The sequence below is a fragment of the Dipodomys spectabilis genome, unplaced genomic scaffold (assembly GCF_019054845.1).
Source record: "Dipodomys spectabilis isolate Male_0828 unplaced genomic scaffold, ASM1905484v1 ptg000017l, whole genome shotgun sequence".
NCBI lineage: Eukaryota > Metazoa > Chordata > Mammalia > Rodentia > Heteromyidae > Dipodomys > Dipodomys spectabilis.
This window is the reverse complement of record NW_024870694.1, coordinates 10,278,269-10,333,713: the sequence shown is the minus strand read 5'-3', so window position 1 is coordinate 10,333,713 and position 55,445 is coordinate 10,278,269. Positions and strand designations below refer to the sequence as shown.

At 42.2% G+C, this 55,445-nt stretch overlaps 2 protein-coding genes and 1 pseudogene across 4 annotated transcripts; 1 reads left to right on the top strand and 2 right to left on the bottom strand.

Annotated features, from left to right (window-relative positions):
- Positions 1–11,843: 11,843 nt before the first annotated feature.
- Fbxo45 (F-box protein 45) lies at positions 11,844–34,434 on the bottom strand. Its single transcript, XM_042668949.1, has 3 exons — positions 33,829–34,434; positions 23,014–23,370; positions 11,844–14,668 (listed from the first exon to the last, which is right to left on the bottom strand). The coding sequence occupies exons 1-3, from the start codon at positions 34,138–34,140 to the stop codon at positions 14,483–14,485; spliced, it is 855 nt and encodes a 284-aa protein (XP_042524883.1). The 5' UTR covers positions 34,141–34,434; the 3' UTR covers positions 11,844–14,482.
- A 67-nt stretch (positions 34,435–34,501) lies between these two features.
- Positions 34,502–47,718, top strand: Wdr53 (WD repeat domain 53). Of its 3 annotated transcripts, none has more exons than XM_042668457.1 (3): positions 34,502–34,601; positions 42,943–43,438; positions 46,867–47,718. In XM_042668457.1, exons 1-3 carry the CDS (start codon positions 34,558–34,560, stop codon positions 47,467–47,469), a joined length of 1,143 nt encoding a protein of 380 aa, XP_042524391.1. In that variant the 5' UTR covers positions 34,502–34,557; the 3' UTR covers positions 47,470–47,718. The 3 variants fall into 3 exon arrangements, with proteins under 3 accessions (XP_042524391.1, XP_042524396.1, XP_042524403.1); XM_042668462.1 differs by having other exon boundaries at positions 34,575–34,640; XM_042668469.1 differs by lacking the exon at positions 42,943–43,438 and having other exon boundaries at positions 34,593–34,640.
- On the bottom strand, positions 44,288–44,654 carry LOC122097882 (annotated as a pseudogene).
- Positions 47,719–55,445: the final 7,727 nt, after the last annotated feature.

Below are 55,445 nucleotides of genomic sequence, written 5' to 3'. Positions count from 1 at the left end.
ATTCTCCTGTTTGTCATCCCTGCATGCATCACTGGGATGAAAATGTGGACACCACAATGCCCAACCATTTGTCAACATGGAGTCTTGAGAACTTTCTTTTGCCTGAGCTGCCCTCAAACCACAATCCCCTAATCTCTGCATCCCAAGCAGTCAGGATTACAGGCTTGAGCCACTATATTCAGCTGGATAATTTATGTAACTATTTTAACATACAATTTGAAATAAACAGGATTTTAAAAATTATCAGTAATAGAAACCCAACTCAAGTTTGGCCTAAAGGTATATGCCTGTAACCCCAGCTACACAAGAGGAAGATACAAGAGAATCACAAGTTCAAAGTCAACTTGGGCAACATTGACGCTGACTCTAACCATAATTTTTAAAGAGAAATGGAAAGAAATGCAAAGCTGTCAAGAGGGGACTTATTAGGCCAGGCACTGGTGGCTCATGCCTGTAATTCTAGCTATGCAAGAGGCTGAGATCTGAGTATCCAAACCAGAAAACCAAGAGTCCACGAGATGCTTACGTTCAATTTACCAGCAAAATGCCAGAAGTGAAGTTGTGGCTCAAATGGTAGAATGCCAACCTTGAGTGAAAAAGCCAAGCTCCAGTACCAGGATACTCCCCCCCATCCTCTCCCGCTCTCTCTCTCTCTCTCTCTCTCTCTCTCTCACACACACACACACACACACACACACACACACACACACACGTGTGTGACTTAATGGCTCTTATAACTGAAATAACTGGTGGCAAGCCCAACTGGGTGAGGTACTTAATCAGTGCTTTGAAAAAGACCTCTGGGTCTGCTCTCTCCTTCACTCCAAAGCAACAGAATCCTCTGGGGGCTGTGGAGGAAGGCTCAGAACAAGGTTGCACCAGTGTAGCAAACCCTGGGAAAGAGGCCTCCAGATCACAGTCCTGGTGGCCCGCCTCTTCCCTAGTCAGCCACTGTGGGGGAGTGGGGGGATGAAATGGTTTGGGTCCTTGCCTACTTCTGAAGCTCTGCCCAAGGCACATGAGCTAAATGTGGATGAGGAGTCATACCCCAAAGAAAAGCAAGGTGCTCTTATCAGATGGGAGGATGCTGGCAAATAGAAAGGATAACCACCCTCTGCAACTTTAGACAGACCCCTTAGAGCAGCTTCTCTTCACTGTGCAAAGAGGATAGTGGAGCCCAGGTCTCTACCCCTTGTTCCTGTTTTCTAAGCTAGTGCCTCATCCACCAGATGTCTACACTCTCAATATGTGTACAGTGGGTACATAGTTCTTTAAGAAAATACTATGACTGGGAATGTGGCTTAGTGGTAGAGTGCTTGCCTAGCATGCGTGAAACCCTAGGTTCAATTCTTCAATACCACATAAAGAGAAAAAGCCAGAAGTGGTGCTGTGGCTCAAGTGGTAGAGTGCTAGCCTTTAGCAAAAGAAGCTCAGGGACAGTGCCCAGGACCTGAGTTCAAGTTCCAGGACTGGCAAAAAAAGAAAAAGAAAAAAAGAAAGAAAGTAAAATACTGGTTTTTGTTGTTGTTGTTGTTGGGAATTCAGGATCTTAGGCTTGCTAGGCAGACACTATACCATGTAAGTCATGCCCCCCGCCCTTGTGTGTGTGTGTGTGTGTGTGTGTGTGTGTGTGTGTGTGTGTGTGTGTGTGTGTGTGTGTGTGTGTGTGTGTGTGTATGTGCTGGTCCTGGGGCTTAAACTCAGGGCCTAGGCTCTGTCCCTGAGGTTTAATTGCTCAAGGCTGGCACTCTATCACTTCAACCACAGCTCCACTTCTGACTTTTTTGGTGTTTAAAAGAAGCTAAGAGTTTTGTGGACTTTCCTACTCAGGCTGGCTTCGAAGTCATCCTCAGATCTCAGCCTCCTGAGTAGCTAAGATCACAAGCATGAGCCACTGGGGCTCAGGCCTAGCCCCTTTTGCTTTAGTTATTTTTCAGATAGCATCTCACATTTCCCCCATGACTTTAGGGCTTAGCTTAGATGGTGATTGTCCTACCTACATCTCCCAGGTAGCTACCTGGGTTCCAGGTGAGAAATGCCATTAGCAACTTGTTTGTTCAAATGGGATTTTGTTAACTATTTGCCCAGGCTATTTTTTTTTTTTTTTTGGTCGGCCGTGGGGCTTGAACTCTGGGCTTGGGTGCTGTCCCTGTGTTCTTCAGCTCAAGGCAACTGCTTGAGCCACAGGGCCACTTCCGGTTTTCTAGTGGTTTATTGGAGATAAGAGTGTCACAGACTTTCCTGCCCGAGATGGCTTTGAACCTCAATCCTCAGATCTCAGACTCCTGAGTAGCTAGGATTACAGGCATGAGCCACCGCCACCCGCTCCCAGGCTACTTTTGAAACCTGATCCTCTAGATCCCAATTTCCAAGAAGCTGGGATTATAAGCATGAACAACTGTACTCAGATAAAAATCATTTTGAACAACAAACACATGTAAATTTTCTTTTTTTTTTCGGGTCTGGTCGTAGGGTCTGAATTCTGGGCCTGGGCGCTGTCCCTCAGCTCTTCAGCTCAAGGCTAGCATGATACCACGTGAGCCATAGCACCACTTCCAGCTTTTTTTTTTCTGCTTATGTGGTGCTGAGGAGTCGAACCCAGGGCCTCATGCATGCAAGGCAAGCACTCTACCACTGAGCTACCTTCCCAGCCCCAAACACATGTAAATTTTCATAACAGAGTTTCAGTAAAATAAAATTCCCTCTTAACAGCCTGATTATCTTTTCCTGTACTTGGGTATGTTTCCTGAGGGGCTCATTCAAGTAACCAGGAAACCTATAGAGCTGAATGATGCTGAGCACTGACTGGGTAGGCAGATCTATTTTGCAGACTCAGACCTGCTGCCATCAGTGGGTCTCATTTTCCATTGGTAAATTGAGGCTGTACAAAACCTCTAAGGTTGGTCTCCCTAGATAGAATTCTATTGTGAAACATAGCTCATTAAAGAGGTAGTATAGCCAGGCACTGTTAGCTCACACCTGTAATCCTACCTACTCAGGAGGCTGAGACCTGAGGATTGGAGTTCAAAGCAAGCCTGTGCAGGAAAGTCCATGAGACTCTTATCTCTAGTTAACTAAAAAGCTCAGAATGGAGCTGTGGCTTGAGTGGTTGAGTGCTAGCGTTGAGCAAAAGCAGCTCAGGGACAGCACCCAGGCCCTGAGTTTAAGACCGAGGACCAACACACAGACACACATGAAAACATACACACACACACACACACACACACACACACACATGAAAACACACACACACAGAAACACTGGTTGGGCACAGTAGCCAGGTACTCAGCATAGAGTGCCTCCCTAGCAAACATGAGCCCTGAATTCAAATCTTAGTGTTAGCAAAATTAAGATTAATAGACTTTGCCAGAGAACCATGCAGACATCCAGGTACAGAGAACAAAGAAAGGTTTATTGCTGGGAAAGGGGGCCAGCAAGACTCCTTCTCACAAGGGAGGAAGGAGAAGAAAGCACCGGCTATTGTCTGGGGTGACCTATATAACCTAGGGGTTTAGGAGGGACTAGAAGGGGCTAGGAGGCAGAGACCCAGGTGTGGACGTGTGGGCCAGGGGCTTCATCATGGCAGACTGTGATTTATGGCTGCTGTCCAAATAGTAGATAAGGGGTCCTACAACTGCCCAGACCTGAAGGTCACTCTAAGGGGCTCTTGTTACCTTATATGGTGGTAGCTGCCCCAGAGAAGTGCCATCCCAAGGTAAAGGGGGTTGGAGGTTGATTATTTACTGCTTTTACTACATGGGCCTAGTATTGCCTAGGAAGGGAGCATGCTAAGTTGTGGAGAAGGGAAGAAGTGGACTAAGCTATGGGAAGGGACTCACTGCGCTTAGTACTACCAAATAAATAAAGTGAGAAAGTAATGAGCCAGGCCTGGTGATGCATGTCTCAATCCAACTCTTGGCAGGCTGAGCAAGGAGGGCCACAAGATCTAGGCCAGCAAGATCCACCAGCCTGGGCTACAAATAGGACAAATACACATTCTCCCGCCGTCCCCCCCCCCCCCCAAAAAAAAGAAAGGACAGGGCTCCCTCGTCTGTTGAGGCTCTGGGCACCAGAAGGGAGGACTGTAGTTAATATGGAAACATGAAGGTTAAGCCATCGCCTGCACTTGCATGTTCTGGGCAAGGGAAGGCAGCACACATTGTTCTCTACACTTCCTTCCTGCTCAGCCTTCCTGACTGACTCCCTTTGGATTCATGGGTTTCTAAGAAACCACTGCTTTCAAGAGAAGCAGTTACGAGGTGGTTACTGGAGGCTAGGCCTTGGGAAGAGAGGCAGGCGCAGGGGGGAATGGTGGGGTAGACTGGAGGAGGAAGATTTTCCAGATGGCGCAAAGGTCAAACAGCTGATCTGTGGGAAACAGATTCACATCACTCACAGGCTTGACATCTTGGGGAGTGAGTGGGTGGTGGAAGGTGGCCTGGATGACTTACTTCCACAGTCCTCAGCAGTCTCAGCTGCCAGGACCCAGGAGAAGGCAGGTAGGTCTGAGGCAGCCCTGTTAGCCAAGATGAGCTAATTCTCTGGTCTCTTTTACCTCTAGAATCCCGCTCCTCCAAGCTGCTTCCTATCTCTCACAACGTGGAGAAAGCACTTTCCTTCAGTATCGGATTTCATTTGAATGTTCCAGCCAAACAGCCACAGCTCGGGGACAGATAGTCTGAGAGCAGAAACAGGAGTTCAGAGTTGACCCTCCAGTCTATCCTGAAAGCTGCAAAACTGAAGAGAAGTTAATGTGCTGTTATTGGAACGTGTTTGCAAATATGGTAATTAAAGCTGAGAAAGAACAGTGACCAGCCTATTATCTCCTGTCAGGAAGGAATAAGCAGAAGAGAACAAATTGGACCCTGGGGTTGCTATGTTCAAGGCCTGGACAGGATATAAAGATGAATAGACTCTGCTCTGTCCCAAAGCAACAATGGTAGCCAGAAGACTAGGCATTAAGAATACAAAACCAAGCCAGGCATATGCCTGTAATCCTAGCTACTCAGGAGCCTGAAATCTGAGGGTAGTAGTTCAAAGCCAGCCTGGGCAGGAAAGGCCATTAGATTCTTATCTCCAATAAAACACTCAGAAAACCAGAAGTAGCACTGTGGCTTAAGTGATAGAGCACTCACCTGGAGCTGAAAAGCTGAGGGAAAGTGTCCAGGCCCAGAGTTCAAGCTCTAACACCAAAAACAAAAACAAAACCTCACTATCAAAAATACTTAGCCCTAAAAGACATGGAAAAAATGAAGACTGTCTCTCAAAACAGAAAATAGACTAAAGTCTGGCATTCTTTATCCATCAAAGGGGTTAGATGGCCCAGTGATGGAAGGGAAATGACCTGAATGAAATGATGGTATTTTGGTGATCTTCTGACTCAAGTTCTAGAAGTAGATCTCCCTATCAGCCTCTCTTGGCCCCAGGAAAAAAAATAAACCCACTTTCCTCCCAAAGGGCTTGAAGCCAAATGCCTAAAAATAATAAGCTCACTCCTCCCATCCTGTCTGCCTGTCAATAGCTCCCAACCTTCAAGAACCCAGTATTTATCTACACCTAATTCCACAGAAAACAAGGATCAATGTACTTAAAACTATGAACTTGGTACTGGTGGTTCATACCTGTAATCCTAACTACTCAGGAGAATGAGATCTGAGAATCATAGTTAAAACCAGCCTGGGGGGAAAAATTGTGACATTCTTATTTTCAATTAACCAACAAAAACCTGGAAGTGAAGCTGTGGCTCAAGTGGTAAAGCACTAGTCTTGAGTGAAAAAGCTAAGGGACAATACTTAGGCCCTGAGCTCCTGCTCCAGTACTGGCATATAAAAAGAAGAAAAATGGTCAGGTATACTGTAGACTCACACCTGTAATCCTAGCTACTTTAGAAGACAGAGATCAGGAAGTTTGGTGTCCAGGCCTGTGTGGGAATAAATATAAGACCATATTTGAAGAATAACTAGAACAAAAAGGGCTGAGGACATGGCTCAAGTAGTAAAGAGCACTTGCCTGGCAAATGCAAGGCCCTGACTTCAAACCTTAGTATTGCCAGAAACATAAAAATGAAGAAGTAGGAGGAACAATAAGGTTTGACATAGATAAAAATCTTTGCTTATCACTTTATCTTCCTTGAGTAACTCATTCTGTGAGGTAGTTATGGAAGGCATTAATACCCACTTGAGATAAGAAGACTGTGAGGCTCTAAAAAGGCAAATAACCTGCCCACGATGCAGTGTGTTAAAGCAAGCATGAGGCCACTGGCCCACCCCAGTAGTCACGAAATGGCATTCTCCTACACATGTGGTTTATACTGTGCTCCCTGGATATGAGGACACATTTGGACATTGTAGTGGGCTGCAGAGAGGGGTACTGAGAAGATCCGAGGAATCGCATTTCCTGGGGATCCCTGCAGTTTTTCTTCACTCTATACTTGGATCCCCAACCTGCTTGTCTTGCCTTCAGGCCTCCTCATTGTAATATCTAGTAGTGGACAAAGGTGCTTGCACATGGCAGGTGTGTGCCCCTGTTCTGTTCAGCAGAACATCCAACAAGTGAGTGAGAAAAAGAGATGTGTGAGAAGCTCCAGGCCTTTGCTTTCCAGCCACTCAGGGTTATGGAGATAAATGTGACACCCCTTATCCTACATGAGGACATGGGGAGCTTAACAGCTTGCCTTGGCCTCCCACAGTCACTGGAAAGGAACTACGCAGACTGACCCACCATCATAACTATGATAAACACTGGAAAATGTTGGAAATGGAAGAAGGGAAGGTGAGAGGAATTAGAACTTACATGGCCAAAGTAGAGGATGCTGAATTTGGAAAAGAAAGGACAATCAGTCCGGGAACTCCATAAAAGTCCTAGAGGTGCCCTCCTCCTCCCTTTTCCTCAAGAAACACATGGCTCAACTCACCACAGGGTGCACTGAGGAACAACCGAGCTTCTTTCATGTTATGGGGTTTCCTCCTGCAAAACTCCTCCCCAAGGGTACCCTCCTGCACCCTCCATTGAGCACCAAAAGTGTGCTGCTGCTGCCCCCTGCTGAAACGATGCTGCTAGACCCCAGGGAGAACATGAGAAGATGGGTCAGGTCCAGGAAATAAAACAGTATTTAAATAGAGCCATGCACCAAAACAAATGTGTGGGAAATGTCTCCAATACCTGGCTTGTGCGTACAAGCCTGTTCAAAAGCAGTCACTGGTGCCCAGTGAAAGGCTTTGAATAAGGCCTAAATTATCTGGTCTTTTTTTTGGCTTATCAGCAGCATGGTTACCTTCCTAAAGCCAATGCTTATTATGAGGAAAAATATTTAAGACTATATTATTAAGAGAATAATGTTCAAACCCCTCAATAATCCTTTTCTTACATCTTATTCCAAAATCTACAGACTGGCTCCAGCCTATATCTTAGCCTTGCTTCCCAAATTCCTGTGCAGGCTGGGCCCCATCAAATGATGGGATGCTGAGCACTGGTAGCTCACACTTCTAATCCTAGCTACACAGGAACCTGAGATCTGATAATCAAAGCCCAGATAGAATCAGCCCAGACAGAATACTATATGAGAATGGTAAAAATCAGAGCTGGAGGAATGATTCAAGTGGTAGCACCAAGAAAACTAGTAAGGTTGAGGTCCTGAGTTTTTAAGCCATTGTAGCAGTGCACTGACAGGCGCTCACATGCACTCAGACACACACAGACACAGTGTGCATACATGCAACTTGTCTGCTCATCTCCTGTAATACCACCTAGGTATCATTCCAGTTTGTCAAATATATTCACTCTCCTATGCCACATTAGACCTAATATAAAAATCCCACTATTATCCCACAATTATTCCACTGCTTTATGGTAATCCACTTCTACATTTGTTCTTATAGCAGCATGTGAATAATCTAAGAACAAGCTACTTTGGTTTGGGTGTTTTTTGTTTTTTATTTCTCCATCCCTAGTACCTGGCAACAACCCGGAATATAATGAGTGAAAGGAAATATTTAGTGAATTCTGAATTATCATTTCTTCTTTTTAAATTACTAAGGGGTAACTAGTGGCTGGGTGCCAAGGGAGATTACTTCATAACTTCAGGCACTGTGTCTCAACTATAGAACAAACAAAATGCAGTGTGGCTTAGAGTCACTAACAGTTCCATGAGATTCCACAACTTACGTCAGTTCACTGTTCCATTAGGCTATGCTTGGAAGGGTGGATACATTCAACTGCTTCCTAAGATTTAATGCAGCTAGTCCCCACTACCACTGTGCTGTTCAGCCTATAAGACGGAGAGATGGCATGACAACTCTCATTTTAACCTAAAGTCTCCTCTCCTCCAAAGATGTAGGTGGCCAAGAAAACATAATTTAACACTTTATTACCCTTTAAACACTGGCTAGGAAAAGGAAAAAAAGTTAGCTATATTAAAAATAAGCAAAAGCTGGGCGCCAGTGGCTCACGCCTGTAATCCTAGCTACTCAGGAGGCTGAGATCGGAGCATCAAAGCCAGTCTGGGCAGGAAAAGTCTGTGAGACTCTCATCTCCAATAAACCACCAGAAAACCAGAAGTGACACTGTGGCTTAAGTAGTAGAGCTCTAGACTTAAGCTGAAGAGCTGAGGGAAAGTGCCCAGGCCCAGAGTTCAAGCCCCATGACCGAAAAAAAATAAAATAAAATAAGCTATTTAGGGGTCTGGGAAGGTGGCTCAGTGGTAGATTGCTTGCCTTGCATGCATGAGGCCCTGGGTTCGATTCCTCAGCACCATATAAGCAGAAAAAGCCGGAAGTGGCGCTGTGGCTCAAGTGGTACAGTGCTAGCCTTGAGCTGAAGAGCTGAGGGACAGCACCCAGGCCCAGAGTTCAGGCCCCACGACTGACCCCCCCCCAAAAAAAAAAGCTATTTAGCCTATTCACATTTTAATATGCCTCTAACTAACCAACTTGGGACATTAGCATTTTAGTAAATAACCTCACAGAGCCTTTCTCCAAGGAAAATAGAACTCAAAGCCATGCACCTTCCACCCCCATTTTATAGAGGAAAGAAGGGATCAGAAATACACTATGCCTTGCATATAGAATAGGCAGGATTTGACTTCCCTGTTTTGTTTGTTGTTGGTCCTGGGGCTTGAACTCTAGACCTGGGCACTGTCCTGAGTTTCTTTTGTTCAAGGCTAGCATTCTACTACTTGAGCCACAGCACCACTTCCAACTTTTTTTTTTTTTTGGTCAGTCGTGGGGCTTGAACTCTGGGCTTGGGCGCTGTCCTTCAGCTCTTCAGCTCAAGGCGAGCACTCTACCACTTGAGCTACAGCACCACTTCCGGTTTTCTGGTGGTTTATTGGAGATAGGAGTCTCACAGTCTTTCCTGCCTGGGCTGGCTTTGAACCGTGATCCTCAGATCTCAGCCTCCTGAGTAGCTAGGATTACAGGCGTGAGCCACCAGCGCCCGGCCCACTTCCAACTTTTTTTTCTGAGTTTATTGGAGATAGTCTAACAGATTCTCCTGACCAGGCTAGCTTTGAACTGCTATCCTCAGATCTCAGCCTCTTTAGTAGCTAGGATTACCAGTAGGGGCCACAAATGCCTGGCTATATTTTTAAAAGAACAGAAATTGAGCTGTCAGTGAGTATCCTACGTACAAGTCTGAAATTTTTTTTATTTTTATTTTTTGCCAGTCATGGAGCTTGAACTCTGGGCCTGGGCACTGTCCCTCAGCTCTTCAGCTCAAGGATAGTACACTACCCACTACCACTTGAGCCACAGTGCCACTTCTGGCTTTTTCGGTTATGTGGTGCTGAGGAATTGAACCCAGGGGCTCCTGCATGCAGGACAAGCACTCTACCACTGAGCCACCTTCCCAGCCCCAAGTCTGAAATCTTGAGTGATTACTTCCATCAAAATGTATTCTAAGTTGGGTGGTGGTGGCTCCTGCTTATAATCCTAGCTACTTAGGAGGCTGAGACCTGAGGATTGTGGTTCAAAGCAAGCCAGGCAGGAAAGTACATAGGACTCTTAGCTCCAATTAACCACCAGAAAACCAGAAGTGGTGTTGACAGAAGTATGTTCTGTCAACAGTATTCTATTGAATGCATTAAATAAGAAGCAATTGTTTTGAGGAAGGATCCAAAAAAGAAACTAGGACAATAGCCTAGTAAAGCTGTTTCTGATCTTTTTCCAATCATGAAAATTTCACCCCTACCTTTTCAAAAATTAAAATGGCTTGTATAAATTTTAACATATTACTATATCAAACAACTTTAACAACATGATGAATTGATCCTCTGGGAAGGTTTTGCTTCACAGGAGTCCCTTATCCACCCAATAGAGGAGTTAGCAAACAACTACATAGTCAACTGTTAGCTGCAGGGAGGGCCAGTAAGGACAGGACCCGAGAGATTACTGTTCTCTATAGTATTCCCTTATGAATGTAGTAAACTAGAAGCCATGGAATTCATGTCAGTCCCATCACTACCTTTAGCCACTACAGCACCCCAATTTTGACCAAAGAGTTAACAAATTTCCTTATAAGATGTAAGCAATCACAGGTAATTAAGGTTTGTTTTAACTTTTTATTAGGAAACTAAAGCAAAACAACAGAATCCCAAAAAATTAAAATACAGAATTCTAACTTCAATTCTAAACAAATATGAAATCTACAATATTTGTAAATAAAGAGGAATGGCTAAAATGCATCTGTAGTAATTATTTCTTTGCTAGCCTCAGCTTTGCATCCCTTAACTTCCTTGTTCCTTGACCTACGGCAGAGAATGTCTTTCTCACCTGTCTTTGTTCCTATAAGTTTAGAGGAGCTTTTGTCTGTTCCACAGCATCTATGTGAGCAGCTTCCTACTGAGCTTAGAGATGTGAACACAAAGATGAGTCCAACAAAGGTCCCATCCTAATGTAAGGGAGCTAAGACACCAATAAATAATCAATAAATATAAATATTTTGTACAAGGTACAAGTCACACAATATGAGTTAGTACAGATAAAATATAAAATAAGAACAATGTCAAAGGAGCAATTACATTCAGCTAGAGCATATGCAGAATGCTTTCTGAGGACAGCATCTGGGTTGGGTATGGACTATTCTTTCCTAATATACAAGGCTTCAAAGTGGTCCTAGATCCCACAGTCCCAATTGTGTGGTCTTGGGTACAACATTAATATTTAAAACTCTTTAAGCTTCTATCTCTTAAAACAATGCTCATTTCTTAAAACAATTAAAAATTCTAATATTACAATCTATATAAATAGTACTTTACGGAGTTAAAATGATAAATTCAGTAGGGTTTGGGTCTTTGTTAATTTTAAAGCTCCCTAATCAAGTTTTATCTAAAGGGCAAAAGATGCCTAATCATTGAGACACAATTTCAAACATTCAACTGACCAAAGCCCTCTTGCTTTAGGTACATAATCAAATCTGTATTTAAACTTACAGGAATAAGAATAAGATGAAATAAACAGCTGAACACTGAAAAGTCAAATAATGAAACTGTAATGGCAACTATGAAATGATTTCTAAACCACAGAATTCCTTGTACGAAAAAATTTTAATGAATTATGAGCAATGAACATTACAGACTTCCCCCTTAATATTTCTTCCTTCCTACGTCAAACCAGATAATTAAAACAGCTGATCTCGAGTATAACAGAAGACCATAGTATGATTCAGAGGAATAGTAATGTCTGCTTCCACATCTGCATGCTTCATTAAAGAACCAAAGGAATGCTCCCTGTCTCCCAAGGCAACACTGTAAATTGGACTGCACATTTTTTCCTGATCATTGTTGTGGCTGAAAGTGCTATTGTCTCCCAATAGTACTTTTTGTTCACATCACACTTTCCCATTACTTCTTTTACCTTCAATATCCTTGTGAGGTAGTGAAGGGAGGGAGCAAGAATTTTGTTTTGCAGATAAGAAAATCCTATGTGAATTTTAGATCAACTGTTCTCAATGTCATATTGACATCATCAGAAAGTTAAAAAAAAAATCCTTATGGTCAAGTCATATCCCAAACCAACATCAGAAACTATGGCATGGGATCTAAGCATAAATATTTTTAAAAACACATTTTGAAGTGATTCCAAAGCACAGCCAAGGTTGAGAAGCAATGATTTAGGGTGAGTTACATACCACCTTCAGGTGCAACTGTCTTCTACTTAAATGCTCTCAGCACCAATGAAAAAGGGATTTCCTTGAACATTGAACAGTTCATTTTAATAATCTGGATAGCTGCTATTAGTCTCTAGTAACCAGTCATTTATCAGGTTATAAATGAAGGCTCTTCATTTCCCCCAATATTCACACTAACTAGCAACTTCTATTTTATAAAACTTGCAAATTCAAATCTTTGAGATCCAAATGGCTTGTTAAATAGTCAGGCAATTATCTGATCCTAGGTTCAATATGAAACACCTATGTGTTTGCTATATGTTTTTCCAATCAGCACCTTCAAGACCAGGTTACAAATGTTTACTAATGGGACAAACAGAAGTTACAAACGAAATTATCAGCAAAAGCTCTTGAAATTGGCTGTATCACAACCTGAAATGCAACAAGTATTTAAAGGACTTCATCATTGTCTAAACAGTCATTTTTCATCCTGACCCAGTTCTCATCGTTAGTCAAATTTTACATCTCATCAAATTGAGTTGAGTTGAAAAATCAATTTCTGTGTCAACTACAGTCTCAAATATATTTCACATACAACTTCACTCTATACAACTAAGTTTCTTCTTGATAGGGCTATCAAAAGGAAATAACAAATTTCACTTTTCAAGCAATGGCCCAGAAACATAATAAATACTTGTAAACCTTTCAGGTAGCAACAACAAATTTTTGTTCTATGGCTGAAATCTCCTGCTTCATCGGAGTATTGTTCATTTTAACTCTCTAGGAGCAACCCAAGAACCCCAGCAAGCTGCTTGCTGTCCCTAATTTTGTTAGATTTAAAGCAAAATATAAATAGAGCAATAATCTAAAAAGTACAAAGATTTCACTTGCTTTGATCAATTCTTATGTATCTGAAACCGTACAATTTATACTTTCACACAGAAAGATGTTTCTCTTCTAACAAAAGAAAAATCTCAGCTCTTATGTGTTGGATTATTAATTCAAGAGTTAGTGAAGAGATAAGATTTATCAGGTAAAATAGGAAATGTTAATCTCTTCTCCAGTACAACTTTCAAAATATTGCCAACTCTAAATTTTCAGCACAATGTGTTGTATTTCAAGTCCCATGGGAGCAATTACCTATAATGAGATTAAGAATATTCTTAACCTGAGCTCAGGTTGGCGCTATTTCATATGGGTGAGTAAACATTTTCTTGATAGCCCCAATGAAGAGTTTGAGGCTTAGACTGTTGCTTGTTGTAAACAATATTAAATTAAGATTATCTGACAACATCTACACCATTATAAAGTTAGAAAATGAAAGAACCATTAACCATTTCTTTTCCTACGGTTTATGGCAAACAGCTCTCATATTTGAGGACTACAAGAGCACATAGCATTGTCCTGTAAAATGAGACACTTTCTCAGAAAGCCAAAAAATGAAACCAGGTACCAAAAGATGCATATTACTATTATGTTTTAGAATCATCTTTACTTATATAGGTATAATTAGAAGAATTACCTTCCCTCAATTTTAAGTCAGGAGGTGAGGAATCTTTACCATTATCATGATGCTGGTTGGGGTTTTTATTGTTTTTGTTTTTTTAAAGACAACTGTAATAGCTATAGGAACTGTAAACCAAAAATAACACAAAATGAGCCAACACAACACATGTCCTCTTAAAGTCCTCTTTTTTATGGTTACCCAATTTTCCCCGAATATTATTCTAATTTTGTACCATGTAGTGGTCTGTTTAAGAAATTTAACTAGAACAAAGCAACCCTTTGTCCTTTTTTTTTTTACACACATATTGTATATACAACTTTTAAAATAGCTGCACAATTTTATTTCTCATTGCTAGAGAAGTGCAGTCCAGGCAGACCATGCTTCTCAATATATTAAAAATATTAAATAAACCCCAACCAGTTTCATACTTATCTAATAGTCAAGCTGGCTGGGGGGGAAAAAAAAAAGGACTGGAGACTGGAGAAAGAACAGGCAGTTGTAAGATGGAATCAATCTTTCTTCACAAACAAACTACTTAAAAATCTTGTTTTTCCTTATCTTATCCCTTTTACAGCACCTCTAACATCTCACCTTTAACGCTGGAAAGAACACATTGACAACTTAAGAGATAAATCTGTTGTAACATGCATATGTTAACTGCCCACTCAACCAACTGCAACCCTGAGGATTATTCTGGCCCAGTGGAAAGAGGAAACACTAAGATAATCTCTGCTGTAGAGTTGCTTCTCCAGTTTACAACTTCATGTGTTTTCAGGATGTTTCTTGGACATGCACACATGACTGTCACTTCATGATTCTACTTTCCACAAGTAGGTCTCCTCTACTCTGTCTTTCAACCCAAAAAAGCCACTGTCATCCATCCAAAGGTTTTCCAAGGTAAACCAAAGTCACTTCTGTGTTGCCATATACAGCAGAAACTGCTGGATATAAGCAGGCTTTTGGAAGTCCTCTGAAGGCCACCCCCAGGAACTCATATCCACGTTCAAATGCTAAAGTCTTATCTTCCATGTCCAAGATGACTCGGATTCTTTCTCCTATCTGTAAACAGATATTACATAAAGTTAGAAGAAAATCCACCAAATGCACAGCCAGAAAAAAAAAAATGACACCAATTAAGAAGTTGAAAACATAATTAAGAATATATATCTTAAAAGCTATCTAGAGGGGCTGGGAAGGTGGCTCAGTAGTAGAGTGCTTGCCTCACATGCATGAGGCCCTGGTTCGATTCCTTAGCACCACATAAGCAGAAAAAGCAGGAAGTGGCGCTGTGGCTCCGGTAGTAGGACAGCACCCAGACCCAGAGTTGAGGCCCCATGACCAAAAAAAAAAAATACCAAAAAAAAAAAGCTATCTAGAAAGGAAAACCTTTTTTTTTTTTTTTTTTGGTTGGTTGTGGGGCTTGAACTCGGGCTTGGGTGCTGTCCCTCAGCTCTTCAGCTCAAGGCGAGCGTTCTACCACTTGAGCCACAGGGCCACTTCCGGTTTTCTAGTGGTTTATTGGAGATAACAGTCTCATGGACTTTGCTTGCCCGGGCTGGATTTGAACCGTGATCCTCAGATCTCAGCCTCCTGAGCAGCTAGGATTACTGGCTCAGGAAAACTTTTTGGTCAGGGGAAACCATCTAGGAGAAATAACTAACACACATCATTCTTTCCACAAATGCTCACTCTCACTCTGATCATTTTTTTTTAAACTTATATAAGATCTACATTTAGTTATTAGCATCTCAAATGTTCCCCTGAACAGCCCTTACATTTTTCCTTGTTCTTCACTTAAAGGCTTTTCTACAACTTGGTATATTTTACTATAAAAAGTCTATCTAAATTGTCTTTGAAAATTACTATAGCATTTACATATAATGTAATAGTAGAGAGAAAAAGAAATGTTAACCTGTTACAACACATTATGCTAAATAAAATAAGCCAGACATAAAAAGACAAATATTGTCTTTACATTGACTCCATTTATATGAAGTTCTTAGTATAACCAGAGACACAAATAGAATATAGATTTCCAGGGGCTGGGGAACAGGAGACATGGGGAGTTACTGTTTAGTGAGTAACAAGTTTATATTGAGGATGAAGGATGTTTTGGCTATAGTGTTATGATTATATATTGTAAATGTGTTTAATTCCATTTAACTGAATGCTTAAAAATAATTAGAATGACAAAGCCCAGCACCCATGGCTCAAGCCTATAATCTTAGCTACTTGAGGGGTTGGGATGAGAAAGATTCTGATGCCAAGCCAGGTGAAACAAATAAGCCCAAATGACCACAGAAGGGAAATTGGACCAGGTCAGCTTGAACCTGTATGCACTGGTGACTCATGCCTGTAATCCTAACTACTCAGGAGGCTAAGATCTGATGATTGGATTTGAAGCCAGCCTGGGCGGGAAAGAAGGGGGGTGGATCAAAGAGAAGAAGGAAGAAGAGAAGGGGAGGAGAGGAGGGCAGGAGGAAGAGAAGGAGGAGGAGGAGACAGGGAAGAGAGGGAGAAGAGGGGGAGGAGGAGAGGGAAAGGAAGGAAGAGAGGGAGGAGGGGGAGGGGGAGGGGGAGGAGGAGGAAGAAGAGAAGGAGGAGGTTCTATCCTAAATAACACACACACACAAACACATACACACAGAGCTGGAGGGATGGATCAGTGGTATTGCTCGAGCCTAGCTAGTGTAAGGCTCTGAATTCAAACCCTAATATTGCCCTAGCTTAAGGGGGAGAAAAAACAACAACAACAGGTTGTTCATCCTGTGATTCATCCTGGCTATTCAGGAGGCTGAGGTCTGAGAATTGTGGTTCAAAGTCTGCCTGGGCAGGAAAGCCCATGAGACTCTTCTCTCCAATGAACCATCAAAAAGCCAGAAAGGGAGCTCAGGCGGCAGAGGACTAGCCTTGAGAATAAAAGCTCAAGTACAGTACTCAGTCCCTAAATTCAAGCCCCAGGACTGGCACAATTTTTTTTGAGGGGGGGAGGGGAAGTTGTGGGTGAACTCTGGGCCTGGGCCCTTGTCCCTGAGCTCTTCAGCTCAAGGCTAGTGCTCTACCACTTGAGCCACAGCACCACTCCTGGTTTTCTGGTGGTTAATTGGAGATAAGAGTCTCACAGACTTTGCTGCCTGGGCTGGCTTTGAACAACGATCCTCAGATCTCAGCCTCCTGAGTAGCTAGGATTACAGGTGTGAGCCACCAGAATCCAGCATAAAATAATTTTTATAACATAAAAAAGGTTAAAATAATATTAATTGAGCCGGGCACAAAAAAGCTAGGAGTAGCCGGGCATCGGTGGCTCATGCCTGCAATCCTAGCTACTCAGGAGGCTGAGATCTGAGGATCACGTTTCAAAGCCAGCCCAGGCAGGAAAGTCCGTGAGACTCTTATCTCCAATAAACCACTAGAAAACTGGAAGTGGTGCTGTGTAAGCAGGGTAGAAAGCTCTCCTTGACCTGAAGAGCTGAGGGAAAGCGCCCAGAGTTCAAGCCCCACAACTGACAAACAAAACAAAACAAAAAACCCCAAAAACATTAATTGTAAAAATCACTCTAGTAATAATGGGTTTAAAGTTTATAAAGCAGTTTTACATACAATGTAGAATTTATATAATCATAAATAACCTAACCGTAGATGCTAAAAATGCAGAGTGGTTCTCATAATATTGTGCCATGCAACCTCCCTTCTCTTTCGTATTTCTTTCCTAATAAACTTTATCATTTTTACTACCAAAAAATGCAGCAGGGGGCTAGTGGCTTACTCCTGTAATCCTAGCTACTCAGGAGGCTGGAAATCTGAGGCTCTCAGTCAAAGCCAGCCTGGGCAGCAAAGATCATGAGACTTACCTCCAATAAACTACTCAGAAAAAGCCAGAAGTGGTGCTGTGGCTCAAGTGGTAGAGTGCTACTCTTGAGCAAAAGAAACAGGGACACCCAGGTCCTGAATTCAAGGCCTAGGACCCATGTTTCCCCCCTGCTTTCTCTCTCCTCCCAATAAAAGGGACTTATTAAGCAGTTTATGTTCTATTGCTCTAAAACACTTAATTGCTTTAGGAATAGCAGCCATTTGTTAAACTAAACTGGAAATTCAATATATCCAGTGCTTTTACTATTTTGAAAGAAGACTATCTTGCCTTTATAGTTTGCATGTACAAAAAGAATTCTGAATCTATATAATTAAGAGGTAGAAGCCAGGTACTGGTGGCTCACACCTGTAATCCTAGCTACTCTGGAGGTTGAGATCTGAGGATCGCAATTCAAAGTGAGCTCAGCCAGGAAAGCCCGTGATACTCTTTTCTCCAATAAACCACCAGAAAACAGGAAGTGGTGCTGTGGCTCAAGTCTTGGTAGAGCACTAGCCTTGAGCTGAAGAGATGAGGGACAGTGCCCAGGCCCAGACCCAGGCCCAGGCTCATGACTGACCAAAAAAAAAGAAGAAGAAGAGATAGAAAGTTTTAAAATTTATAATAAAAAATCAATTTTTTCATGATATTCTCACAAATAACTGCAATTTTTTTTTTTTTTTGCCTCTTTCCCAAGTAACTCATTAACCCATAATCTATTTTAGGGACCTAAAATTCTCCAAATCATCATCATTACCACTGCTCCCAACAATACACAAACAAAAACAAGGTGTGGTAGCACACTCCTTTAATTCCAGCTATGTGAGTGGCTAAACCAAGAGGCTCTCAACTTCCAGAATCAATCAAACAAAGCAAGGAAGAACCTATTTCAGAAACAAAATACAAACAAAAGAGCTGGGGACATGCCTAAAGTCCTAGAGGATGGGTTCAATCCTCAGAACCACAAAATGTGGCTGAGTAACTGACTTTTGTCTTTATCCCATTTAACCTTACATCAATCTCAGGGTTATTACTATTTTATGGGAGATAAAAATAAGCAGACAAAAACAATACTACTAGCCAGGCACTGGTGGCTCATGCCTAAAATCCTAGCTTCTCAGCAAGCTGAGATCTGAGAATCATGGTTCAAAGCCAGGCTGGGCAAAAAAGTCTGTGAGATTCTTATCTCCACTAAAACTAACAAAAAAAAGCCAGAACTGAAGCTGTAGCTCAAGTGGTACAGTGGTAGCCTTAAGCACAAAAGCTCAGGGACAGCACCCAGGCCCAGAGTTTAAGCCCCAGGACTGGCTAAATAAATAAATAAAATAATAATGAAATTCACAAGTATGCTTCATTTTGAAGTGTATACCATGTACACAATATAAGAAACAAAAACCAGCTGGGTGCTGATGCCTTACACCTATAATCCTAGCTACTGAGGAGGCTGATCTGAGGATCAAAGTTTGAAGCCAGCCCAGGCAAGAAAACTCCCTAAGACTCTTATCTTCAATTAACCAGTAAAAAGCCAGAAGTAGAGCTGTGGTAAAGCACTAGCCTTGAGCAAAAGAAGCTTAGGGACAGTGCCCAGACCCTGAGAGTTCAAGCCCCAGGACCAACACACATATAAACAACACACACACAAACAGACACACATGCACAAAACAGAAGTTTTACTGTTGTTAGATGTCCATGGGTAGTTTGGAATGGCAGAACAATGAGAACTGTGAAAACCCCAGTGCAATGGAACGACTGAAAGGATAAGCCTCCAAATCTGAGAATTAACTGCCCAAATTTTAGTGAGACCACAGGGATTACATTGGCAGGACAAGTACCAAGGAACCACACTAAAAACAGCACACTAAAAACTTCTTTTGCTGCTGCATACCACATGAGACAAAATTTAAAGTTTGGGTTTATACAACTTAACTGACTACTATTACAAGAAAACATATACTTCAGAGAATAAAGCTGTTTCCATAATTAAAAAAAAAAAATCAGTTAGCTGGGCAATGGTGGCTCACATCTGTAATCCTAGCTACTCAGAGGCTGAGATCTGAGGATCATGGTTCAAAGCCAGCCCGGGCAGGAAAGTCCTTGAGACTCTTATCTCCAATCACCCACAAGAAAACCAGAAGTGGCACTGTGGCTCAAGTGGTAGAGTGTTAGCTTTGAGCTGAAGAGCGCAGGGACAGCACCAGGCCGAGTTTAAGCCCCATGACCGACCAAAAGAAAAAAAAAAATCAGTTTACAGAAGTGGTGCTGTGCCTCAAGTGGTAGAGTGCTAGCTTGGTCAAAAAGGAGCTCAGGGATAGCACCCAAGCCCAGAGTTCAAGCCCCAGGACTGGCACAAAAAAAAAAAACCAAGATCCATTTAAAGTGATCTAAGAAACCCAAGACTGGTTAAAACTGAGAGTGGGGGGAAAAAGTGCTCTGTAATATTAAGCATAAAAAAGCTAGAAGGACTAAAATTAAAATCTGACAAATGATTAAAGACAAAAAATATGAACAGAGTCAAAGATCATATAAGAATTTAAAAACCTCAAGAGTGGCTGGGAAGGTGGCTCAGTGGTAGAGCGCTTGCCTTGCATGCCTGAGGCCCTGGGTTCGATTCCTCAGCTGGAAGTGATGCTGTGGCTCAGGTGGTAGAGCGCTAGCCTTGAGCTGAAGAGCTGAGGGATAGTGCCCAGGCCCAGAGTTCAGGCCCCACGACCCGACCCAAAAAAAAAAAAAAAAAAAAAAACCTCAAGAGACAGGAAGATGTAACAATTAGAAATAGATAGGCATATAATAACAGAGTTCTTAAATTATGAACCAAAAACTGACAAAACCAAAAAGACAAGGTACATCAGAAGATTTCAATAGTTTACTCAATATAAGTACTGATTCTTCAGTAGGTACAAAATTATAGTGAGATAGGAAAAAATTGTACTGTGTAATATTAGAACTCTAACAAAAATGTTATCTAAGATTTCAAAATATATTTTTCTCAGCACAAATGATAAATGTTTAAGATGACAGATATGTTACTTTTATTTTGTCGGTCGTGGGGCTTGAACTCTGGGCCTGGGCACTGTCCCTCAGCTCTTCAGCTCAAGGCGAGCGCTCTACCACTTGAGCTACAGCGCCACTTCCGGTTTTCTGGTGGTTTATTGGAGATAGGAGTCTCATGGTCTCTCCTGCCTGGGCTGGCTTTGAACCGCGATCCTCAGATCTCAGCCTCCTGAGTAGCTAGGATTATAGGCGTGAGCCACCAGCACCTGGCTCGGATATGTTATTTTTTACTGATTTGATCACTATGCAAATGTCTACATGTATTAAAACATCATATTGTTTCCTATCAGTATTTTCAATATGTCAATCAGAAACTTAAAAAAAAAATCAGAAAAATCATTAAGCCGGCTCTGATGGCTCACGCCTGTAATCCTAGCTATTCAGGAGGCTGAGATCTGAGGATCACGGCTCAAAGCCAGCCTGGGTAGGAAAGTCTGTGAGACTCTTATCTCCAGTGAAGCACCAGAAAACTGGAAATGGCACTGTGGCTCAAGTGGAAGAGCATTAGGCCTTGGGCTAAAAAATGCAGGGACAGCACTCAGGCCCAGAATTCAAGACCGACAAAAAACAAAACAAAACAAAAAGTCATTAATAATACAGACTTGAACTCTTATTAACTTGACATAATTGTCATTTAAATAATACTATATCCAAGAATAAAATATACATCCTTTTTTTAAGCACACATGGAATAGCCTTGAAAATAAACTATATGCTGAGAATAAAACAAGTCTCAATAAACTGAGAAGAGGAGCTGGTAAGGTGGCTCAGTGGTAGAGTGCTTGCCTTGCATGCATGAGGCCCTGGGTTCGATTCCTCAGCACCACATAAGCAGAAAAAGCTTGAAGTAGTGCTATGGCTCAAGTGCTAGAATGCTAGCCTTGAGCTGAAGAGCTCAGGGACAATGTCCAGGCCCAGAGTTCAGGCCCACAACCACCAAAAATAAATAAATAAATAACTGAGAACTGAAATCAAACATGCTAATTGCCTGAAAACAAGACTTAAGGACTTCTAACACAAACTTACTGCGAGTATAATAACAAGACCTTCTCTACAATAGTAGGCCAAAATACCCCTTTCTATAGGGTACGTGCCTGCAAGTACAATAAGGGATTATATGAAAGAATCCTCCAACTTTTTCTGTGAAACGAAATTCTAACTTTCATGCATCAGAAAATGGGATGTATTTTTAGTTCTACTTTAGTATGACTTGCTTGATGTCATTACAAGAAATACCAAGAAATACTCAGAAGGCTGAGGTCTGAGGATTGCAACTCAAAGCCAGTTGGGGCAAGGAAGTCTGTAAGACTCTTACCTCCAGCTAACTATTAAAGAAGCCAGAAGCAGAGCTGAGGCATAAATGACAGAGTGTTAGTCGTGAGCACAAAAGCTCAGGGACAGTACCCAGGCCCTACATTCAAGCCCCAGGGCCAGCACAAAAAAAAAATAAAATAAAAAAAAATTAATCAAGCAAAAGTCTTAGTTCCTTAAGACTTTTAGTTTTTATCAGATTTTTGTATCTTACCATCTGCCAAATCTGTGGTAGGCTTTTAGCAATAGGAATTAAATATTAAAAAGTACCCAAATTGTCTCTAAAATAGAATGAATATGGCTTAAGGTTAAAATGAAAAGAATAAAAACATATAAGTTTGCCTGAACTTGCCTGTCTCTACAGTCAAGTGCCTCCAAGGGCTTTGAATGCACAAATTAGTAAATACCAAAAGGTGAATATGCATGTGTGTGTGTGTGCGTGTGCGTGTGCGTGTGTGTGTGTGTGTGTCAAATACACAGAGATGTATTTGATGGGCTGAGGTATCTAAGATATCTAAAATAGATTTGGGACAGGCAACAAATCTATAATTGTTACTCAGGAGGCTGACATCTAAGGATCAAAGTTTGGAATCAGCCTAGGAAGACAAAATCTTGAGAGTCTTACCCCCAATTAGCCAGGAAAAAGCTAAAAGTGGAAGTGTACTTCAAATTAGTTAGATACCAGCTTAGAGCACAAAAGCTGGCCAAAAGCAGTACCTGGGCTCAAGCCTCAGTACTAGCCTATACACAAGAAAAGATTTGGATGTGCCACAACATAGGAAAGATGAAAACTTCAAGCAAGAGATGAGCAGGCGAACTATAGTCACTGGACCATAACTGAAGACAATAACTAGTTACTTGGGCACAGTCACATTCACTCATTCACAGTATCTATAGTTAGGTTCATGCTGTAACAACAGTTGAAAGCTGTGACAGAGACCATACAAATTGCAAAGCTTAAAGTATCTACCCTAGTCTTGTTCAGAAAAAGCTTGGTAACCCCTGATCTATACCTAAGATAAGTTGTTCAAGGTCAAATATGTATTAGGAAATAAATATCACTTAAACAATATATATCATTTAAACAATTATAACCAAAAATACCTCATAACTGCTAAATAAAAATTTCTAAGTTTAAACAAATTTATGTGTGATTTCAACAAGGCCTACAGTTGAGAAAATATCTGTTTCTCACCTGATATTTTGGTGCATTATTACACTGTGGAAAACTGCCATTGACTTCTCCATTATGCAGCAGATTATTGTCCACTAGATTCCAGCCCCAGCTCTGGTCATCACTGCCCAGCAATGCCACATAACCTTGGCACTGCATGGGGGCCCGTTTTGTAGCAATTCCAATTACTGCCACAGTGCCCAGAGGGCCCTCCCACCATACTTCCCACGCATGGCGGCCCTCACTAAAACCAATCTTGGTCCTTGCACCATCAGTGCTCTGAGCAATGGGGTTTCGATGTAAAGTAAAGCCATTCTTCTTGATATAGACATTCCTGGAGCAGTCATTAGTGCTGAAGGCATGTTGGAAAGCACGCACCTAAAAAGATGAGAAACATATCAAAGAAAACAAATTTAATTTTTCTTAAATATTGAAAAGTACCCAAATTTGAGGCTTATGTTTTTAAATAATAAGGCTATCTTTTTAAATAACCAAGTGTTTCCAAATATTGGCTTAAGTTTTAGGATAGGAACCAAACATTAAGATTATACAACATGCTGGGTGCTAGTAGCTCACACCTCCAATTCTAGCTACTCAGGAGGTTGAGACCTGAGGACTGTAGTTCAAAGCCAGCCCAGGCAGGAAAGTCCATGAGACTCTTATCTCCAATTAACCACCAGAAAACAAGAAGTGGACACGTTGCTCAAAGTGGTAGAACACTAGCCTTGAGCAACTAGAGCTCAGCAACAGTGCCCAGGCGCTGAGTTCAAGCCCTACAAATAGGGGGAGAGGAGGAGGATTATACATTAAAAATAACTTCCAACTGGAATTAGGCATGTTCATACATGCCTGCAGTCATCTCTTGAGACTAAGAATGAAGGACCATTTCAACCAGTTTGAGATCATCCTGGGAAACAAAATGAGACCTTGTGTAACAAACAACTGCCAACCTGCTTGTTGCTGACCAAATTCTAAATTGTACTATATAAATTCTTCAAGTAGACTTTTTTTTTTTTTTGTCAGAGCCTGGGTGCTATCCCTGAGCTCTTCAGCTCAAGGTTAGCACTGCTCTATCACTTGAGCCACAGGACCACTTCCGGCTTTTTCTGTTTATGTGGTGCTGAGGAATCGAATCCAGGGTCTCATGCACGTGAGGCAAGCATTCTACCACTGAGCCATCTTCCCAGCCTATCGGGTAGACTTCTTAAAATATCAAAAGATATGCCCAAGAATCCTTGTATTTTAGAAATAATAAAATGTTTTTGGATGAAACAAAAGTAAGTAGGAATTTCTTAAAAATATGCAGGGACAGAGGAGGACAGAGTGTGTTGGGTAAACATGAAACTAGATTTGTCATGAGTCACTGGTAAAACTTGCTGATCAGTATAAAGAAATTCCTTAAAGCATTTTTTTTTCACTTGTACATTTTTTCCTTTTCTTTTTTTTTTTTTTTAAAGTATTTTGTTTTTATTGGTGTGTGTGGTACTGGGGTTGAACTCAGGACCTCCTGTTTGCCAAACAGGCATTCTACCCCTTAAGCCACAGCCCCAGCCCCAAGAGATGTATATTTTCATACAATTCTATAATCAAAATAAATTATACTTTGGAGCTGGGGTATAACTCAGTGATAGAGTACATGCCTAGCATGCACAAGACACTGGCTTCCATCCTCAGCACTGAAAAAAAATCTCTTTTATATAAAATACTTTAGTCATAACAGCTTGACAGTTTATGAAAATTTTTAGTAACCACAAACTAACGTAGATCCTTAGCATACTTGCTAGGTATTACTCATACACTGAGACATTGCCACTCTCATTTTACCAAATAAAGATCCTCTACATAGCAAGTAAATTCAACCAACAGGACTTGTAGCCATTAAGAGCAAACTACCAAAAAGACAAGTTATTTTAACTCTTCAATAATTGTAGATTTAAGCTCCAAAAAACATATAAAAGTAGCTACTTCATTTAAATAGTAACAATTCGTTGTGTTTTAATAATTTAAAACTTTTGGCCAGGTGCTAGTGGCTTATGCCTGTAATCCTAGCTACTCTGGAGGCTGAGACCTGAGGATTCCAGTTCAAGCCATCCTAGGCAGGAGAGTCCATGAGACTTACCTCCAATTAACTATCAGAAAACCAGAAGTAGCGCTGTGGCTCAAAGTAGTACAGTACTAGCCTTAAGCAAAACAGCCCCAGAGACAGGGTCCAGGCCTTGAGTTCAAGCCCCATGACCAAATGAAAAAAAAAAAAAACAAAAAAACTTTTCTACATCACTTTAAAAATCCCTTCTCTTGCCTGGTGCTGGTGGCTCACGCCTGTAATCCTAGCTACTCAGGAGGCTGAGATCTGAGGATCGCGGTTCAAAGCCAGCCCGGGCAGGAAAGACCGTGAGACTCCTATCTCCAATAAACCACCAGAAAACCGGAAGTGGCGCTGTAGCTCAAGTGGTAGAGCGCTCGCCTTGAGCTGAAGAGCTGAGGGACAGCGCCCAGGCCCAGAGTTCAAGTCCCAAGACCGACAAAAAAAAAAAAAATCCCTTCTCTTTAGAAGCTATGTTGAAAATGAACTAAACTAAATTGGGAGAGAATGAAGGGATTACCTGACTTATGAATTGGTAACCCCTCTGTACATCACTTTTAGAATAAAATTTATAAAATTCAAAAATAATAAAAATAAACAATCCTTTCTTAAGTTAAATCAAAATATCCCATAGCACATATATAAAAGGAGAGAGGCAGGCTGAGCAATTGTAGTCATTATATTCAATGTACATTATATAAGAGCTGAACTACCATAACTTGAAAGTAGGGAGAGCAGGAGAGAATGGAGAAGAGTAGAAGGGGTGTCACTGATCAAGATGCACTGTACTGATAATCTGATGTATGGAATTGTAACCTTTTTACATCACTTTTTTTTTTTTGTCCTGGTGCCTGAACTCTGGGCCTGGGCACTGTCCCTGAGCTCTTCAGCTCAAGGCTAGCGCTCTACCACTTGAGCCACAGCACCACTTCCAGCTTTTTCTGCTTATGTGGTGCTGAGGAATCAAACCCAGGGCGTCATGCATGCAAGGCAAGCACTCTACCACTGAGCCACCTTCCCAGCCCCCACTTAAAAATTTTTAAAAAATATCCCGTAGCAGTAGAAGGCTAGGACTTATTGCTGAGACTCCAGAGTCTTAGCATTAAGACTAGTCCAAATCTAGAAAGAGGACACAGCCCTTAAAGTCAACAGCTAATTAGTACAGGAGCCCAGAAATCAGGAATTCAGGCTTTTCATCAAGTGTGCTCATTTATTATTAGCCATTAAAAAATTGCTGCATAGCATTTTTTTAACTGCTTCTTTCAGGTATCTCATATATTCCTAAGGAAGCTGTAAAGCTGAAATATTCCTATGTTTTTCTCTATCTGTATCAGTATATACTTTTAAGTAGCTAAGGGATCAGAATGTAAGAGTTAATGAAAGAAAGGCTGGGTGATATGGTTGAATGATATAGAATTTTTCTAGCAGGCTCAAGGCTCTGGATTCAATTTCCAGTGCCACCACTACCAAAAAAAAAAAAAAAGGGAAATAAGGGAGAAAAATATCCCAAACAAGTACTGTCTAAATTACTCAAGAAGGGGCTGGGAAGGTGGCTCAGTGGTAGAGCGCTTGCCTTGCATGCATGAGGCCCTGGGTTCGATTCCTCAGTACCACATAAGCAAAAAAAAAAAAAAAAAGGCCGGAAGTGGGGCTGTGGCTCAAGTGGTAGAGCACTCGCCTTGAGCTGAAGAGCTGAGGGACAGTGCCCAGGCCCCCCACGACCGGATCCAAATAAATAAATAAATAAATAACTCAAGAAGAATTAGTTACGAAGCTGGGTCCGGCACTAGTAGCTCATGCCTGTAATCCTAGCTACTCAAGAGGCTAAGATCTGAGGACTGTGGTTTGATGTCAGCCCAGGCAGGAAGGTGAGATTCTAATCTTCAACTAACCACCAGAAAACTGGAAGTGGAGTTGTGGCTCAAAGTAGTAGAGCACTAGCCTTGGGCAAAAGAGCTCAGGGACAGTACCTAGGCTGAGGTCATGACTGACCAACTCCTTCCCCCCAAAAAAAACTAATTAAGAGAATAACATCAAGAGAATTCCTAATTATAAAAGACTTAATACTTCCTTATATTCCTTTTTTTTTTTTTTTGCCGGTCATGGGGCCTGAACTCTGGGTCTGAGCGCTGTCCCTCAGCTCTTCAGCTCAAGGCTAGCGCTCTACCACTGGAGCCACAGCGCCACTTCCGGATTTTTCTGTTTATGTGGTGCTGAGGAATCGAACCCAGGGCCTCATGCTTGCAAGGCATGCACTCTACTGCTGAGCTACCTTCCTAGCCCCCTTCCTTATATTCCTAAGTCATATAAATTCTTGTTACTTTTTATTTCATTTGTCACCTTGGCAGTACTGACAACCTCTTCCACAAACATCTATGAAATCTTCCTATTTCACTGGAATGACTTCTACTATGTTCTTTTAGTGACCACCCTTCCTCTGCCCCCTTAAATTCTAAAATAACACCTTTATCAGCTCATGCCAGTTTTAATAAATTTTGGTAAGTTTTATATTTAGTACAACATCAACTACAAATTCTTTGTCCTCCAGATCAGAGTCTTCCTATTTCCTTTTCTACTTTCCTTGTATACAGTATCATATCTGCTTTCCTCTTCCCACACATTTTCTAACACCACCTCCATAAAGCTATTCTTAACCTGGGCCACTCACTCTTTCATTTCTCTCTTAAATTCCTATCAACCATTGTCTACTTCATATTATACAGATCTTATTTTCTAACACATCTATAAACTTGATTCTAATAAGAAAAAAACCTTGCCAAAAATATAAATTAATTGCACTCTATAGGAAACGCAGAGGACAGAAAAGCATGTTAATCAATACTATGGGAACAATATCAGTAAAATCTGGGATGATAACAAATGTGTTGCATGGGTAAGAGGCAAAGAGTCAATCTACAGACTAACAGCCTTAAAAGATGTATTTCCATGGAAATCTTATATAGATCTTGAATAAACTACAAGTTAAAAGTACAGTATTTGACATTTATGAGACAAAATGGAAATCAGTGATTTTTCTAATATTAAGAAATTATTATACCTGGGCACTGGTGACTCACACCAATAATGCTAGCTACTAAGGAGGCTGAGACCTGAGAATATCCAAGTCAGGAACACAGGCAGGAAAATCTGTGAAACTCTTTTTTTTTTTGGGTCCAGTCGTAGGGCCTGAACTCTGGGCCTGAGTGCTGTCCCTCAGCTCTTCAACTCAAGGCTAGCACTCTACTACTTGAGCCACAGCGCCACTTCTGGCGTTTTTCTTTTTGCTTATGTGGTGCTGATGAATCGAACCCAGGGCCTCAGGCATGCAAGGCAAGCGCTCTACCACTGAGCCACCTTCCCAGCCCTCTGTGAAACTCTTATCTCTAATAAACCACAAAGAACTGGAAGTGGAGCTCAAGTGGTAGAGTGCTAGCCTTGAGCAAAATGGATCCAGGCCCTGAAGTCAAACTCCAAAACCATCCCCAAAAAATAAAAGAAAGAAGGGAGGGGCACTGGTGGCTCCCGCCTGTAATCCTAGCTACTCAGGAGGCTGAGATCTTCCTTATATTCCTTTTTTTTTTTTTTGCCGGTCATGGGGCCTGAACTCTGGGTCTGGGCGCAGTCCCTCAGCTCTTCAGCTCAAGGCTAACGCTCTACCACTGGAGCCACAGCACCACTTCCGGATTTTTCTGTTTATGTGGTGCTGAGGAATCGAACCCAGGGCCTCATGCTTGCAAGGCATGCACTCTATTGCTGAGCTACCTTCCCAGCCCGCTGCAGCCCGGGCAGGAGAGACCGTGAGACTCTTATCTCCAATAAACCACCAGAAAACCGGAAGTGATGCTGTAGCTCAAGTGGTAGAGCGCTCGCCTTGAGCTGAAGAGCTGAGGGACAGCGCCCAGGCTATTCAACCCCCACGACCAACCAAAAAAAAAGAAAGAAAGAAAGAAAAAGAGAGGGATGGAGGGAAAAAGAGAAGGAGGAGGGAAGGAAGGGAAATTATTGTAAATTTCCTTTTAGAAATGATAACAGTATAATAATTATATTAAATACTCCCTTCCCCTGCTCGGCATCAGTTCTGAGGAATGAACCCAGTGCCTCAGGAATGCTAGGAAAATACTTTATCACTTGAGCCAGGACCCACACCATGTGTCCTTGTTTTGTAGAAATATATACTGAAAATTTCAGATGCAATGGAAAACTACAAAATTAATAAGTAAAAACAGAGCTGGGAATGTAGCTTAGTGGTAGAGTGCTTGCCTAGCATGCATGAAGCCCTAGGTGTGATTCCTCAGTACCACATAAACAAAAAAAGCTGGAAGTGGTGCTGTGGCTCTAGTGGTAGAGCGTTAGCCTTGAGTACAGAGAGGCTCAAAGACAGTGCCCAGGGCCTGAGTTCAAGCTCCAGGACTAGCAAAATAAAAATAAATAAATAAATACATAGTTTCTATCTCAGTTTCATGAATTTCATATTATAGAAAACAGTTAATACCTAGTTAAGTCTGAAATTTAGAGAACTATAGTTAGATGTAAAGTATGGCTAAAATAACTACTTATTATTTGGTAAAATGTAAAACATGAATTTTGAAAAAGAAAATCCCTTTATGTAGATCAGTGACACAGCATTAGGTCTGAGAATGATCTACAGCAAAGAAAAAAGGGAAGGGAAAAGGAAGGAAGGAAAGGAAAGATGGGAAAGAAGGGAAGGGAGAAAAGGGGAAGGAAGAAAAGTATGGAAGGGAGAAGAGAGAAAAGGGAAAGAGAAGAGAAGGGAGGAAGAAAGGTTCCAAATAGACCAATTTCAAGTACCTTCCACCTTTATGCTATCTAAATATGTTCTCATTCTTCTCTATTACTGTGTCTCCTTAGTTTTGCCTTTTCCCTCATTTCACTTACCCAGTCAGCTGTCACTTGTTCTCTAAGTTCTCTCAGCCATATCCTTCCTTTTCTATACTGTATTTGTTTTAGACCTAATCTCTTAGACCTAATCTCTTCAAAAGTACAGCTTTTATTTAGTTCATCATTCCTCTGTTGAAAGCCCAAACAACAGGTCTAAGATTGTATTTCAAAAGACCTTCAATGATATATTTAGTTCCAGCTTACCTTACAGCCATTGTTTTCCTTCATTTAATCTAAATAAATGTTTCAGATCTTTAGCCTAGACCCCTTCACTAACCTCTAACCTCATAAGTTTCCAACTTCTAGCTGTCTCAAAACCACTGAATTTTAATCTACCATTGCTGAACTTGTTGCCATTGTTGCAAAATCTAACTCAGTAATCCCTATATTATGTAAGTCTGATACCTACCAGTCATCCTTAGCACCTCCCTTTTCCTCATCCCTATTTTAAACCTATTGCCAAATTCTATAATTTTATTTCCTGAATCTGCCAATTTATCTCCATTTCCCTCACTACCTACTTCCTAACTGATTTAATGCCCCCATCCAAGCTGTCCTCCACAGTGAAATCAGAAATAACCTCTTTAAAATTAAAAATAAGCCAGGTGCTGGGGGCTCACGCCTTTAATCCTAGCTACTCAGGAGGCTGAGATCTGAGGATCATGGTTCAAAGCCAGCCCAGGCAGGAAAGTCCATGAGGCTCCTATCTCTAATTAACCACCCGAAAACCTATGGCTCAAATGGGTAGAGCACTTGCCTTGAGCTGAAGAGCTCAGGGACAGCGCCCAAGCCCAGAGATCAAGGCCCAAAACCAACCAAAAAAAGAAAGAAAAAGAAAAAGAATCAGGTATAGTGGGGTAGGGAAAGTGATAAAGGGGGGATCAGATTGACTGGAATACATGGCAAATGTGTGCAAAGGTCACAATGAAATTCCTCCCTCTGTGTAAATAATGTATACTAATGAAAAGAGCAAAATAATCATATTACCAATCCATATGTCCTTAAATCTATTGCTTATATTTGGAAATGTCTTCCCTATAGTTTGGCCCCAGACTATTTCTTCCATTTTATCTCATACCAGCATCACTTTTGCTGGATATGTTTCAACTTCATTCTTCCTTTTCCTCATAATCATGCTGTTCAATTCTAAAATGTTCTCTAAGCCTTCCCTAACCTCCCTACCTAAATCCAATCTTCCATTACTCTCAGGATATCAAGAATCTCTCCTTTATCATACTTACCAAATACAGTTTTACAACTGTAAGATTATTCAATTAATATCCATTCCTCCACTACCATGTAACTTCCCAATGGGAACAGCATCAATAAGTTTGTGTTTTTAATTCACCATGGTGCCTGTATTTCCTCTTATTGTTCTTCTGTTCAGAGTACTTCCTCTTCACAAACTACTCAAATCCATCCCATCTTTATAAATTCTCTACTCAAATGCTAATTGTCTTCTTTCACTGGATTTTCTTTTTTTTTTTTTTTTTGGGTCCGGTCGTGGGGCCTGAACTCTGGGCCTGGGTGCTGTCCCTCAGCTCTTTAGCTCAAGGCTAGCGCTCTACCACTTGAGCCATGAGCCACACAGCGCCACTTCCGGCTTTTTTCTTATGTGGTGCTGAGGAATCGAACCCAGGGCCTCGAGCATGCAAGGCAAGTGCTCTACCACTGAGCCACCTTCCCAGCCCCTTTCACTGGATTTTCTAGTAGACCTTTTTACATCTCACAGTAAGGAGCAATGTGTTCCATGCACTAAAGTTATTTCTATACCTTTTTCCTTCTTCTACCACATTTAAGAGTTCCCTACTAGACTATCTAACCCCTTTCATCCTCAAGATTTTCAGAAAAGATCATGCAACACCAGAAAAGAATCTATCACTAGTACAAGACTAATACTGTAGTGTTCATAGTAGAAAGGTATATAAAATACTAAAAGCTTAAGAAAACTAAAATAAGCTGAGCACCAATGGCTCATGCCTGTAATCCTAGCTACTCAGGAGACAGATCTTAGAATCTCAGTTCAAATTCAACCCAGACAGGAAAGTCTATGAAACTCTTATCTTCAATTTAACACCAAAGAGCTAGAAGTGGAGCTGTGGTTGTGGTGACAAGAGCTCCAGGATTGAGCAAAACAAAAATAAAAACACAACAAAACAACAACAAAAAAACTCCAAGGACAGCATCTAAGCCGTGAACTGGCACAAAATGAAAGGAAAGGAAAGGTGGGCAGGGAGAAGGAAGGAAGGAAAGAAGGAAGGGAGGGAGGGAGGTAGGGAGGGAAGGCAGGGCAGGCAGGGTAGGCAGGCAGGCAAGAAAACAAAAATATCTCTGGAAGGATACAAGACAAATGATAATATAGGTTGCCTTCAAGGAGGGAAAGGATAAGGAGGATAAGCACCAAAGGAAGACATTTTTCTTTATATTATTTTGCTTCTATTGAAACTTGACTCACATAGGCATGTAATCTATTACTTGTTACATGAGTTATACATTCATGACTCATGAATATATTTATTACTAGAAAAGTCTTAAACTAAGCCAAAAAATTAAACTTATGGAACTTTTTCCATTAAAAATTATTAAAGAAATCCACACATTAAACAAATTAGGACAAAACTAATCTTCTACACTCTTCTATAAACTACAACTAGTATCCATTAAGTATCTATTATACATATTCTCCTGGCAAATGTTAACTTAAAGAGAAAAACAATAGATCTAATAGTTGACATCTTTAATAACACTATTCTTTACCTTATTAAACTAAGATTTGTCTTTATAGACGAATAAACCAGGAGTTGTAGTACAGGCCCATAATCACAGGACTCAGAAAGCAGAAGGATGGCAGGATGGTGAGTTGGAGACCAGACTGAGCTACAAACAGCAAGACTGTCTCAATAAAGAAAAATCAAAATTAAATATATACATACACAAACACACATTCTACATGAAAAAAATAATTGACTTCTTCCTCTGACCCTTCGTTGACTATAGCATTAAAAAAAAAAAAGATGTTTATTACACTCCAGGTCAGACTTTATCCTCTTTCATCTATATTGATGGATACTGAATAACAATATCTAAGGCTCTTTGTTTACATGGCCTCGAGAATCCCCACAGACCTACCACAATCTGTTATTCGACATTTTACTTTGTACTATGACAGTGAAAGAATACGGACAAGAAGCTAGGAGAAAACAAAGGATTCAGAAACTTATGACAAAGGGAACAGATGATGAGACAATCCCAAGGTAGAACTATGAAAAAGTTAGCAAGGAAGCAGCCAATAAATAATAGTCACAAAGGGCAGAATGACAGCTATGCGGTACCAATGGTTTATGAAAGCCTGTAATCTCAAAAGTTCTTTAGCAGAAGACCGAGGACATTCACTTGTAAGCCTGAAATATAGTGAACTAAAGAAAATATGAGGCGGGGGGGACATGAAAGAAAATGTGATTACAAATCAGAGCTTAGGAAAGGTGAGGTAAATGCAAGATCTTAGAAACTAATTCCTATTAAAAGCAGCGGAAAGAATGTAATGTAACAAAAAAGTCTTTTAGGAGGCCAGGGAAAAGAATAATAGTTATTAAAAGGTACAATCGTCTGGTTACTCTGAGGGCAAAGACTGGCGAAAGTAGGAGCGATAGGAAACTAGTCTTTTAAAAAGTGGAGTGGGTTGCGTGGAACTTCAATCCCCAAGATCTGTATGGAAGCGGGGGAGAGGAATGTACTGACTGGAGCGGTGGCGGATGGTGAGGCTATAGGCGTCGGACCCAGCAGCTTGGCTGAGAAAGCAGTGCGGGCGGCAAGGGCAGAACCTGGGGCTGCGTCGAGGCCGGGGGTTCCCTTACCTTGGCCTTGTAGCTGGGCAGGTTGCAGAGGATGTCCGTGCGCAGAGCCTCCTCGGCCAGGCTGCGGGCGCACAGGCTCCGCCACACCTCGCTGTTCTCGTCGCCGTGTAGACAGCGGTACCAGTGCTTGCACACCAGGGCGCAGCTCCGCAGCTCCGACAGCTCCAGGTAGGAGAACACCAGCTCCAGCACCCGGCTGGGCAGCCGGCCCCCGGCCCCCGCGGACCCAGAGCCCGCGCCGGCGCCCGCACCGCCACCGCTACAACCAGCGCCGCCCGAGGCTGCCCCAGCCCCCGGGCCCGGCGCCGCCATCACTTCACCAGCCGGCCCGAGGGCCGCCGCCTCTGCCGTTTCCCTCCGTCCTGGCGCAGGAGGCCGAGCCGAGCCTCCAGACCGGAGCAGCTCGCTCACCGCCCCTTTCAGTGTCAGGCACCGGCGCCACCACCACTCCCGCCCCTGCCCGGGGCGTCCGCTGCGCGCCCCGCCTCACTGAGGGCAGACGCACCGGTTGCACGAGCGTCCCTTTCCCCTCCCCCGCAGCTCAGCGCGGGCGCCGCCGGAACCGCCCGATTCGGCGGGCCTCCCCGCGGCGCGCCCCGGGCTCCGCCATGCGAGTGAGGGCGAAAGCTAGGGCGCATGCTCAGATCACGCGCGGTTCCTCTTGGCCCCGGATGTGACTCTTCGGCTGTGGCGCCCCGCGCCTGAGTGCTTGACAAGATTGGACTGTGAATGAGGTCATCACAGGGCGCCGAGGAGGGGAACGGGAAGCGCAGGTTTGCGGCGGGTGCTGGTGTGTTCTGAGCTACCCTCTGGTACTTTTTCCTCTTTTTTTTTCGTCTAGCGGCCCCGCGTCGACTCTCCTGGGCTCCTTTTCCTATGAAGCTTCCCTGTGCCCTTGATTCCTGCTTCTGTTTCCAACTTAACGTATGAAACCTCCTTTCCTTGCCAGCCAATTGTATCTCCTCCGGTTTGAGTGGCATCGGCTCTGTACTTGGCCAGCTGGGTCGCCTTTTCCTGGTCAGGGCCTCTTAGGCCCCCCAGTTACAGGTGGTTATCAGAACTCTGTCCCAGCCTGAGTTTGAAAAGTAACGTGGCCGAATCCCCTCTAATACCTGTCGCCCAAAAGTTTCGGTAACTTCCATGTACTGAGTACTAGTTAAATCCCATGTCTTGGGGTCAAAATGTAGTGTTCTCAGATCCATTGCTTAGGAGGCAGATTGAGGCAATGTGCTTTTATTCGGCTAGACAGTGACATGGAGATTGGAATTGGAGATGGTTTCTTGGAAGCAAAAGAATTTCAGCATTATTTACTCATACTGCGTTTTCTGAGGGGGCCTCCGAAGTTTTCTGACAGCCTTTGAAGAAACACTTCGAAAAAGAATAACAATAGCCACGACGTAGCTAAACATTATAGTAGGTCCTTTACGCGATTTTTAAGTAACTCTTTTAAGGCAACTCTGAAGTAATTATAATAACAGGGCTCACAGATCTCAGTCAATCCAGTGTCTTGCAATCTTTATGTACTAAGAAGTCTTGCCTGAACAAAAAATTTTGGCAAGGTGTAATCCTTTCCTTGTTCTCTAGTAAAAAACAAACGAACAACTACTTCCTTATTCTGATGTAGTGACCTGTTTTCTACTTGCCCATCCCTTCTCCCAGAAGCTTTTTTCACCAAGCTTAGTAACCCAAATTCTTTACATTCTCAGCAATATCCGTGCCACGGTCTTTCAGTCCTTTTGGTTGGTACTCAGTTTTCCATTTGAAGACCAACTTTAGAAAGCGCAAACTTAGGAAGAAAAGTTGACTATAGTACCAGTACAGGAGTTAGAATTTAGGGCTTCCCATTCTTCCTTAGCTTAGAGTCTCTCAGACTTCTCTGCTCCAGTTGGCTTCAAACTTCAATGGTCAGATCTCAGCTTTCTTTCTTAGGTTTGGTTTTTGTCAGTTGTGGGGCTTGAACTCTGGGTCTGGGTGCTGTTCCTGAGCACTTCAGCTCAAGGTGAGTGCTCTACCATTTGAGCCACAACACCACTTCTGGTTTTCTGGTAGTTAATTGGAGTCTCACGGTCACGGAGTTTCCTGCCTGGACTGGCTTTGAATCGTGATCCTCAGATCTCAGCCTCCTGAGTTGCTAGTATTATGGGTGTGACCTAGCTAGAATTACAGACACGAGCCACTGGAGCCTGGCCTGTACTGATCTCGAGCTTTCTAAATGTTGAACTAATGTTGAAACTTGAAAAGACAGGTTTCTTTTACATTGTCCATCTGAGAAAGAACCATACAGACCCTATCTCTTAAAAAGAGAGAGTTTATGAAGATAGCATAAAATCGTCAGAGAATGCTGTTGGTCAGTAAGTGACTGGGAGAGAAGAAAGAGAAACTATCTGCTGGGGAGGATACTAGTGAGAAGGAGTTGGACTAACATGGTTGGGAGAAGATGGATATTGTTGAAATGGATTTTCAGCAAGTATGAAAATTGTATAAGGAAGGGGGGAGGGTAAAGGAGAGCAATGGGGAGGGACTGATTGGAATGCGTTTGTATTTGTGTTGGAAAACTCAGTGAAATCCCTTGTTAATGTATGCTAATAGAAAATAATTTAACAGAATGTATATATAATATATATTATTACTTATGTTAATAATTTAATAGAATCTGGACACTTGAAAAACCCAAATGGCTAAGTGGAGATACGACTAGATGAGTGTTAAAATCAGTTATTACTTTGTCCTTTATCTTCTGTCTCTCACAAAAGTGGAACCAGATACCTGTATTTCATGCTATAATCCTAGCCACTAGGCCTGGAGAAAGGCCTGGAGGATCGAGGTTCAAAGCCAGCCAGGGTAGAAAAGCCCATGAGATTCCATCTCCAAAATAACCCGCAAAAAGCTGGACTGTAGGCATGACTGATAGAAACTCCAGTCAAGCAGAGCCTTTGAAATCTCCCATGCAATAATTCTGTTGTTTAGCCCCATCAAAGAGGTGACTTCTGTAACATACTGTCCACCTGATAAAATTTCAAAGTTGACCAAAGACTACCTTTACCACTCTCTCATTTTCTTTTCTTCTCCTTTCTTTTCTTTCTTTCCTTTTCTATTTTCTTTCTTTCTTTCCTTCTTTCTCTTTCTTTCTTTTCTTTCTTTCTTTCTTTTTTTTTTTTTTTTTGGTTGGTCATGGGCCTGAACTCTGGGCTGGGCGCTGTCCCTCAGCTCTTTAGCTCGCTAGTGCTCTACCACTTGAGCCATAGTACTTCTGGCTTTTTTCTGCTTATGTGGTGCTGAGGAATCGAACCCAGGGCCTTATGCATGCAAAGCAAGCACTATACTACTGAGTCACCTTTCCAGCCCCTCCTTCATTTTCTTTTTACAAATCTTTTATTTCATCAACACCTTCCTCCCCTGGCCACCTCCCCCATGATCAGGACTCTCATTCTGCCTTCCAGCTTTTCAAAACGGCCACCCATGAGGCTCCACTCTCTCAAAAAATGTTCTCAGAATACCCCACCTGCCTTCATCCACTCCTTGATCTCATTAGGTGTTAAAAGGAATCTATTATCTAATTAAAGTAATTTATAGTAGCATATGATTAATTGCTATGCTTGACCCTTTAGGCTACTGTACAGGAAAAGAGAAGCTTGTTGACTTCGTGTATAAATGTGGGGATACTGGCACTTACCCTATTTTTGCTAGGCTTTCTGTCCAAGTAATAGGAAAACAAAAACAGTGATTTGACAACTCACTTCTAAGAAATCATTATTCAAGTTAAATTTAAGTACATTTTCTTCAGTACCATTCTAGCACAAAACTTTGTTTAAAAATTTTTTCAATCCTTGAGATGGTTTTGCTATGTAGACCAGACTGGCTTCAAACTTACTATTTTGCCCAAGATAGTCTTGAACTTGACATCTGCCTGCCAAGGGCTAGTATTACAGTAATGTGCCACCAGTCCTGGCTTGTTTAACACATTTTTTGTTCCAGCACTGGGGCTTGTACTCAGGGCCTTCAAGGGACAGTGTGCCCAGACCCTTAGTTCAAGCCCCATGACTGGCCAAAAAAAAAAAAGTTGAGGGCTGGGAAGGTGGCTCAGTGGTAGAGTGCTTGCCTTGCATGCATGAGGCTCTTGATTCGATTCCTCTGCGCCACATAAGCAGAAAAAGCCAGAAGTGGCACTATGGCTCTAGTGGTAGAGCACTAACCTTGAGCTGAAGAGCTGAGGGACAGTGCCCAGGCCCAAGTTCAGGCCCCATGACTGGCCAGAAAAAAAAGTTGATACATAGATTTTGTTGTTGTTGTTGTTGTTGTTGTTATTAGTTATGAGGCTTGAACTTAAGAGGCTAGGCTCTGTCTCTGCATTCTTTTGCTCAAGGCTAGCATTCTACCACTTGAGCCACAGTGCCACTTTCAGCTTTTTCTGAGTTTATTGGAGATGAGAGTCTCATGGACTTTTCGATCTGTTGTTGTTGTTGTTGTTGTTGTTGGTTGTGGGGCTTGAAATCTGGGTCTGGGCGCTGCCCCTCAGCTCTTCAGCTCAAGGTGAGCACTCTACCACTTGAGCCACAGTGCCACTTCCGGCTTTTCTGTTTATGTGGTACTGAGGAATTGAACCCAGGATCTCATGCATTTGAGGCAAGTACTCTACCACTGAGCTACCTTCCCAGCTCCTCGAACTTCGATCTTTAGATCTCAGCCTTCTGAATAGCTAGGATTACAGGCATGAGCCACTGGTGCCCAATCTGGTATGTGGATTTTTGAGGCTCAATCTGCTCTCTGTCCCTTCCTCCTCTCTCCTTGATGAGTGGTGCTGTGTAGTTCAAGCCCATAGTAGAGTCCTAGACATGAGTGAAAAAGCTAAGGAACTACTGGTACCAGGGGTGGGTGGTAATACATAAGTATGGCTGTGTGTGTCTGTGAGAGTACTGGGGCTTGAACTCAGGGCCTCTTGCTCTTACTTAGATTTTTTTGCTCAAGGTTGGCATTGTACTACTTCAGTGACACTTCCACACTCCTGGATTTTTGCTGGTTAATTGGAGATAGTCTCACTGACTTCTCTGCCCAAGCTGCTAGGATTTCAGGCATGAGCCACCAGCACAGAGAAGCAGTTTTATATTGAGAGTAAAAACTAGATACATTGGGCTGGGAAGGTGGCTCAGTGGTAGAGTGCTTGCCTTGCATGCATGAGTCCCTGGGTTCGATTCCTCAGCACCCAGGCCCAGAGTTCAGGCCCCACGACCAGACCCAAAAACAAAAAAACTAGATACATTGTCAGATTTTACATTGTCAAATTTTTTTATTTTTATTTTTGTAGGTCATAGGGCTTGAACTCGAGCCCGGGTGTTGTCCATGAGCTTTTTCACTCAAGGCTAGCTCTGTACCACTTTGAGCCACAGCACCTCTTCCTGTTTTCTGTGGCTAATTGGAGATAAGAGTCTCACAGACTTTCTAGCTTCGAACCCTGATCCTCAGATCTCAGCCTCCTGAATAGCTAGGATTACAGGAGTGAGCCACCAGCACCTGGCATTATCAGATTTATTTTTTTTTTCAAACAGAATTAAGAAATGTATCACAATATCATGAACTAAAAATTCAGGTATCTTACTTGAACTCAATTTTTTCTTGCTAAATTTTTCCTTTTCTTGTGAAATGAAATTTTGAATTTATCCAGATTAAAAGAAAAGAAAAAGGAGGAGGAAAAAGAAAAAAAAAGGGGGGGAAAGTGTCCAGATTGATGTTTGCCTCACTTCATCTGGCCATTAAAGTTATATTAATTTTCTTGATATCCCTTTTTCTGCTGACCAATAAGCAGTTGGGACAGGCCAATATTGTGTGGCAATTTCATTGAATGTATCTGGGGTTTTTAGGGGAGCAGGAATCTAAATTTTGCTTATTAATATTATTGTATAGGGGCTGGGAAAATGGCTCAGTGGTAGAGCGCTTGCCTTGCATGCATGAGGCCCTGGGTTCGATTCCTCAGCACCACATAAGCAAAAAGAAAAAAGCCGGAAGTGGCGCTGTGGCTCAAGTGGTAGAGTGATAGCCTTGAGCTGAAGAGCTGAGGGCAGTGCCCAGGCCCAGAGTCCAGGCCCCACGGCCGAACCCCCCCCCCCAAAAAAAATTATTGTATAGTTGCAAATAGATGATGTTAAATATGTGATTAAAATATGTGAATACCGTTAAAACCAGTAATGAATTATCAGCTTTTAGTCCATTTCTGTACTTTGAAGGAATGCTCACAAAACTATGGTCAAGTGGAGTTGTTAGAATAAAATATTCATTATTTAAACTTAGGAAACCTTTAGATTCAATCTCGTGAACAAATCCTAAGACCCAAGCAAACTGTTTAACCTTTTTGATAAATTCAGGTAATTTTGTTGTTGTTGCTAGTGATACAACTCAAGCTGTTGTGCATTTTTGTACATGGTTGACCTGTTCTACCACTGAGACAGCTTTATTATCTGGAAACAAAAACTAATTAGAAGGGTTGTTTTTTAAAACTAAACTTACTTAACTTACTGAGTAAGTCTCTGGTGGTAAGACCCAAAGGTCTGTGTTTTTAACCAATTCCCCAGATGATCATTAATACAATACAACTCTGAAGTTCTAGCACACATTAGGATTAACACATTGCTTAGAACCCCCCTCCCTCCCACACACACACAGTACAAGAGGTTTAGAATCAGATTTTAGGTAAGATCCAACAATTTATACTTCTAACACATCCTCAGTGTTGCTGATTGCTGCTAGTCCAGGAAGTACTATTGGGAAAGACATTTTGAAACTATTGAGGTTAGGCTAGGGGCGTGACTCAAGTGGTAGGTACTAAGGGCGTGACTCAAGTGGTAGGTACTAGGCAGCTAGCAAGCACATGAACCTAAATTGAAGCCCCAGTACTGAGGCGGAGGGGGAAAGCTCATGTGGTGTATATATGATATCGTTTTGATACGCCTAATAAAATAGAAGAGGAATCTTAGGAATAGTTATTGAACAGTCACTATGCAATAGGATAATTATATGAGCTTTACATATATTATTTAAATCTCTCAGTGATCCCATAAAATAGGGGTGTTTCTATTACCCTCTTGAAGAAGTGAGCTTAGAGAAGTTCAACAACTTGCTCAGTCATCCAACTAATATAAGCCTGGAGAATCTAGCACAGAGCTCATTCTCTAAAACATTATCCAGATGAAAGGTCTAATCTGATTAATGTGCAACCTTTTTTCCTTTTTTTTTTTTTTTTGTCCATCCTGAGGCTTGAACTCAGGGCCTGGGCACTCCCTGAGCTCTTCAGTTCAAGGCAAGCACTCTACCACTTGAGCCACAGTGCCACTTCTAGTTTTCTGGTGGTTAAGTGGAGATAAGAGTCTCACAGACTTTCCTGCCCAGGCTGGCTTTAAACTGCAATCCTCAGATATCAGCCTCCAGAATAGCTAAGATTACAGGTGTAAGCCACCAGATCTTGACTAGTGTTTATAAACTTAAGTGAGTCTCACACCAAAGACTAGAGAAGTAGGCTTACCTGGGCCTCTGGTGGCAAGGAAAGCCTCCGCAGAATGTGTTAGCCAATGTATCACAATCCCGTGTCCAACTAGGGTTTTTGTTTTTTGTTTGTTTTATTTGCTTGTTTTTTTGCCAGTCCTGGGGCTTGAACTCAGGGCCTGCGCACTGTCCCTGAGCTTTTGCTAAAGGTAGCACTCTACCACTTGAAGCCACAGAGCCACTTCTGCTTTTTCTGTTTATGTGGTACTGAGGAATGGAACCCAGGGCTTCATACATGCTAAGCAAGCACTTAACCACTAAACTACATTTTCAGCCCTGGGCTTTTTTTGTTTGGTTGGTTGGTTGGGATTTTTGGGTTTGGGGTGTTTTTTTCTGTTTGTTTGCTTGTTGTCAGTCCTGGGGCTTGAGTGCTATATCTGAAACTTCTTTTGCTCAAGGCTAGCACTCTACCACAACTCTATTTCCAGCTTTTTTTTTGGTAGTTTATTGGAGATAAAGAGTCTCACAGGGAGCTGGGAAGGTGGCTCAGTGGTAGAGCGCTTGCCTTGCATGCTAGAGGCCCTGGGTTTGATTCTTCAGCACCACATAAGAAAAAAGCCGGAAGTGGCACTGTGGCTCAAGTGGTGGAGCGCTAGCCTTGAGCTGAAGAGCTGAAGGGCAGTGCCCAGGCCCAGAGTTCAGGCCCCATGACCGGACCAAAAAAAAAAAAAAAAGAGTCTCACAGATTTTTTATTTATTTATTTTTTTTGTCTGTCATGGGGCTCGAACTCTGGGCTTGGGCGCTGTCCCTCAGCTCAAGGCAAGCACTCTACCGCTAGAGCTACAGCTCCACTTCCGGTTTACTAGTGGCTTTTGGAGATAAGAGTCTCAAGGACTTTCCTGCCCGGGCTGGCTTTGAACCATGATCCTCAGATCTCAACCTCCTGTGTAGCTAGGACCTACTAGAAATACTTTGAACTGTGATCCTTAGATCTCAGCCTCCTGAGTAGCTAGAATTATAGGCATGAGCCACTGGCACCCAGCTTCAACTAGGTTTTTGTAGATTTGGTCTTTAAATGTCTTTTATTTGAGTGATTATTTTAAGATTTTTTTTGGGGGGGGGGAGGTCCGGTCCTGAACTCTGGGCCTAGGCGCTATCTCTCAGCTCTTCAGCTCAAGACTAGCACTCTACCACTTGAGCCACAACGCCACTTCCGCCTTTTTTCTTTTTTGCTTATGTGGTGCTGAGGAATCGAACCCAGGGCCTCATGCATGCAAGGCAAGCGCTCTACCACTGAGCTACCTTCCCAGCCCCTTATTTTAAGATTTTTTTTTTGGGGGGGGGGGGTCCAGTTGTGGGGCCTGAACTCTGGGCCTGGGCGCTGTCCCTCAGCTCTTTAGCTCAAGGCTAGTGCTCTACAACTTGAGCCACAGCGCCACTTCCGGCTTTTTTCTTTTTGCTTTTATGGTGCTGAGGAATCGAACCCAGGGCCTCATGCATGGAAGGCAAGCGCTCTAGCACTGAGCCACCTTCCCAGCCCCTTATTTTAAGATTTTTTAAAAAATATTTAAATTAAATACTGCTTTTTACATTGGTTTTCAACTATCAAATTATTATATAAAATTTCTCAACTCCCTTCACAGAGTCTTCTGGGCCATTATGGCAGTCAAGTGGACTGGTGGACATTCTTCTCCTATTCTCTGCCTGAATGCAAGTAAAGATGGGCTAGTGGCTTCTGGAGCAGAGGGTGGAGATCTCATAACTTGGGGTGAAGATGGAACTCCAGTAGGACACATGCAGTTTCAAGGAGCCAATGATGTTACCAGTGTTGTGTTTTCTCCCTCCTGTCCCACCAAGCTCTTTGCTTCACATGGAGAAACCATTAGCATACTGGATGTCAGGTCTCTCAAAGGTTCTTTGGATAATTTTCATGTGAATGAAGAAGAAATCAATTGTCTTTCATTGAATGAAACTGAAAACCTACTAGCTTCTGCTGATGACTCTGGGGCAATCAAAATCCTTGACTTGGAAAAGAATAAAGTTACCAGATCCCTGAAGAGACACTCCAATATCTGTTCCTCTGTAGCTTTTCGACCTCAGAGGCCTCAGAGCCTCTTGTCATGTGGCCTGGATATGCAGGTGAGGCTTTTGTAAAGAGTTCTTGGATATTTATTGAATGAGATTTGCTAGCAGTCAAGAGTTTGTGTGGGGCTGGGAATGTGGCTTAGTGGTAGAATGCTTGCCTAGAATGCATGAAGCCCTGGGTTTGATTCCTCAGTACCACATAATCAGAAAAATCCAGAAGTGGTGCTGTAGCTCTAGTGGTAGAGAGCTAGCCCTGAGCAAAAGAAGCTCAGGGACAGTGCCCAGGCCCAGAGTTGAAGCCCCACAATGGACACCAAAAAAAAGTTTCTGTGTGTTTGTGTGTTGGGGCTGTTTTTTTTTGTTTTTGTTTTTTTCTTTTTTTTTTTTGTCAGTTGTGGGGCTTGAACTCTGGACTTGGGCGCTGTCCCTATGCTCTTCAGCTCAATGCGAGCGCTTTACCACTTGAGCCACAGCAGCACCACTTCCAATTTTCTAGTGGTTTATTGGAGATAAGAGTCTCACAGACTTTGCTGCCCCAGCTGGCTTTGAAACGGGATCCTCAGATCTCAGCCTCCTGAATAGCTAGGATTACAGGCGTGAGCCACCGGTGCCCAGCTGTTTTCATTTTTATAATCCAGCAGTCTTTTGGGGGGAGAAGGGGGGTCTGGTTGTGGGGCCTGAACTCTGAGCCTGGGCGCTGTCCCTCAGCTCTTCAGCTCAAGGCTAGTGCTCTACCACTTGAGCCACAGCACCACTTCTGGCTTTTTTTTTTTTTTTTTTTGCTTATGTGATGCTGAGAAATCTAACCCAGGGCCTCAGTCATGCAAGGCAAGCGCTCTACCACTGAGCCACCTTCCTAACCCCACCAGCAGTCTTTTTTTTTTTTTTTTTTTTTTACATCTCCTAGGCCATGAATTCATAGGGAGTAGGTTCCAATAGCCCAGGCTCCTTTCTGTTGATTCTCACAAAGTGTTCTTCTCTGGGTGGAGTAGACTGGTGTTTCAGTTGAACCCAGGTTCCTTTCTATTTGGCTTCCTTCTTTTTTTGGTCATTTTCCTTCACTCAGCTCTTAGAGTGTTTAAGATGCTCAATACGGACATACAGACATTAATCCTCTTGGCAAGGATCTTGCCCTTAACTTGCTTGTTAACAGCAATTCCCTTGATATCTACAATATCACCCTTCTTGTAGATTCTCATGTATATGTCCAAGGGAAGGGCCTAGAGAACATGTATCAAGTACCTCTCCTCTTTCCCTTTGTGTTCATCATTTCGGCAGATTACTGGAAGATGGTGGTTCTGGCCAAAAGGATGGGGCTCTTTTTGTTTGTTTTTGGGCAGTTGAACTTGAACCCAAGTCCTTGTACATGCTAAGCATATGCTATATCCCTGAGCCACAGCCCAGCCCCAGATTTAAGTTATTGATCCCATTTATGAACTGTAAGCTTTACTTCCACATGGAATGTGCTAATCTGACAGAACCAAGTAGATTTTTTTCAAGTATGATTATTGATCCTTTTATCCTTCTTTGCCTGTGCTTTTAAGACATTTCTAAACCTATAGGGTTCAAATATTTGGCTCTAAACATCTGTTTAAACAAAGTGGAACATTAGGCTGGGAAGATGGCTAGGTAGTAGAGTGCTTGCCTCACATGCATGCAGCCCTGGGTTCGATTCCTCAACACCACACAAACAGAAAAAGCTGGAAGTGGCGTTGTGGCTCAAATGGTAGAGCACTAGCCTTGAGCTAAAGAGCTCAGGGACAGTACCCAGGCCCAGAGTTCAAGCCCCACAACCGACAAACAAGAAAGAAAGAGAGGGGAGTAGGGAGGGAGGAAAGAAGGGAGGGAGGGAGAGAGAGAAAAAAAGAAACAAAGGGGAACATTGAAGACAAAAGATCCTGGCCTCGTATTTACTTTTGTATCTGTAGTTCATTAACTGAAATATTTGTGTATTGGTTCCAGAATCAGAGCTTTGCATTCAATGCTAGATTTTTTTTTTGGGGGGGGGGGACAAATTTTCAGAGAAGAGTCGGTAGGAAAGTAAATATAACTAGAACCACATTATATGTGGGATCTATAGGAGTTTATTTTTCTTTTTTTGTGTGTATGTTTGTGTGCGTGCCAAAACTGGGGCTTGATCTTAGGGCCTATGCACTGTCCCTTAGGTTTGCAATGGTACTCAACCATTTGAGCCACAGCCCTACTTCTGACTTTTTAGTAAATAGTTGAAAATAAGACATTCATAGACTTTACTGCCCTAGCTGGCTTTAAACCTCAGTTTTCAGATCTCAGCCTCCTGAGTAGATTATAGGCCTGAGCCACTGGCACTCAGTTATTTCTTAGTTTTATTTAAAGGATGAAAATGGAATGTGGTATTTAAACAGTGTAAATTTAAACAGGGAAGCAGATTTTGTATTACTACCAGTGTTTTCAAATAGTTTGAACTTTGCCATAGTGATATGTACTCCCACTCAAGAAAGTAAATCTCATCAATGGAATGAAAATAATCATGACTTACCTCTGTTGTTTACTTAGTACTTGCCAATGCTTTACATGGTTTCTCCATGTAAAACATTGGTTTTAATTCTACCCATACCTTCCTTGATCATTCTTGGGACTTTTTTATAAGGAGGAAACAAATTAAAATTAATGTCCACATAACTTCCTGATTTCATGCAAGCTGTGTAACTCCAAAGCCAGTGCTTTTTCTCTGACACCTGAGACATTTGAACATGTGTTATTAATAATAGAAACTTTTCTTAGTTTGGGAACAGGAGACATCTAGATATAGAATCATTAATTATTAAGGTATATCCATTATTGTTCAATGTTTTCACTGCTAAGATTCTGTGTGGAATCTTTTGGGAATGCAAGATGCTGATTTGGTTATTGTCACAATGACTGTCCACCCTCCCCTAAGCTACCAGTATTTAAAGTTGTAGGATTTGGCAATGGAAAGAGTGAATGTCCTATATTGCTGGGACAGCCCCCAAACATTAAAGCATCCCTTCCCAAAGCACCTATACTGCCTTTGCTGTACTGACTGTACAACCACTAAATTCCTTTTCCAGTCCTAGGTCTTGATCAAGCCCTTTATAAACCTAGCTTCTCTACCCTTGTGGTGGTGATCTGCCTGTGTGGTTGTAAAGAGCACCTGAAGAGCCAAGTGGATACCAATTATGACTAAGCAGTTTAAAGTGTGTCATTGACTAGTCATTCTTTCATCCTAAAGATATACCAATTTTTTTCAGGTGCCAGTGGCTCATGCCTGGATAATTGTGAGGCTGAGACTGGGAAGATTGCAGTTTCCAACTTATTCTCAACCGATAGTTGGGTGCAGTGTCATGTACCTGTCATCCTAAGATACATGGGAGGCTGAGATTGGGAGGATCATGGTGCCAGGACAGCAAAGGGAATAAACACTGTGTTTGTGCAAAATGGCTAAAATTCCATATGAAGCTATAACTTGGTCTTATTTATAGGTGATGCTGTGGAATCTTCAGAAGGCTCGCCCCCTCTGGATTACAAACTTACAGGAGGATGAAACAGAAGAAATGGAAAACCCACAGTCACCTGGCCAGCTCTTAAATCCTGCCCTAGCACACTCTATCTCTGTAGCATCATGTGGCAATATTTTTAGTTGTGGTGCAGAAGATGGTAAAGTGCGAATCTTTAGGGTGATGGGAGTCAAATGTGAACGAGAGCTGGGATTTAAGGGCCATACTTTGGGGGTATCCCAAGTTTGCTTTCTGCCAGAATCCTACTTGCTGCTCACTGGAGGGAATGACGGGAAGATAATGATGTGGGACGTGAGCAGTGAAATTGAGAAAAAAACTAAGAGTCCTGTAAAACATACTCACAGGAAGAAAACTAAAAGAGCAACTTACACCAAACAGGAAGAAAACAGTGCTTCCATAACAGATGTGGAGGAACATGGCAAAATTTCTCCAAAGCTAAATATTGAACATGGGGAAAAAGTGAACTGGCTCTTGGCTACCCAAATAAAGGGACACCAAAGTATATTAGTTGCTGATCAAACTAATTGTATATCTGTGTACCCTTTAAATGAATTTAAAATGTCATAAAAACATTTAAAAAACTGGCGAACTTACTTAGGTTAAAAAAAATCCTGCTTCTTTTAAACTGTTTACCATATATGGAATTATACCATTGTGTACATTTTAAAACATTTGAAGAAAAAGAAAATAATTGCATATTTCATATGATATATTAAAATTTGGGGAAAGAAAAGTAATGCTATTGACTATGCCACCATTTTATACTAACATGCTATTTCTGATTCCAAATCAGTGACATAGGTGATGCCTCCATTTTCATTGCATAAGAGGGATTCTTTTTTTTTTCTTTTTCTTTTTTTTTTTTTTTTTGTCTGTCGTGGAGCTTGAACTCTGGGTTTGGGCACTGTCCCTGCGCTCGTCAGCTCAAGGTGAGCACTCTACTGCTTGAGCCACAGCACTACTTCCAGTTTTCTAGTGGTTAATTGGAGATAAGAGTCTCACTGACTTTTCTGCCTGGGCTGGCTTTGAACCTTGATCCTCAGATCTCAGCCTCCTCAGTAGCTAGGATTACAGGTGTGGCCACGAGCACCCGGCCTTCATTGGCATAAGAATGAAGACCCTTAAAAAAAAAAAAAAAAAGAATGAAGACCCTAAATGGTAAGTGGCTTAGGGATCCAGGAGTTTCAGGACAATTATTTGCCTAGAAAGGACCTTGGTGGTCATGTCAAGCCTCCTGTTTTCTGGAGGCCTACAGTACAACCCAAACGAAGTCACCACATTGTTTATGATATTAGTTATTTCTGATCACAGATTGTCATGAGGAGCCTTTACTAAGTTAGAAAAGGAAATCTATCCTCGCTTGATGAAGCTCGGATGCTTTACTCAAACTTATAAATAAACAATTTTTGAGTGAATAGATGAAAAAAAGCAGAATATATAAGAAAGTAACAGAGGCCAAGATAGTAGATAGACAGAAAGTTCCTTCTCATATGGTGCTGGGGACTGAAGCCACTTGAGCCACAGTTCCACTTATGGATTTTTTTTGGTTAACTGACAGTAAGACTCTCATGGACTTTTCCTGCCTGGGCTAGCTTCGAACCACCATCCTCAGATCTCAGCCTTTTGAGACGCTGGAATTACAGGCATGAGCCTTCAAAGCCTAGCTGTACTTATTTTTAGACCTGAGTTTATTCGTAAATAAGCCATGATTTTTTAAAAAACCACGTTACCTCTCAGGAGTTCAGATAGACAAAATTGTTAATCATGTTATAAACAAATGTATGGCAAGATGTTTAAATCATTGTGTTACAAACCAATGGATATATTTATTTGAAACTATTATCATGCCAGATTACAGAGGTATATATAACCTTGTGTTAATGAAGAGAGTCTTTGTAGTTTTCTGTGGTGTATTCATGAAAGAAAGTTGAGTAAATTTGCAAATAAACAGAATATATGCATTTGGAGAACTGTAGTAAGTAGAGCTGGGGCAGAAGATCATAGGGGCTCCATCTTGCCATTGGATATAGCTTCTCTGCAGTTTTTGGTCCCTCCATTTGAACAGAAGTAAAAGGTAGCACACCTACCTCTAGATCTTTTCACTTGTCATCAGTGCAAGCACTGGGGCTGATCCAATTGTTTATTGGCATCCAAGTCAAGCTAGGTTGCTGGGTGTCTCACACTTATAACCTAGCTACTCAAGAGGATTAGATCTGAGGATCTCACTCAAAGCCAGCCTGAGCAGAAAAGTCTATGAACCTTATTAAACAGCAAAAAACCAGAACTGGAAGTGTGGCTCAAAGTGACAGAACACCAGCCTTGCGCAAAAATGCTAACCAAGAGTATGAGGCTTTGAGTTCAACCACCGGTTTACACACCCACACACAACCCAAACACAAAATCCAAAATATACAAAAGATTCAAGAGCTAAAGGGAAGTCAGAGTAAGAGGAACAGGGCATATATTGTTTAAAAAAAAAAAAATTGCCAGCCGGCACTGGTGGCTCATGCCTATAATCCTAGCTACTCAGGAGGCTGAGATCTGAGGATCGCGGTTCAAGGCCAACCTGGGCAGGAGAGACCGTGAGACTCCTATCTCCAATAAACCACCAGAAAACCGGAAGTGGCGTTGTAGCTCAAGAGGTAGAGCGCTCGCCTTGAGCTGAAGAGCTGAGGGAGAGTGCCCAGGCCCAGAGTTCAAGCCCCACTACCAACAAAAAAAAAAAATTGCGGGGCTGGGAAGCTGGCTCAGTGGTAGAGCACTTGCCTTGCATGCTTGAGGCCCTGGGTTCGATTCCTCAGCACCACATAAGAAAAAAGCCGGAAGTGGCGCTGTGGCTCAAGTGGTAGAGTGCTAGCCTTGAGCTGAAGAGCTGAGGGACAGTGTCCAGGCCCAGAGTTCAGGCCCCACGACCAGACCCCAAAAAAAAAAAAAAAAAAAATTGCCTAGCCTTCATCTGTATCTTTATGATTCAAAATTTTTACAACCGGGCTGGGAAGGTGGCTCAGTGGTAGAGTGCTTGCTTTGCATACCTTGGGTTCAATTCCTCAGCACCATATAAGCAGAAAAAGTGGAAGTGGCCCTGTGGCTCAAGTGGTAGAGCGCTAGCCTTGAGCTAAAGAGCTGAGGGACAGCGCTCAGGGCCAGAGTTCAAGCCCCACAACTGACCGAAAAAAACAAACAGATGATGGCAAACCCCTTCGTTCTTGACTATGTCTTGGCTCTTGTATAGACTTCGTTTAAAAGGAAAAATTGTTTCTAATATAAGAGCATAAGATGGTATACAAGGAAAATGTGAAAGGGTACAAGGCTGAAGTCTTGTACCATAAAGTGTTTGGGGAACCATTGAGTTCATGATACCACTGGTCAGATAAATAATACCCATGTATTGGGAGGGGATGAACTAGACCATGAAACAGGTCTGTGTATATTCTCAGCACTCTAGAGTTCTCCCTTATACTTACTGTTTTTTTGGGGGGTAGAAGGATGAGGGGAGAGACAAGGTTTCACTATGTAGCTCTGGCTGGCCTCGAAGTCACCATCCTCCTGTTTCAACATCCAAGGTATGCATTGCTACACACAGCTATCTTGCTAGTTCTTTATGTAATTGACATTATCAATGAACTTTCTAAACTTTTTGTATGTGTATGAGGATCCTGGGGCTTGAACTTAGGGCCTGGGTCCCTGTCCCTCAGCTTCCTTTTTTGTTCAAGGCTAACTACCACTTGAGCCAAACCTCTACTTCTGGCTTTTGTTTGGGTAATTTATTTTTGAAGATAAGAGTGTCACAGAGGGCTAGGAATGCAGCTTAGTGATAGAGTGCTTACCTAGCATGCATGAATCCCTTAGTACCACATAAAGAGAAAAAGTGGGAAGTTGCACTGTGGCTCAAGTGGTAGAGTGCTAGCCTTGAGCAAAAAGAAGCTCAGGGACAGTTCCCAGGCCCTAAGTTCAAGCCCCAGGACTCAAAAAAAAAAACCAGTCTCAAGCATTTTGTTTTTGTTTTTTTTTTTTGGGGGGGGGGGGGTCTGGTCGTGGGGCCTGAACTCTGGGCCTGGACACTGTCCCTCAGCTCTTCAGCTCAAGGCTAGCGCTCTACCACTTGAGCCACAGCACCACTTCCGGCTTTTTGCTTATGTGGTGCTGAGGAATCGAACCTAGGGCCTCATGCATGGAAGGCAAGCACTCTACCACTGAGCCACCTTCCCAGCCCCTCAAGGATTTTCTGTGAGAGCTGGCTTTGAACCATGATTTCAGATCTCAGTGTCCTGGGTAGCTAGGATTCCAAGCATGAGCCACTGATGCCCAGTATTCTAAACTTAAAAAACAAAAAAAACAAAACAGGGCAGGGAATGTGGTTTAATGGTAAAATGCTTGCCTAGCATGCATGAGACCCTGGGTTCAATTCGTTGGTACTATATAAGCAAAATTAATAAATGAAAAATAACATTTAAAATTACTTTTAAAAAACACAGTGTTTACGTGTGCTATGCAATTTAAACATTTTGATGTGTCAGGAGATAACTGCTCTTTCAAACACTAGAAATAGCCATTGTTTTATGCTGCTGGTGGTAGTAACAAGAATATAACTGGAGAACAATAAATTTTTAACTCAGCAATTATATTTTTATTTTTAAAACAGTCATCTTGAGGTATAATTCACATACAATATAATTCATCTTAAAGTATAAAATTCTCCAATTTTTAGTAAGTTGAGACGGTTGTGTCAACATTCGCCGGAACCTAATTTTAGAAAATATCTTTCCCCCTGAAAGGAAACTCCATATCCATTAGCATTACTCCTTACTTTCAGAAGGCCATGAGTTCCCATCTGATTGCCAGCAACAACATGGCCTAGACCTAGTGTTACCTGAGATAGTAAAGACCACTCAACACTATTTCTAGCATACTGTGAACTCAAGTATGTATACTTCATACTTTTTAAGAGAAAGAGATGTCCAAAATTAATACTTACTAAAATTGCTTTTAGTGTAATATTGCTTAAATATGTCCAAACCCAACATATTATGTATGTAAGATTAAGCAACCATAAATCAAAACCAATCTTTATATTAAATACAAGCCAAATTACAGCTGTTAAAATGACAGCAATACTATATTGGCTGATGGTGCTTCTAGAAACCAAACCAACTCTCATATCATGGGTTTGACACTGTTTTAGAACAGGTTCTTTGGTATCTGACAAGTTGATATTATCTTGGGCAGAGAAATGACTTAATTATAAAACTCATTGACTTGCATCCAGCAATTCAATGCATTCTCAGTTTTATTTAGATTTTTTGAAATCATGAATATTTATCCCTACCATTTTTTTTTATTCTTTTTAATTTGTTGCTTTTTATCAGTCATGGGGCTTGAATTCAAGGCCTGGGTGCTAACCCTGAGCTCTTCAGCTCAAGGTGAGTGCTCTACCACTTGAACCACAGTGCCACTTCTGGTTTTCTGGTGGTTAATTGGAGTCTCACAGACTTTCCCAGGCTGGCTTTGAACTGCGATCCTCAAATCTCAGTCTTCTGAATAGCTAGTATTACAAACATGAGCCACTGGTGCCCAACGAATACAGTATTTTTTGTGTGACCTCCTTCACATATCCTAATAAATGAGACTTTAAGCAGAGTACTATTTCTAAGGAAGTAAAGTGCCCCCTCTGTTGACCCAATAGCCTCCTCTCCCATAGCTTAGCATGTTTATTTCTGAGGCATCACTAGGCCCATTTGGTAAAGGCAATAAATAATCAGCCTCCACCCCCCTTCACCTTGAGATGGCATTCCTTTGGGAGCAGTTACAACCATAGAAGGCAACAACAAGATCCCCTTAAAGTGACCTTCAAGTCTGGGCAGCTACAAGACCCCTTATCTGCCACTTGGGCAATAGCCATAAATCTTTAGCAGCCATGATGAGCTCCCTGGCTCATATGTGCACAATTAGGTCCCTGGCTCCCTGCCCCTCCTAGCCCCTGTAGTTTTATAGGTCGCCTCAGCACTTCTTTCTTATGAAGAAAAGGTCTTGCCAGTCCCTTTGCTGACAATAAACATTTTCTTCTTTGTGCCTAGATGTCTGTGTGGTTTTCTGGCAAAGTCTAAGTCTAACACCTTCCAAGAGACTCATGATCCTAGGCAGCCCACTTCAAAGAAACAAGCTTGGGAAGACACTTCGTGGTCTCATCCCACTTTTGGTTGAGAAGACCGAATTGAAGCAAATGGGGTAGACTATTCTCTAGACAACCAGGAGGGTGGCAACATCACTTTAGTTTGGAGATGGGGCACTCACCTTTTAAAGTCCTTCACCTGCCCTTTTGTGGCAAATCTTCTGTAAGTAAACAGGAAGGCTGGGATAAAGAAGGGATCATCCTTGTTGGACAGGTACCATCTACTCCAGCATGCTTAGGTCCAGGGTACTCACCCTATGGGGTTCTTCCTGGGTTGAGACTGACTCATTTTCATCCTGTGGTGAGACAAGAAATGGTAGTCAAAGAATGAAATGGTAACACACTTCAAATCTATTCAATGTGATTAAGTGAAATGAAACTGCACAGAATTACTGGGAACAAGAAACCTACAAACTCAGGGAGGTTCTAGAGTTCACTGGGGTGGCCTTTGGATGTGACCTGGGCTGAATGTACTTACTTTGGGAAAATATTTGTGTCATTTGTTGGAAAATGGTCTGAGGTGCTACAGTCTGGGGTGGCATTGATCCAGCACTGCCAGGCTCCAATGAGGCACCCCGAGGTCTCCTGAAACCTGACTCTCAAGATCTTGAGATACAGCAGGAGAACATCCTTTGCTCTTTAAGATTGCTAGCCAAGCCAGGCGCTGGTGGCTCACACCTGTAATCCTAGCTACTCAGGAGGCTGAGATCAAAGCCAGCTCCAATAAACCACCAGAAAACCGGAAGTGGCGCTGTAGCAAAAGTGGTAGAGCACTCGCCTTGAGCTGAAGAGCTGAGGGAAAGCGCCCAGGCCCAGAGTTCAAGCCCCACAGCCAACCAAAAAAAAAAAAAGATTGCTAGCCAAGTGAGCTGGTTGGTATTGGTCTGGGATGTTGTTTTCTAGATACCAGGATTCCATGTTCAGCTTGACTCATCCTTTCCCCAGTTTCCCTTACCTGAGCCTCTTCTTCACACTTGTGTAAAGTCCCCAAAGGACTCAGTGTCTGCTGAATTCTTTCCTCTCACAATACCATGCATACATATTGTCATAGTTAACAGCACACCCATCAAATCTCACCATTTTCTCTCAGGCCTGGATATAGGAGAGAGTTAAAGGGAGACAGAGCCCTGCTTTCTTACAATTTTTTTGGGGGGTCTGGTCATGGGGCCTGAACTCTGGGCCTGGGCGCTGTCCCTCAGCTCTTCAGCTCAAGGCTAGCGCTCTACCATTTGAGCCACAGCGCCACTTCCAGCTTTTTCCTTTTTGCTTATGTGGTGCTGAGGAATCGAACCCAGGGCCTCAGGCATGCAAGGCAAGCGCTCTACCACTGAGCCACCTTCCCAGCCCTCTTACAATTTTTGTAATCCTTGGTAAGTCATTTTACACATCATGGCCCCCTTGTCACCCAGCTGTTCCCTTGCCTTTATTCTGGTATCTGTTTCCTTGGGTATTATTAAGTGTCTGTATCCTTAAACACCTGTTTTACCTGATGTTAGAAATGGCTCTGGATGTTAGGGTGTCCTGTTGGAATAAGAACACCAACTAGAAAGGAACTCAGCAAAGCAAAATTTACTTCTGCAGAAGAGTGGGTGATCAGCCAAAAATCTTGTAAGCAAGCACACAGAGCAGACAAGATGATCCTTTTTTATTTCTAACCCAGCAGGCCTCACCCCTCTGCTCACATTGGCAAAGCCCAGGTTCTAATCTGTAAACAGGTGTGGTTTAATTAAGAGAATGTAACTAAAATTCAAGGAGTTTCTAACAGGATATCTTAATTAAAATGCTGCAAGGAGGGCTGGGAAGGTGGCTCAGTAGTAGAGTGCTTGCCTTGCATGCATGAAGCTCTGGGCTTAATTCCTCAGCACCACATATGCAGAAAAAAAACAGAAATGGCACTGTGGCTCAAGTGGTAGAGCACTAGTCTTAAGCTGAAGAGCTCAGGGACAGCACCCAGGCCCAGAATTCAGGCCCACGACCAACAAAAAAATAAATAAAAAATAATACAGCAAGGAAAAGAATGTAATTAAAATGTAATCAGCAAGGACCAAGTCATGGCCAAAGCAGGAACTTTTTAGAAAAACAATTGTTACAAAACTGACAGGAAGTAAACTACTTTTCTCACACTGTGAAGCCCATTTGGTGGTGTAAACAGTAGCTAATTTAAAAACTTAGAGATGGAACCGGGCACTGGTGGCTCATGCCTGTAATCCTAGCTACTCAGGATGCTGAGATCTGAGGATTGGGGTTCAAAGCCAACCCAGGCAGTAAAGTCTGTGAGACTCATCTTCAATAAACCACCAGAAAACTGGAAGTGGCACTCTGGCTCAAGTGGCAGAGTACTAGCCTTGAGCTGAAGAGTGCAGGAACAGCACCC

Excerpts from the sequence above, each read along its gene's own strand:
- Fbxo45 (XM_042668949.1), bottom strand. The coding sequence starts at position 34,140 with ATGGCGGCGCCGGGCCCGGGGGCTGGGGCAGCCTCGGGCGGCGCTGGT. Across the intron at positions 23,371-33,828 it reads TGCCCAGCTACAAGGCCAAG|GTGCGTGCTTTCCAACATGC; the intron begins GTAAGGGAACCC and ends TCATCTTTTTAG. Across the intron at positions 14,669-23,013 it reads ATAATGCACCAAAATATCAG|ATAGGAGAAAGAATCCGAGT; the intron begins GTGAGAAACAGA and ends ATCTGTTTACAG.
- Wdr53 (XM_042668457.1), top strand. The coding sequence starts at position 34,558 with ATGAGGTCATCACAGGGCGCCGAGGAGGGGAACGGGAAGCGCAG. Across the intron at positions 34,602-42,942 it reads GAGGGGAACGGGAAGCGCAG|AGTCTTCTGGGCCATTATGG; the intron begins GTTTGCGGCGGG and ends CTCCCTTCACAG. Across the intron at positions 43,439-46,866 it reads CATGTGGCCTGGATATGCAG|GTGATGCTGTGGAATCTTCA; the intron begins GTGAGGCTTTTG and ends TCTTATTTATAG.